Source organism: Crocuta crocuta, unplaced genomic scaffold, assembly GCF_008692635.1.
Source record: "Crocuta crocuta isolate KB4526 unplaced genomic scaffold, BGI_CrCroc_1.0 scaffold125, whole genome shotgun sequence".
NCBI classification, from domain to species: Eukaryota; Metazoa; Chordata; class Mammalia; order Carnivora; family Hyaenidae; genus Crocuta; species Crocuta crocuta.
In genome coordinates this window covers 777,245-849,333 of record NW_027531143.1, presented here as the reverse complement: position 1 = coordinate 849,333, position 72,089 = coordinate 777,245, and the positions used below count along the sequence as shown (strand labels likewise).

Sequence of the window (72,089 nt, the reverse complement as noted above, 5' to 3'; positions counted from 1 at the left end):
AGTATAATTTATCATGTCAAACAGATGAAAGGAGAAAACTAACGTGATTATCTCCATAGATACAGAAAAATTCTTTACCAAAACATCTACTTATGATTAAAACTCTAAGCAAACTATGGAAGTTTCTTAACCCATAGAGGTATATGCAACAATTTTCATTAAACCTCTTGTTGAAAGTGAAATGTTGAAATCTTTGCCTTTGGAATCTGTGAAAGACAACTGTTTCTCGTCTTTCCTTCTTTTAGTATTTGTTGGAGGTCCCAGCCACAACAATAAGGCAAGAAAAATAAATAAAAGGATTATAAAGAATTAGATGTCATTTTTTCAGCTAGGATAATGAGCATTACCAGCATTCATATTATTTTACATTAAGCGTATAGTTTTTTCTATCAGTTGTTGAACCTCATCATTATTTTCTAAGAAAGAAAAAAACACGATGCCAAATAAAATCTGACACTGCCTTAACAGTAGTCCTGCATAGTTCTGCATACTGTATGAATTCGTTTTTATTTGTTTAGAGGGACTTGTCGATTTCTCCAGTCTTTCCAGAGTTTGGGGAAATTTTTCCTTCAGTGTTATTGCTTGATGTATGATAGATAATTATTTTGTATTTGCTGTGGTAACAACCTATCACACATCTTTATCTACATATGGGAACTTTTCTTTCTTTTCTTTTATTTCTGAATAGTTCTCAGTTCTTGTTTTGCAAGTAAATATGATATTTTGATTATTCCTCCCATAATGATTATTTACTTTATTATTGTCTAGTTTATGCTCTGTTGCTCTGTTTCTGGGCCTTTCTGTGTATTCATTAGCTTTTCTTCCCAAAACTTAATAATAGTGTAATTGTTTTAAAGACATTTTATCTGACAGTTATTTTCAGCACATGTATTACTAACTCTATACACAATTCAACCGAAATGAGGACCATGGCTATGACCATGTTCACTCATGCATAGCCGATGATGACTACTACCTAGAAAATTGTGATTATAAATTAGATTATAAGATTCATTTCAGTTTCAGAGATGTATATTTAGTATATAAAATGATGCACTTTGGAGTTGCTTAAATATAAGACAGTTTAGCTGGTTTTCAGGATACGAGATCAATATAGGAGAAAGATTGCATTTCTTTAGCAGCAAGAGCTAGAACACCTAATTAGTTGGGTTGGAGTTGCTGAGTTGTTGCCCCATGTAAGACAATACAAGATGGAGGGAGGAGCACCATAAGAAAGCTTTTCCCCACCTCTCTGCTCCTCTTCCACCCTAGGTTCTTCCTTTCCTCCTTTCCACCCCAACACACACACTGGGACCCAACTACCTTCTGTTCCTCCAGAGGCTTCTTGCATTGCATTTGTAGTGCTTTGACACTGGAATCTTTCTATGGATTCTGGAGCACTCCAGGATCAGACTTGGATAATGGAATCACATCTGGATAAGTTGTCCATCTAATAACATCAGTTTAGACTTTTCCAAGCCTCTTTGAATCTCTCATATTTAACATGTGTGTATTTTTATTTCTTTTGAGAAACAAGAGTATAAGTGGGGTTAAGTCATTCAGTGTTTCTGTAGAACAAAGGAAACCCCATATGATCCCTTTCTGTGTCACCGTTTGAATTTTCACACGTATGTACCAAAATAAGTACTCCTTATCAAACCCTGCCATTTAGAATAATTAATTTTACTAAATGAGCAGAGTTTGTTATTAGGACTCTCAATGATCTGATAAAAGCTTTTGCATGTACTAAGTAGTTAGAGTGACAGACCTTGTAGCTATTTTCTTTAGTTGTGTAAATTCTTGTGACATCTCAAACCTAAAAAGAATTTGAGCAGAAAAGACACCCTTTTCTATAACTACTCTATACTCAATCCTTTCAGAAAACTTTCAAGAGTTGATGGGCCAGTTTTATCTTGCACTGAGAAGACTATAATGATAGTAACTTTATGACTGGCAAATTTTTCACAACTTCTATTTTTGGTAGTTGACTATTTTATAAAACATGGCACCACCAAAAGATCACCTGCCTAATGAGAGAGGTAAGGAAGCTGTTTGCAGACATGTGGATACTTCTCATTTCCCTCCTTCTCCAATTATTTCTGCAGTCATTGTAGTCATTCTCCCTGGGCGATGCCTTTGACTTCATCAGGTAATATGCTTCTGTTAATCACACAATATGGCTTTCTTATCGACCCTACCTCTGCTGTGCTCTTTTATTTTTTTTCCCATCTTGACCATTGTGTTGTGAGTAAACGAGCAAAATAAGATACATTTACTGAATTGCTTTGGAAGAAAGTGATTGTCAAAATAATACCACCCTACTCCATATATCTCTTCCCCAAGTGACACAGCTGACTGCTATATTGACAACAACAAATGTTCACTTTTGGGAATGTTGCAAAGCCAATATAGCCAGGGAAGAGGAAAAGAAATGTCATTCAGTTTTTGTTGTAGCAATCAAATTATATCTAAAGTCTTACTACAAAATTTATATTACAGATACGTGAAAGCCACCTGAACACTTTTGTAGAGTTTTTAGGATGGACACAACTGTGTTAAATATATTAAGTCTATTTTTGCCTTTATAGGAAAGTTGCTGGGACTAATAAACTATAAACAACTCTCAGGTCAATTTTACAGTTATTTCCTTTAGTCTATTTTGTGACCAGACTTATTATGGAGGAGAACTGACAGTGGAATAATTCCATCCTAGATGTCTGTTTTGCCCTGTAACCCTTGGCAAGTTGTTTTCCTGATCTGTCTGCCTAGAAAAGTGGCCGAATTCTCAAAGAGTTATTTAGCATTTACTGCTTCATAAAGATATCTAAGTTCTTCTCACTATTTATAGCAGGACTCCCTTCACTATAATGTCAAGAAGATGTTAAGAATGTGACATCTGAGCTCAGTTCTTATTTATTTATGGAAAGTACTTACCTCTCTGAGTCTCAGTTTTCTCATCTGTAAAGTGGGAATAATAAATGTACTTACCTCATAGGGATTAAATGAGAAAATGCATGCAATCATGTAGTACAGAGAGAATGAGAGTAAATACTCAACAAATGTTAGCTTACTATTGTTCCCAACATGAGGGCAAATGATCAGCGGGGTGAATGTGTGCATAGGAGTGGTTATGATATAAGGGGTATAACTTGATTAACACTACATGGTTCTGATAAGTATGGTTCACTAACACTATGGTTCTGATACCATGAACCATATTATTAAAAGTGCTTCTATTGGCATGCCTGGGTGGCTCAGTCAGTTAAGCATCTGTGAGTTCAAGCCCCGCATGGGGCTCTGTTCTATCAGCATGGAGCCTGCTTCAGATCCCCTTTCCCCCTCTCTCTTTGCCCCTCCCCTACTCCATGCATCACACACACACAGTCTCTCTCAAAAATAAATAAACATTTAAAAAGGGGCTTCTATTGTTCTTACCAAAAGATGAAATTTGCTCCACATCATAGAAGATTTCCAAAAGAACATAGAGCTGAAATGGCTTGGATAAAGTTACAGTGCTAACCCATTGACTGTAAAAATTATTTTCAGCTTCAGAAGGAAATAAAAGTTAATGCAATGAATGGAAGTGAAATAAAATAACCTTGAAAGTGATGATTAGCTGATGAATAGATGATTAGAAAACTCTTTAAAAATAAAATGTGACCTAGATCAAAGCTTTGGGCTAATATTTGAGTACTTAGGAAATACTAGCTATCTTACAAAAGAACTTTCAGCTTACCACTGAAACCCCAACACGAACAAGCAAGCAAGCAAACAAAAAGAAAAAAAGCCAAACAAACCAGTAGATGCTCAACGGTTGTACAAGAAGTTAAAATATTTTACCATTTCCCTATCCGTCTTTATTAATATAACTTCCCAAAGTAACACAATCCATTGCATCTGATAGAATAGGTAAGCCCAGACCCAAGGATGTGACATATTCCAAAATGTCAAGCAATAAACGGAGGGCATTTGTTTTATGACCATGAACATCACAGGCAAGGGGTGCTAACAATCCCATAACCTCTGACCGAGGTGTCTCTCATTTGATGAAAAAGCCTTACAAATTTAACATGATAAGAGATAAATCAAAGCTCTTGAAAAAACCATTAAGTCTTAAGTGTTAATTTCCTTAGTGAAATCTTCACTCGATCACCTTGTTATACATGAATCATGGCACTAAAGTGAAAAAGCAGTGCTCAGAGGCATTTGAGGGCTTAGCTTTATGTCGCCCAGCCTAGGTCAGGTCCTCAAACTTCTAGTAAAATCTACCAGTTTTGGAGTGCCTATTTAGAAGATCTAAAAATGGAATGGAAGGTTGGGGAGGGGGATATCTGAGCAAATAAAAAATGGAGACATATTTCACAGAGATCTCATTGACTTTTAGAAACACTTTGAACAATAGCCATGGCCACTGGGGTGCTGTAATGACATGCCCCATTATAAAATGTAACACTAAGTAAACGTAGGAGTGGAAATTTAACAATTGAACATTTAATGGCTGCAATTATGGCAAAGGAATAATGAACCTATTAGACAGGAGAACTGGCAATTACTCTACAGCTTATTGGAATACAGCTGTGAAAGAGTAATACAGCAGCATACTTAAGAATGGTTATTAAAAGAGGATAATGCATTCTGTTTACAGTGACAGAAGCAATTTTTCTTTTGAAATGAAATGGGGCTTTTTGGCTATCAGACATATGAACTCAGATATGATGAATCCTACTATTTAAAGGTAATGCATTTTCAGATATGCCTCTCTTGCTATAAATGATGCCTCTACTAGGATCGTAAGGGGGAGGCTTTTTTGGTGAAAGAAATGGAAGAAGATGTCAAAATGGACTTATAAACACTAAATAAATCACCTGGAGAAAAGTGGGCTAAATTTTAAATGATCCAAATAGCTGCAATAAATGAAACAACTACAAGTTCAGAGATGAGGGTTGTCAAGAGAAGGTGTTCAGAACAATTACATGATCTATGAAATCATCATTTTGGTGTCCAGGAGTGATGGATGGGTCCCATTAAATTTTCAAATGTATACACTTCTAAGTACAATTTATATGGCCCTCTCCATTTTCAGATATACCCTTCCAACTGTAGTTATCAGAACCCTGGGAGTCAGCCAAACACCAGGCTGGCTGAAAACAATAATCTAGACAGAGGGTCAGGCAATGAAGTGCAGGTGAAACATAGGAAAAACGTCCTAAGTGCATTTGACAAAACAGAGAAGGCTCGGTGCCTTCAAGATCTAGACACCTGCTGGAGACTGGTTTTGAAGATCCATTCTTGTAACAAGGTGTTATTTATGGCCATTTTCAAGTAGATTGGAGGAATACAAGATAGAAGTCTCAAGTTTACAGAATGCTGGATATTCAGAGACCTTTGGAAGAAGTCCTCTGATCTATCCCTCTGTAGTACTTAAGGCATCTGAAACAGAGAGAATCTTCCATTTTATTCTTCACTGAGGGAAGTCTCACTCAGTGTTTATGACAATGAGAACAACTGTGTACCTTCCCCTTTGTGGGGAAGGTTTGCTTGAAACTCAAGCTCAGATCCCCTTTCCTGTTATTCTCCATAATTTTATAGGACAGGATTAAAGCAAAGTGAATCAGGTCTTGAACTTCAATTTCCCTGGAAAAGAGTGGTGTGCACATGCCTACCCACTTCAGTCTGCATTTTGCAACAATCTGGTCTCACCCCCAGAGCTTCAAGCCTGCTGTGCTCAGTGTGCCTTAGATAACACGCTTATGTGGAAAGGACTGTTTGTAATGGTGTACTCTGTCTGGTCTAGGACCATTTTGATGTCTGACATATGTAAAAAGAACAAATAAATTATCTTTTGACCCAGAAGGAAGTTGCTTAGGGCAGGGAATGAATGTGAAGTTATAAAACAACAAGATTTTTTTAATTTACATTTCCAGGGCCCTTAACATATTTTTTAGGATCTAATGGAATCTGTAGATAATCACCCCAGAAAGATGTACATACATGCCAGTTTTGCATCAAATTTCAGTGCTAAAAACCTAGTAGGAAGTTTACAGTATACAAGAAGTGGCTGGCCAGTATCAACCTTCCCAGATAAAGCTCATGCAACTGCCATAGCTCAAACATCTGATTTAATGAGGCCAATGATAGTGATGAAATTAAATCCATATAATTAAAAAAAAACGGCTATAGCTAAATAGTTTTCTCAGCCTCCTTACCAAGTCAGATTCGAGCTGGTTTGGATTTCACCTTCCCTACCTTCCCACGTTTACTCTGGTAGAGGAGCGATGGAGAACAAATGACTAGTGTATGGACAAGAGGATTTTAGACGGCCAGCCCCTGAGCAGTGGACATTGACTATTAGCGTTGAGTTAGGGAAGAGATGAAAGATTCGAAAATGGTTTTGCTCATATTTCCCCACCAACTCTGGCCTCGCCTCTGAACCAAACTGTTCCCACTTTAAGTTCAAGATGATGGAAAGGAGTAAGAGCCCCTCCTTCCTAGGGGACAATAAAAAAGGACCAAAAAGGACAGACCCTTTGCAGAATTTCCACAGCGAACTCCAGGGTCTGACCTGCTCTACTTGGTTCAGCAGCTGCCCTCCTCTTGTCCACACCTCTTGGCTTTGCATTCTGGCTTCTCCTTGGACTTCGGGTCTGGTCTCAAAATCAAAATCATGCTTCCCTGTTTACTTCCTGACCTGGTTTGCTCTTAGATTTTGTTCACTTTAAACAGTCGTTAGTGTTTCCTTGCGCGAACACCCCTTTTTTGGTATGCAGCTGCCCAACTAATCTCCACCTCCCAGACTCTGAACCCCAGATTGAGGGCCGGAGAGTGGTCCTGATCTCCTGCTCCTTGAAACTACTCTGCTGTCTCTGGGTACAAGCAGTGGAAAAAAAGGAAGGACTGTGATTGTTAAGGTGGTGTACAAGGTAGTGGGGAAGGGGTGGGTACTTGGTTGGTGTGTGCACAAAAAGTCCTCAACTTAGACTTCTGATTTCGCTCATCTAATCACACAGACAGGTTAGAAAGGTTAGAAACGCACGTTAGAAAGACAGCATCCTTCTTGCAATTTTAGGCTTGTGCACCATTTCAAATCACAGGGCCTATTGTGCAGTGAAGTGATTCTTTTAAAGTATCATAATTATCTTATGAATTGTGCAATTATACTGCTTTGTGTGTCTGTTCAAATTGTCAGTTTATTAAATAAGAACATTTAATATGCAGTCCTGATTTGTTAGTTCTTTATTTTTATATACTTGGAGCCTCAAAAAAGAAATTAAAAACAGAGTGAATATCCCAGACCCCTATTTCTGAAGTAGCCTAGAATTCTATATATTTGTGAGTAGTTTTGGGGAAAGCAAAGACAGGATAGGAAGGGGGAAAGAAAAATGGGAAAAAAGAGAAAGTGAGGAATTACAGGGCCTCCAGTTTAGGTACAGAACAGATTTCCTCTGTCTTTCTGCCTAATCCCTTTGTTATCCCCTTCCCCTCTCCCCATGGAAATGGAAATGCTCTCTTCCCTTGTGCTCTCTATTGCCTCATTGTATGCTAATGAATATATGCAAACTAAAATATGCAGAGGACGGGGCGTGGCTTCCTTGAGAGTATTCAATCCAGTTTTATTAGATGTTAAAATACAAAGAGCCAAAATTCCCTGATTCTGTGATTTCCCATGGGAGGGCCACCATAAACGTTGGTTATAATGAATTGAAGTGAGTAGGTTTTCATGCACTTTCAAGTTCCTCTCCAAATATCCATAACACATCAATGAATAGCTTTCTCTACAGGTATCCCATTGATCTTTGAGTACTGAATTGGTCTCCATTCGCTCATGACTTATCTGATCAACTATATGCATTGTATGCACAAGAGAAATGTTTGACTATTTGAAAGACCTGCATTTCTAGCCCCAGCTCCACCTTTAACTAGCTGTGTGATCTTGAATCAGCCACTTTACCCTTCTGAGCTCTGGTTCTTTCTCTGAAAATAAAGACATTGAATTATGACAGTGTATTTTCCAAATCTAAATGCTTGTGATTCGGTGATTTTACTTATCATTCAATATGATGCTGTTTATGCTATACGACACAAAAACTCAATCCTATGTATTTTGTTGTCTGAGTACACTATACCAATATTTCTGAAGCAGATTAATTTTTCTATTCATGCATACAACTGGAGCCCTTGTTTTTCTGAATACATCAGCAGCTTATTTCCACTTGGCATGTCAATACAGAGGTAATAGGAACTTGGTCTGAGGGATGTTTGAAGAAGTAAGGCTTGTGATTATTAAGGAATTTATGCAAATTTCTCAGCCAAGCTCGGTCTGTCCCAGAATGCCATGATGAGATTTTAAAAAGTGACGCCAGCCCTAGCCTACCTCTGGAGATTATGATTACATGTTTAGACACATTTTATCATATCACAGTGGGAGCTGGTTGAAAGCACCAACCAACTGTGCTTTCTTGCGCTAGAAATTTCAGCCTGCAGAAACAGGGACAACCTGTTTTCTTTAGGAAGTGCATTTAGCTGATTAGAAAATACAGAAATAAAGCTAAAGGCTGGCAAACGAGGCACTCAGAAAGGTGATTAATAAGAAAGAGGAAATTATGCAGCGCAACATATCTTTATGAATGTGTACTCCCTGTAGCTAATATCAGAGGCAAATATTTTGGATTTTGAATGGCTCATAAATGCAGCTATCAACAGAGGGAGAGGAGCATAATTATTAAAGAATTCATATATTGCTTAAAGAATAAACATAACTCGGGGCGCCTGGGTGACTCAGTCAGTTAAGCATCCGACTTCGCCTCAGGTCATGATCTGATGATTTGTGGGTTCGAGCTCCAGGTCGGCCTCTGTGCTGACAGCTAGCTCAGGGCCTGGAGCCTGTTTCAGATTCTGCGTCTCCCTCTCTCTGACCCTCCTCTGTTCTCTCTCTCTCTCTCTCTCTCTCCCTCAGAAATAAATAAAACATTAAAAATTTTTAAAAAAGAATAAACATAACTCTTTCTTATTAAATCTTTATTGATTATTGACAGAAAAACTAAAAACACAGTAAGGGAAAGTCTTCAGAGGAAACCTGCCCAGTCCATGCCACTCCAGGTCAAGTGTCTTTCACAAAAAAAAGAAGTAGAGAATCCTGCTTTGTTGGTATTGCAGCATCATCTTTTCAGTGTTTTCTTTGCTAGCATTCAATGTTCATAATGAAGAAACCAGCTGTTTACAACCAAGGTACCTTTTCTTGGCTTTCTTCATCTTTAGCAGACTTTGAGAGAAGAACATATTTCTTTTACAAACACAATACGAAAAATCCTGCACTAGGAATAGCTTTACCCTCTCGAATCTAACAAATTGATGCACGGTCTTTATTTTGTTCTCATTTACTCTCCCTATAGCATATAACTGCATATATCACTGCTGGTGTATTAATAATATTTAATGATAATTATGTTAGCAACATTAATAGAGCATTTTAATTCTCTTTCCCAATTAAATCAATTCCCTTGTGCTAAAGAGAAATCATTAGTAATTCCACATTGACTCACAAAATTTTCCAATTATTTTAATGTTGAATTTTCAGACTTCCACAGAGATGTGGTAAATAAACAAGGCCCTTACATGTGATAATTAAAGCCTTCCGTTTCAGCTCCTACATGTGGAATTGGAAGAATAAGCTGGTGAGGTATTTGAAGGGGATGGGGATGTGTACCCTTATTTGCCAATATCAACAAGAAGCTTCCTCAGTAATATACGAGTGGGGTTGGGATTGTGTTTCTCCCCTTGGTTTCTTTTCTAACATTTCAATGAATCATGTTTATTCTTTACTGTTTTCCTTTGTCTCAACATAGAGCACAGTCTTTGGTGTTTATAAGGAGAGTGCTCATTAAATAAAACCCTAAATCTAGTTGGATTAATGCAATCAATGTTTTCTTACTCATGACACAGTCCAGTGTGAGTCATGTGGCAATCCTGCATAGTTCTTATCCATGCTACGTCTTGGGGGCCAAAATATTTCCAACTTGCAAGTGAGGAATCTTAGAATCTTTTGCTTTTAGCTTCCTGGTTGGAAGAGAGAAAGAGTGTGTGTGGAGAAGACATATTCTCTTATCTGCCTCAGATTAGAAAGTATGCAGACTTCCTTTAATTTTCTGCCAGCAGGAATCAGTCACATGCCCCCACCTACTTATATGGGGGCAGAGAAATACAGTGAATCACAATGATGTTTTGTGAGTATCAGCACTCTCAGCCGTATCTTTAAAAAACTTATAATTATTTCTATTGGGAAGGGGGAAAAGCAAAATTCAAGGTGTAACTAAGCAAAACAAAGAAATTGCCCATTCTCCTAAGAGTGTATTACTTTTTGGATTAACAAATTCTCGACACTCAGTAATATCAATAATTCTGACCTTAATAATGCTGGGTATTTCCACTTTGGCAAAGGCTTTTATAATACTATATACTCAGAAACATTTACAGCTTCTGACCTATGCCAGTTGCTCAAGAAATATTTGTTGGATTCATGAATGCATACCAATTCAATTCAAGTCTTTAATGACCTTGCATCCCATCACTGACTGGCTCATGAGGCCTCTGGCAAATATAACTTTGGTTACAAACTCTCTTTGCCACAATTTATAAAGAGCATCAGGCAGCAATGAGCAGTTATCCTCTTCCTTCTTTGGCTCTGCCCTGCCAACTGGTGAATATGGAACTGCTTTGGAGGTGTTCTTTAGGGAGAAAGAAAAGACATATAGTTGTTCCCTCAGTTCTCCTTTTTCTTTTTGTAACTAGCTCTTCTGATATTGATTAGGATAATCAGTCGATTAGGCTGTTACAGATAAACCCTAACATGTTTGAAGTATCAGGTTATTCCTTACTCAGGGCACTCAGTGCAGACGCTCCTGGACAGGCAGGCTCTTTTGCAAGTTAGTTTATGGTGACTGAGGACCTTTCCATCTCAAGGCTCCGTGGCTTTCTGCTTGTGTCCTTCAGGTTACCGTGTAGGGTCTTCTCCACTCAAGTCTGCCTGAAGGAGAATGCATCACAGATTCTACCTGGGAGGTTTTTTATGGCAGTTTTCTTAATAGGCCAGGAAGATTTTTTATTTAATTTTTGAAGTGTATTTATTTACTTTGAGAGGGAGAAAGAGGCGGGGAGTTGTAGAGAGAGAGGGGAAGAGAGAGAATCCTAAGTAGGCTCTGCACTGTCAGTCCAGAGCCTAACGCAGGCCTTGAATTCATAAACCGTGAGATCATGACCTGAGCCCAAACCAAGAGTCAGACACTTCACTGACTGAGCCACGCTGTGTGGCTGGCATGGAGATTCCCACCTATATTCCATGGACTGATCAGTCCTATGACCTATGACCAAGCAGGACTGGGAAGGGGTTTTGAGTTAACATTCTTGGAGAAAAGCAGGCAGTATCTGTCACAATAATCAACACAGATTGAACAGTGTTGGTGTTCATAACTTAGATATGAATTTCCAGGAAACATGAGATACTTATGTTAACAGGACTTAAAAATTTTACTCAGACTACACTCAGATATATATTTTATCTATTAGCTAGTCACTCTTTTTCACAAGCTGCTATCCACTGGGTAATGGAAAAAAGAAAAGAAACTAGATTTTAGCTTAATCTCATGCTACAATACAACAGAAGCCTTCTTATCTCATGTTCTTATTATCAATATTTGGTTGGTTACTAGAAAAAAGCTTAGTAAGGCAGGAAATCATAAAAAAATAGATTCATAAATGTATTAAGGATTTTAACTTAAAACATATAAATGAACATTGTTTTGCCTAGCTCATGATATAAGTGCAGGCTTTCATCTATGTGTGGATGTATTGATTAAAGTGAACTTTTTCTTACATAAACTACCTCCTCTATGCGTTTTCTGTAATTTTCAGTTTTAATTTCCTGAAAAAGGAATAAACTTCTAATTCCCTCTATTGTTTTTTTTAATGTTTTTTCATTTTTGAGAGATAGAGAGGCACAGAGTGCAAGCACGGGAAGGGTAGAGAGAGAGAGGGAGACAGGGAGACACAGAATCTGAAGCAGGTCTATCAGTACAGATGGTGACATGGGTCTCGAACTCATGAACTGTGAGATCATGACCTGTGCTGATGTTGGACACTTAACCAACTGAGCCACCTGGGCGCCCCTAACTCCCTCTGTTTTTTACAGTTGTCTCTCCTGTACTAATGTGATAATCATTTAAAAAAAAAAAATACCAAGATTTTCCAAGCCTTCAGATTCCCTTCTTTCTCTTATGGTGAAACACATCAAACAAACGAAAATGTGTATCTACAGTTAAAAAATATACCTACCGCTCAGCTTTCAAAATAGAACATTATTGCCCACCTATAGAAGCCCTGCTGTGTTCCCCTCCCTGACACACTTTCCTTCTGAGGTAAAGCTTACCTAAAATTTAAACCATTTCCTTTGCTTCTTACATGGTTTGATAGACATGTATATGCTCCTGGAAATATATGCTATTTTATTTGCCTATCTTTTATACTTTATATACATGTAATTATACAGAACGTCAATGACTTAGTTCTTTCATTCAAAATTATTCTTTTGAAAACCATCCACGTTAATGTATACTTCCACTATTCATTCATTTTTAAAATGGAGATGGATTTGACACACAACATCACATGCATTTAAGGTGGACAAGATACTGATTTCATACATTTACATTGCAGTATGACACTGTCAGAGAACACTAGCTATCTCCTCTGTGGTGTCACATAGTTAATGTTTCTTCTAGTGCTGAAAACAGTTAAGATCTAGTTTCTTAGTATATTTAATGTTTATAATGCAGTTGGATTGTCTATAATCACTATACGGTGTGTTAGGTCTCTAGGACTTATTTGTCCACTAGTTGCAAATAGGTTGCATATACGTACCTTAAACAAGATTTCTCCCATTTACCCTTCTCCTAGTGCCTGGTAACCATCATTTTACTCTCTGCTTTTAGGAGGTCTTTTGTTTGTTTGTTTGTTTGTTTGTTTGTTTGTTTTAGATTCTACATATAAGAGATATCAGACAATATTTATCCTTCCTTGTCAGACTTAACTCACGGAGCATAGTGCTCACTTACTTTAACTGCTGGGTATTACACCATATTTTGAATATGTCACAGTTTACCCATTCTATAGTGTTGTTAGAGAGTGGATAATTTGTGGGTTTTGCTACCGTGAAAATTCTTGTACATGTCTCCTTATACACATAGACAAAACTCCCTCCGGTGTACCTAGGAGTGGAGATAGTGGTGGTAGGTAACAGATATGTTCACATTCATTGAAAGTGCCAATCTGTTTTCCAAATAGGTTGTACCAATTTAGTCTCACTAGCTGTGTGTGACAGGTCTCATTGTTCCACAGAATAATCAGTGCCTGATACTTTCTTACTGTTTGTTTGGACACTAATCAATTGTGGGATAAGTGTAGTAAGCATCTTTTGCCAGGTTATGGATTCTTAGGCCTCTCTTCATTGTGCCTTTTAGTGTGAACAGGAGTTTAAAAAATTCCACACAATTAAATGTATTGTGTTTTAGTTTATAAACTGATCTATGTCTTATTTAAGAAATGTTTACTATTCCAAGGTCATAAAGGAATCCTCTTATATTCTGTTTTAAAAGTTTTAAAATTTTTCTTTCACAGGTAAATACTTAAACTATCTGCAATTGATTTTTGTGTCTGTGTAAGGATCCAATTTCATTTTTTGTTCAGTGAAGAATCAATTGTTCTAGTGCCTTTTATTAAACAATGTGTCATTGCCCCTGCCCTACACTAATCTGCAATGCCAATTTTCTCATACATCATGTTTCCACATCAAATAGGGTTATTTCTAGACTCCTGCTATTCTATTGGGCTATTTACCATTGAGACAATTCAAAGCTGATAATTATAGCTTTATAAAAAAACTGTTTTATTACCTTATGAGGAAATGTTCCCTAATTTCCCTTATGGAAAACAGGCAGCTTTATGGTATTGATTTCTCGTATCCATGATCATGGTACAGTTCTCCATTTATGTACATATTTTAATGTCTTTCAGTAGGAGTTAATAATTTTATTCTCAAAAGTCTTTTATATCTTTTCTTAAATGCATTATTGGATAGTTTATATATTTCTTAGGATATTATAAAAGTATATTTAATGTATTATTTTCTTTGTTTTAAAGTTTATTTATTTTTGAGAGAGAGAGCAAGTAGGAGAGGGGCAGAAAGACAGGGAGACTGAGAGAGAGAGTGAGAGAGAGAGAAAGAGAGAGAATCCCAAGCAGGCTCTACACTATCAGCACAGAGCCTGATGCAGGGCTCAAACTCATGAACCACAGATCATGACCTGAGCAAAAGTCAGGAGTCAGATGCTTAACCAGCTGAGCCACCCAGGTGCACTTAATGTTATGTTTTCTAATATAACATTTTTAGGTGCTGTGTAGAAATGCTAGACACATTAATAACTCAGTAGGATCTTTTGAGCATCTATGTACATGGTAAAATATAATTGTCAAAAAATGTCAATTTTGTCTCTTGCTTTGTTGAAATTCATTAAATGCTTTTACTATAGTGTTGAAGTGATCATATATATCCTCTTCTCTTCTGTCTGTTAATGTAATGAATTATATTTATTGGCTTTCCAACATTAAGCCGATCTTGAATTTCTGGGATAAACACAACTTGGTCATTAAAATATTCTAACTATGTCTGGATTTGGTTGGCCAAATAGCACGTTTGCCTTTATGTTCATAAGAGACATTGGACTGTCATTCTTCCCTTCCATGTGGTCATTGTCAGATCTCATATCTACATTGTGTCAGCCTCAACAAATACTGAAAAGAATGTATTTTCTTCTCTACTCTAGGAATAGTTTGTGTAAGATAGAATTATTTTGAATATTTGATAGAATGCCAGCAAACCCAGCAAAAATAAATTCTGGGTTGGTTTCACAGATAGTTATATGACTATTCAGTTTTCTTATTTATTTGTGAATTGGGGCATCTGGATGGGTCAGTCAGTTAAGTGTCCAACTTCGGCTCAGGTCATGATCTTGCAGTTCTTGAGTTTGAGTCCCGCGTTGGGTGCTATGCTGACAGCTTAGAGCCTGGAGCCTGCTTCCGATTCGGTCTCCCTCTCTCTGTGCCCCTCCCTCGCTTGCACTCTGACTCTCGCAAAAATAAATAAACATTAAAAGATTAGTTGTAAATCAACTTTGGTAAGTTAGGGTTGTTTAGAAATTTCCCTATCTTATCTCAGCTTTCAGCTTTTTTTGGTATGAAGTTGATATTAAAATTGTTTTTTACTCTTCATCTCCACTCTATGTGTAGTTATCCTGCCTGGTGCCTTCTTAGAATTATTAATTTGTGACCTTTTTTCTTCTGATTATTCTACCCATAGTTTTGCCTGTTGTTTTTTTTTTAATATTTTTATTTATTTCTAGGAGAGAGAGAGAGAGACTGCATGAGCGGGGGAGGGCCAGAGAGAGAGGGGGACACAGAATCTGAAACAGGCTCCAGGCTCTGAGCTGGCAGTCAGCACAGAGCCCGACGCGGGGCTCAAACCCACGAACTGCGAGATCATGACCTAAGCGAAAGTCGGACGCTTAACCGACTAAGCCACCCAGGCGCCCCTAGTTTTGCCTGTTTTGAAGTAAGTTATCTTTTTTAAAGAATCAATATTTGATTTGTTCATACTCTTTATAGTAGCTTTTTTCTCCTCCACTTCATTGATTTTCTCCATCTGCTATTTTAAGGTTTATCTGGTGTTGTGTTTCTGACTAAATAGGTTGAATACTTAACTCACTAATTTTTAGCTGTTCTTTCTTTCTTTTTTAGTTTTTTCTTACTTTTAGGCTATAAATTCTCCTCTAAGTAACACATTAGCTGCATACCACAAGTTCTGATAAATACTCCTTCAACTACTGTTCAGTTATAAGTATTTCTTAATTTCCATTGTGATTTTTTTCTTTTTTTTAGTATTTATTTATTTATTTAGGCAGGAGGAAGGGAAGAGAATCCCAGAGTATCTGTCAGTGCAGAGCCCAATCAGGCCTGGAACTCACCACCCAGGAGATCATGACCTGAGCTGAAATCAAGAGTCAAATGCTTAACCAAATGAGGCACCCAGGGACCCCACACTGTGACTTTTTCCACCAGGAGTTTTTTAAAATTGATTTTAAACTTCCAAAAATTTAGGGTTTAAGGGTTTTTTTTTGTTATTAATTTTTTAACACTATGCATTGTGATTAGAAAATAAGCTATGCTTGGTACTAATCCTTTGAAGTTTATTGAGGTTCTCTTTATGGCCCTGCACATCATTAAGTTTTATGAATATGCCATATGTACCAGAGAAGAATGTGTGTTTTGTAGTTTTGGGATACAATGTTCCTACCAGCCCTAAATTATTCATTGTGCTGGTTAAATTTCATCTATCCTTATTCAATTTTGGCTGCTTATTCTACCAATTATTGAGAGCCTATGTTATGCACCCCATTTTGATAGTGGATTTTCAATATCCAATTTTAAAGTAATGATAGACTTTCAAAAATTTTTGAGTAAGCAGGTGCATATATGAGTCTGGAGTTCAGGGAAGTCCAAATTCAGAATGCAAGTCTAGGAATTCTGGCATGGAGATGATATTTTGGGCAGAGATCACACAAAGACTGAAAGTAAGAAAGAAGATTAGAAATCTAAGGATTGAGCCATGGAGCACTCTAGTGTTTATGGGCTGTGGAGATGAGAAGGAACAGACAGAATGACTGAAGAAAAGAAGGAAGCTAGTGACTAGGAAATAAACCCAAAAAGAGTGATATGCTGAAAGCCAAGTGAAGAAAGTTTTTCAAGGAGTGTGGACAGATTAACTCTGTCCGGTCTTGCTGAATGGCCAACTAAGGTGAGGACTAAGAATTAAACAACAGACCCAAAGCATCTTGTAGCTGTGTATCTCGGTCAAGGGGGGAGCAGAAGTCCATGTTTGAGTGTTGCCAATCAGGGTGCTGGCTCCTGTCTTGGCCATCAAGGAACCAAAGGGAAGGGGAATCACTTAGGCTCTTCCTCTCTGCCAAGCATCCACCTTTACTCTGACTGGACTGCTTACATTCTGGTTTGCACAAACCTCTTTCAGCTTCCTGTAAAAAGAGTGAGATAAGAGTACTTGTGCCCTCAGAGTTCCCATCCATAGTCCAGAGCCCTTGTTCATCCTCTCAGGGTAGAGCTTACAACACAATGCTGTCACTGCCAACCCCTCTCCTTTTTCTGGTGCTTGTGCCCAGATTTCCTTGCATCTAGAAGACATAGGGTTTTTCTCATTACCTCCATCGTATTATTTTACTCCTTTTTCCAGTCTTAATGGTACAGAAGAGGTATTCTTCTCTATCCTGGTACAGAAACCTGTGGTGAACTAGGAGCTGAAGAAGTTTGCCAAATGTTTAATGTTTGATAATTAATAATCCATCATGTTTAGCATGTCAGAAAGTGGAAATTCCTATCTCCCTCTTCCCTCCTACATGTGCTCACACACATACACCCAAACTGGTTTGTGACTCTGTCTTGGAGGAAGGTGGTTATGAGGGAGGCCTCATGAGGAGGTTAAAAATAATGGTTAAATGAAGTAGTCATATTATTGGAAGCTTTGGGAATATCAGCATAAAAAGTTCTCAGTTCTAAACATCAGGACTGTGCCTAGAAGGGTAAAGGTCTTCAGATAACTCCATCAGTGCAAGGAAGGATGAGGGAAATATGGCTCTGAGACTTGGGTCAGAGGCCCCTTTCCTGCATCCTGCACTTTGAGGGACCCAACTCTGGCCCTTCTCTGTCTATATCCCCTCACTGGGGTAGAGAGCCAGAGGCAAAGGAACAGGCCCACCAAAAACCTGTACCTCGCCCAACCCCAACTTCTAGGCCACATTCTTGGGATCAATGATTCATGACTCAAGTCCATCACTAAGACATATGCAGATTTCTTCCAGAATCTGTTCTCCCAAGAGTGGACGACACCTCAACTAAACATCCTTCCAGGCCCTGGGTGGGCCAAAGGGTGGTTGTGTGTGTGTGTGTGTGTGTGTGTGTGTGTGTGCGCATGCGTGTTGGTGATGGGGGTTGATTATAATGGAGCTCGGCAAGGACAGTAGTGTCCAGATATGTTTGAACGTTCCACAAATGTGGGAGGTGAGATAGAATTGGGGTGGAAAGAGTGGGCAATGGATTTTTCTATACCACTAGATTCCAGTCTAGAACTTGGAAGATTCCAGGAACGCTTAAACTCAAAACTGATCTTCCAGGTTGCTATGAAGGTGTATTAATCAAGGGGGGAAGATAGAACAGTTTTCATTTTGTTAGATTGATTTAGAAATTGTAAATGTTTAAACATATTGTATGTCTTGCTCTGGGTCCTATAGATTTAGAGAGAATGTAGGTGGTGGTATGAGTGTAAAATAATGTCATAAAACAATGTATGTACATTTAAAATAAAGTCATAAAAATGGTTTATGTGTCTCTTTTAGTACAACACAGCATCTTGCAGTCCTTCCCAAAAGAGCATCCTGGCAATACCCTGACTGTGAAATCCCTGATCAGATTGGCTTCCTCATTCCCATGAAATTCCCCTCCAACTTCCCTCCGCAGGCTATGCACCTTTCCTACCCTCCTGTATTTCTCTTGTCCTCTAACTGATCTGAACTGTGGCATCTTACCAGCTCCCTTGTGCTCTGCATATGGTAGAAATCTACTTGTCTTTCCAGTCATAACACAAAGACTAACCATGATGATTTTTAATCATCTCTTTACATTTCTCTTGCGCCTAGTAGCATTTGAGCCCCTGAGGTCAGGAAGAATACCTGATGCATCCTTGTGTCTCAAGGCCTCCACCAGAATCCTGCACATGCAAGGCATTCACTGAATGTCTTTGGGATAAATGAATAAATTCCTCAAGTCTTATAGCATACGTATCTAGCATGATATGTTTATTTCTGGATGGTATGCTGAATATGTCAGCAGTTTCCCGTCTGTATTCTCTTTCTTACCAACTGATTTAAAATTCTAAAAAGAATCCTGGAGTTATCTTTCTATGAATCTTTCAGAGTAACTAGCATAGTTGTGAGATCACAGTTGGTTCCTGATAACATCTCGTTAAGTTGATTAGAGAAAAAAGGATGTGAAAAAAATGATTTAGAATAAAAAATTGAGACAGGTATTCTAACATGATAGTAAGAATGCGCTATGTCTGCACATGTGTTTTGGTAAGTGTGGGGTGGGGAAGGAGAGAAACATTGGAGAAGATTGAATATTATCTCAAGATCCTATAGTGAGAATTTCATTTCTATCTTTCCCCCGATCACTGTTCTTATTTTTAGGATTCAAAGTAATCTTTGAGGTGATCCCCACTGCCACTGCACTCTTCCCTCGTAGTGCAGGTTGTCACATTGCTTGACAGTTGCATATTTCTATCTAGTTTATACAACTTGCAAATACCTTCCTAAACATCATTCTGTCTTGGAAAAAAAAAAAAAAAAGATGCTAGTGGTTTTGACTTTGTATCATCCCCTAGACCAATAATAGAGCTTTAAAAACCCCTTCGACTAATTCACATTGGTCTCTGGAATGCTTTTTTCTGAACATTAGCACAGCAGTGAATTAATTTCATCATGACTTTAATTAAGTTTTTTTTTTTAAAAAAAACGTAATCACAGATAATACAGTTAAGATGGCTAAAAAGAGTCAGTGTCAAGCCAAGAGCTACTCTATGATTAGGCAATATATCAGGACAACACCTTTTGTCACAATTCAAGTCAAATAAAAATGAGGAATAGAGAGTGAGGTGGCCGCTAAGACAAGGGAATCTTCTACAGTCATGCCCCTTTTGCATTAGTGGGGAAGGCAGGGCTGGAGTGTGAGGCAAGCCAGAAACAGAGGTAGTGAAAAGTAGGTTTGTTAGCAGGGGCAAGCAATTGGATTTGCATGCATTTTTTTTTCTTTTTCAAATGGCTTATTTTTAATGGTTTAGAAAATAGTGCAAAATCATCATCTTTGCACACATTCCTCTTATTCTTGTCTTGTTTAGTGAAGTAAGTATATATACACACAATATATATACATATATACACACTACAGTTATGATACACCAAACTTTTAATTTGCTTTCTTTTCTTTTTTTCTTTTTTTGGCTTTTTAAACTTTTAATTCTAGTTAGTTAACATACAGTGTTATATTAGTTTCAGGTGTACAATATAGTGATTCAACAATTCCATACAGCACCCAGCACCCAGTTCTCACCATAACAGGTGCACTCAAAAATAGGGAATGCTTCATGAATTCGCGTGCCATCCTTGCACAGGGGTTATGCTAATCTTCGATGCTATGCTAATCAACGATAAGTTGTATTGTTCCAACTTTAGTATATGTGCTGCTCAAGTGAGTACTTGCCTGCATTTTTCAAGAGAGAACTGGGTGCAGATTCCACTTACTAAATAAAACCTTGGGCAGTTTAAGCATCCTAAGCCTTTAATTCTTCATTCTTCATGTTTTATTAAATGTTAACAGGAAACTAGGACTAACGAGCAATATTTAGTACACCATGAGATTTTAATAGGTTGCAGCAACTAGGCTCAATCTTTAAAGAAATTTAATAGGGAAATATAAAATTCTACTCTCATGATTTAAAAAAATTACCTTATCATCAAATACACAACTGTGGTAGTAATCACATACACACCCCTAAGTGGGACCATCAGAACTTGTCAAAGAAAAAAATACACCAGCTTTTAACTGTCACACACAAAAACTTTCCAAAGAAATGACATATGAATTAAGATCTTGGAGGACAAATTTAAATTACCAGGAAAAGGCTTTTGGCAACAGATAGATTAAACCTTATTACTCCGGAGGGCTATCTAGGTAGAAATATTAGAGAAGACTTTAGGTCATTGGAAGACATGTCTAACTACCAGAACAGACAAAATGAAATAGGCTATTCCTGAAGCTAGTGAACTCCTCATGCCTAGAAGTATTCAAGCAAAACCTGAATTGAAGGTTGTATAGTATAATGGGTGGTCGCACATCCTGGAGACATATTGCCTGGGTTGAAATCCCGGGTCTGCCTCTTTTACAAGCTGTGTCTTTTTGTCCCTCAGTGTAAGATGAATAAGAAAGCAATGCCTGCCTCATATGGTTGTTGGGAGGATTAAATAATTAATAAAAGTAAGGCACACTGGTGCTATGTAAGCTTTAGACCTTATTAATGGTAGTATTTCTTGGAGGGATTATTGTAGAGGAATTCATGCTTTGGATGGGTTTGGTGAGATAATCAATAAGGGATCTGCCTCCTCTGGGTTCCCAAAACCTATGTTTCTATAATCCCTGACTTTAAGGGATTGAAATTGCCAATCGATTGAGCGCGGGCTGAAGCATTTTTGAAAAACAAAACAACAACAAAAACCCATGTTGCTCTAAAAAAAGATCTTGATCACTTTCTAAAATAGTAATGAATGCCATATTTGAACAATTATTCATATAATTATTTTATGACTTCCAAAAGAAAGTATTTCCTCTCAAACCAGCACCTAGCTAGCAGCAGGGGTAGGAGGAAAGGGAAAAGGGATACAAATAAAAATTAAATTTATTTCAGAAGAAATCAATCTATAAATGATTTTATAGGGTGAGGTATACAAAATGAAAGATGGCTACTTTGGGCCATGGTGAATATGTTCCTTTGCTGTGAAGAGTGAGTCTCATTGGGGGTTAGAATGGCAGCCCTAATGGATGTCCATACCTTGAGGTAATGCAATTATTCCGCATTGCAAACAGCTTATCCACTGTTCTCACCTACCTCAGTCCTCCCTGTCTCCAGCTCAATTGTATGCTACTATCTTAGTGTTCCTTCTAAAATGCCAATTCACCCCCCTCACAGGAGCTTCCTGAACGACCTGTCAGTTCTCTTTCTAATGACTCATCATCAGCCATAGTGAAGTTCTATTTTGACTGTTTTCAAGTAAGGCTGCTGACCACCTGTGAGGTTTGTTAAAATGTGGCTACCTGGGCTCCACCCAGATGTACTGAAATTGGAGTCTCTGCAGCTCCGGAGGTTAAGAAACTCAGCCCAACCATCTATCCACATTTGGTCTAGCTGCCATGACCGAGGGGTCTTTTTTCATTCCATTTTAAATGGAATGATGTTTGGCAGCCTTCACATCTACCTCCCTATCCACAGCAGCAGCAGCAAGCACTTAACAAAGCTCTGATTGAGGCAAATAGCCAAAGACAGTTTAGCCCTTTTCTCTGGCACTGTGTCTTCCAGCTGAACCGGAGATATAATTCACGGCAGCAAACCTGAAACTGCAACTCTTGACAGATTAATTCCATAACAAAAATCAATCATGGCACTTGTTGCCGGCATACATAATATTTTGAGTTTCCTGTCTAGCACCGCTGAGAAGCAGACCTCCTTGACCTTGACTACATTAAACGAATGCACTGATACGGTAATGTAATCAGCTGATCACCGCATGCGCCAGCATCCCAGGTCTGTATAACAGTGATCAGCATTGAGCTCTTGTTTCCTGTGGCGCCTCCTAACCCCACCAAATTGCCATCCTCACTAGCAGAATGTCTCTTCTAGCCAAAAATAGTAGTTACAGCAACATCCTGAGAAGGTCTTGTATTTCGACTGGTCACCTCAGGCAATATGTCAGCTGATTTGCCTGCTAGGTTTTCCCTGAGCAAATATCAGCCAGCCACAGTATTTGACCACAGACAAAATACTCTCCTGTTCAGAAAAATCCTTGTTCACTCCTTGGACCAGAGTCTAAACAGGAAAGGAAACATGGACAGGTGGCTGGGTGAACACATCACTTATGTAATGAACAAACTACAAAGGCTAGAGCCATGGGGGTGCAAGGTGGATGGAATGGAGAGAAGAAAAATAACTTCTTCTTTTTAAGATTAGAGGAGTTGAGGGACTAGATTATACCTGGCAATGTGAATTGCATTCAGGCAGAAGAACCATCTGGAAAGGGGCTATTGACAATTCTGTTGGGTTGCTTAACATAGTATGAGTCAAGATGGTTGAAGGCTTCCGTGATTGAGACACAAAGCCTCTAAGTAATATAGAGTGAGCTTCACCAGAAGTGTTTTCCCAGAAACCAGGATCACTCTTGCTGATTTGCCCCTTTGGTTATTTCTCAGATAAAACAAGTGATGTTTGGGCTGTTGAGGAAGGAGAGCTGATGTGGCCACCATCTCCAGCAACCAATACCGATAGAGAAGTCTTGTGTATCATGTCTAACCGGAAGTACCCCTGCATGAGTATTTCAAGTAATCAAAGATGGTTAGGGGGCACACTACGTGCCAAATGGAGATGTTACATTTCCAAAGCTCTCAATTTACTTTTTTATCAAATGATCCTGTGGCAAAAGGGAAGAGCTAATTAAGCATTTCATTATCTGACTGATACAACAAAGCACAAAGTGACAGTGAAAAAAAAAATCAGCGTTGGGAAACATCTGTCTCACTCTTAACACTGAGAATGTCACAGCCTAGGACAGCATCTGCAGATGGAGGTTTTTAAAAATTGAAATAGAGGAATCTTCAAATAGCATGTTATAGAAATACCTCCAGGGAATAAACTCCAGGTAAAGTTTGCTCTTCAAACCTGTACATAGAATTTACTGTTCTTAGAAATGATAGTGTATCTATACAAAGGAAATCATGTTCAAGTTGGCAGTGATTTAATGAATACAAGGGAATTATACTAGAATTTACTGTGTATTGTCTCTTTCATGCTCAAGGCTTTCCAAAGTGTCTGACTAACAAGCAATTAAAATGCCGACAGACCAGGTATGGTGGGCAATGGTAAAATATCTGCTCTTATTCCAGTAGCTTACAGATTGCCTCGAATATCTCCTTGGTTGCTGCAGAATGTTGATTGTGGATGTCACAGGTGTCCCTACAATTGTTTGAACAGGCAGTGAGATCTGGGATTCTCAGATCTGGGAATCTCAGATTCCCGGTCAGTGGAATTTAAGAGAGAACTCCATTTGTAGCCTCTTCTGTTAATACTGGAGTAAACCAGTACACATTTATCCTGAAAACGTGCTGCCCAAGTCAAATCACTCAAAAGTACCTAAGCAAATAGAAGCCCTCAGCTAAATTATTTCTGATGTGTAGGAATGGTGGATCTCTAGTGTAGAAATATAGAAAATACAGATGAGCAAAAAGAAGAAATAAAAACAATTTATAATCTCACTCCAGGAAGAGTTAATTGGTACAATGCCTAGTGCAGAGTAGATGCTCCAGAAATTTGTTAAATAAATATTTCCTTCTATTTATTTTTAATGCAAATATATACAATCTTTAAATAAAAATTGTATCCTATTGTACCTACTTTTCTGAAACCTGATTGTACAAACTTTAGCACTAGATTGCAAATAGCTTTCCAAGTCATTAAATATTCTAATAGTTTACCCGACTGTTTAGTATTACAATTTGGGATGGATTTGGAGTAAAATTAAACAGCATTTAGTAACATCTTCTCATTCTTTCATCCATCCAATAAATGTTTTTTGAGCATTTACTATGTTCAAGCCTCTATTCTGGATGCTTGGATGCATCAGGGAATAGACAAAATTCTTGCCTTTCAAGGAACTTACAATTGTAGTTGAGGGAGACAGGTCACAAATTGAGCATAGTAACTCAATGTTTGAAGATGGATACTCACAGAAGAGAATAAAACATAATAAATAGTATCAGGAAAATAGTAGCAATTTTAAAAGATGAAATTTAAATAAAGAAGAAGGAGAGGGATTCGGTCACGGAATAATTTTTAAAGAAACTGTTCCTGGCAGAGCAAACAGTCAAAGCAAAGGCCCTACAGCTGGAATATAATTGGCATATGCTCAAGGGTCAGCAAGGTGGCTGGAGCAGGCACCATGGGAGGAGAGGAGACGACATGGTTGGACAAACACAGAGGGAAGAAGAGTTTTGGTTTCTCCTCTAAGGGAAACTGGGAGATCATGCAGTGTTTTCAGCAGAGAAATGACACAGTATGACTTCTATTTTTACGGATCTGCCTGAGCTCTGTGTCAAGAACAGAATGTACAGGAAAATGTGTGAGAGGCCACCGCTGTGAAGCTAGCAACAGTGGTGATGGCTCCAACCAGAAAAGGACTGTGAAGGGGGTAAAAAGTTTACTTTCAGATGGATTTTGAAGATATTGAAGATAGTGCTAGTAGTATTTACTGATGGGCAGGAAGTGGTGTGCGTAAGAGGAAGGGAGGTGTGAAAAGTAACCTGAGGCATTTGGGCTGAGCAACTGGAAGGGTAGAGTTGCTTTGTATTAAGATAGGAGAACTGTAGGTGGGGCAGATTTCAGGAGGCAGAGATCAGTATTCAATTGGGGACATGTGAAATTTGAGATGTTTATCAAACATTCAAGTAGAGATATTGAGGATAGTTGGATTTGAGATTTTAGAATTCAGAGGGAGTTCAGAAAATATGAGTCCAGGTTGGAGATAAATTTGGGGGGTCATGGACATAAAGATAGCATTAAAGTCAATGGACTGGTTGAGATCACATAGGTGTAAGTGTCGAAAAAAAAAAAGAAAGAAAGAAAGAAAGAAAGAAAGAAAGAAAGAAAGAAAGAAAGAAAGAAAAAGAAAGAACCCAAAAGGCTGATGCATTCCAACATTACCATGTCTGCCATGAGAAGATGAAGACCTAGCAGAAAAGGCTTAACGGGAACCCCCCGTGAACTAGAAGGAAAACCATGTGTGGGGAGTCCTGGAAGCCATAAAGAAAGTATAAATTAAAGAGGAAGGTAGGATTATGTTAACTGCTGCAAACAGGATCACTGCTGCTAGTCAAGATCTTTGTGTGAGCTAGGAAAAGGCTCCCTCTCTGGGTGGCGAGACTGGTGTGGACTAAACTCACATCCACCCATCCCCTTTTCCAGGAGCCAACTGCACAACTGTATGTGGTATCCCTCACCGCTGGTGGGAAAGATAAAGTCCAAGAACTAACCACTGAATTTAGCAATGAATTTAGCACTGAATTCGTGGAGGCCACGAATGCCCTTGACGGGGGGAATTTTGGAGGAGTGCCATTTACAAAACCATGAACGTTAAGGGTTTAAGAGAGAATGAGAGCAGAGTAATTAGAAACACTGAAAACAGATAGCTCTTTGGAGGAGATGTGCCACAGAGAGGAGCAGAGAAGTCAGGCAGTAGCTGGTAAAGGATAGAGGGTCAGAGCAACAGAAGAGACGGCAGTGTATTTGTGGGTTAATGCCACCAAGACACAGCATCACCCTCCTGCCTCGACCACTACCGTGGCTTTCTCTGTTTTCTTACATCCACTCTTGCATCCTGCACTCTTCTCCAAATATCCCCTTGGTGTGATCCTCCTAAGTTATAAATTCAATAATGTCATAATTGCTTCCCATCACACTTAAAATGAAATCCAGAGTCTCGACCAGGACCTATAAGATCCTGCCGGCCTAACTCTCTCCGCTCTTTTCCTACCTCTTCTTCCCTCAAATATGCAGCTCCAGTCATGCTGGCCCACACACACCAAGTCCTCCCAGCTCAGGCTCCACACTTGCTGTCCCTTCCACCTGGAACTCTCGGCCAGGCCAGTTCACACAGGCCTCACTTCCACACCTCACCCAGATCTCCGTCCAAACATTGCTCCCCACCCCCCATCCTCACCTGACACGTTATCATCTCCCTGTCACAAGCTGTAATGGTGCTGTTGGCCTTTCTGTGGCGCTAATCACTACCTGACTTTGTGTAATTCCTTATTACTGTTTGTCTTCCCCCGAACATGCAAGTTTCATGAAGACAGAGATGTTGTCTTATTCACATGTTTACCCTCAGCCGTTACAGTAATGTCTGGCACATAGCAGACATTTAGTAAGTATACTTTACATACATGAATAATGGAAAAATTACTATAATTGACACTATGGACTCTTTTTTTAAGGTTTATTTATTTATTTTAAACAATTTTTTTAATGTTTATTTTTTAGAGAATGAGAGAGAGAGAGAGAGACAGAGCATAAGTGCCGGCGAGTGGGGAGCAGGGTGGATCAGAGAGAGAGAGGGAGATGCAGAATCTGAAGCAGGCTCCAGGCCTCGAGCTCTAGTACAGAACCTGATGGGGGCCTCGAACTCCCAAACCACAAGATCATGACCTGTGTTGATGTTGGATGCTTAAGCGACTGAGCCACACAGGTGCACCTATTTATTTATTTAGAGAAAGACAGAGAGCGTGAGCTGGGTAGGGACAGAGAGAGAGGGAGAGAGAGAATCCCAAGCAGGTTCCGTGCTGTCAGTGCACAACCTGACATGGGGCTCAAACTCATGAACTGTGAGGTCAAGACCTGAGCCAAAACCAAGAGTTGGACCCTTAACTGACTGAGCCATCCAGGCACTCAGACATATTGGCAATTAAGGGTCAATTAAGGGTCATTGGCCTGGACAGATGAGCAGAGAGGTGCTCCAGAGTGTACCTTTCTTTGCAGCATAGGCATACATGTGCCCTGATGATGGACAAAGGTCTTGGTTCAATCTAATCGCACTATTTCGGATTTTAATGTAATGGGAAACGGCTGGTGGAAAACAAAAATCAGAGATGTCCTCTGTTGTTGTGGAGAGGACCCTGGATACTCACCAGAAGGCCTGAATTCAAGTCTCTACTTCGCTAGGTGCCCGTGCTGGGCACTTTCTATAAGTGGATCTCTCTGTGATTTGGTCTCTAATTTTAAATTTGTGAGAAATAATACCTCATGTAGTTCTCTCACCTCATTGCTTGAGGGCCAACTGAGATATCTGGGATAGTGCTAAACAAATGCGCATAAATATTTTCTCTGGATGAAAAGAAAGTGTTTGAAGTGAATCTAGGTGGGGTGGGGAGAGAGAACACAGAGTTCTGCTGCAGCGTATGCACCATCTGGCTCTTTAAAATGTGTCCCTCAGGAAGAAAAATGAGTCTGTTGTTGAGGCTGTGGTAAAGAATCATTCCAAAAGTGATATTTTCCAACTCTAATAAGTCTGTGATCAAACAATCAGTTTCTAAGGTAAAGGCCACTGCTTCCCACCAACTGACCTGGAAGCATGTACCATATATTTAATGTCAAGAGTGTGCAAGCATAAGCAGTTTCTGTCTGGAGAGAGTGGAAAATAAAATCTTCTGGTGGAAGAGACTAGACACCCCCATTTAGCTGGGAACTGGGAGAGAAACGTGCCTCTGAAGACCTCCTGCGGTGCTGCCTGGCAAATGCCAGCCCCTTCCCTGGAGTGACCAGAGGTAGTATTTGAAATGCATTATCTGTGTACAGCATAGTTGCAGGAAAGGAGGAGCTGCCTGAAGGGATGTGCAAGCCAGGAATGGTGGGGGAGTACGCATAACTCAGGGGTCTCCTTTACCTTCCCTCTCCCTTCCAGCAGCATTTTCTTCCTGCTCTCCTTACCTGCTCCAGTCCTCTCTTCCACCATCACCATCTTCTGCTTATGCATGTTTCTGCCCTTTGTTACCTCAGTGTATGCATGACCCATGGGGGTCACTCTGAACTTGTGTCATTCTATGTGCAGTGGCCCAGATAACTAAGATAGCCTCTTGGTTTCCCAGGTCCAAATATCTATGGAGAAACATTTAGAGTCTGGCCACATAAATCTTGGGCTTCGGTCTCTATTTTGGACTGCCCTTGAGGGAGATGCCCATGCTGGACTATAGCTGTATGTGGCTGGAGTGAGGTTGGGTGGGGCAGAACGTTGCTCGGTTCATTGGCAGAGACTGTGGGCATGGGCAGATTCCCTGAGCAAGGATTAGGAGGTACAGACATTTTAAGTGATACCTTGTTTAAGGGAGGCCTGTATGTGGGTTGCTCCCATGGTCTCTTCTAGCATTGGTATTTATTCAAAAGGTAAAAAAAAAAAAAAAAAAAAAAAAAAAAAAAAAAAAAGTAGAAGGCTGTTACTTGAAGAGACAGGTTCAATAGGTTACCAAATCTCTCACTGAAAATCTTTCTTCTTGTCTATCAATCTAAAATATTTTATGTCAACTTTATTCATTTTCAAGGCTAACAAACTGGTTTCTAATGTGCCAAAAAGGGGACTAGACACTAGTCCCATTAAATTGCAAGACCTGTGTGACTTTACACACTTTTATCAAAGTAGGGCTTGGGCTGCCCACTCTGTGTAGCACAACTGGGGATCCTTTCTCTGTTACCCACCCAACCAGCTCTGGGTCAGTTCTCCAAGAGGCTCTTCCTGGTTCCTAGCAGTGAGAAATGGACATCACACTATGACCTCATATTCCCAGGAGCATCCTTTTGGCTGTACAGACAACCAATGCTTGGCAAACGTTCAATTCAACTGAAGAAATCCTATAACTTTTCCACCTGCCAGATTGAAAATAGAGTCTTCATTGGACAGATCGAGATCAGGACTCCCTGCTCTGACCATCAATGCCCCTGACACCATCCTTCTATAAAAATGAATTTTTGTGCCATTGTCATAGAGATGGAAACTGGGAGTGCTCTCTTCTTGGTACTCAGCTACCAGCACTGCCTGAGTGTGCAACTGGTCCAGGACTTGGACAATTATGTGGCCTCTTAAGAGACCGTTTCAGAACAAAGGTGGAGCTTGGAAATCTATATCCCAGAGTCTGAAATTCAGTGAAGCTCTCACCCCCACACACCATTAACAGCCAGAGAATTGTCTTTTAGAATTGTCTTGAAGTGGGAGCTTCTAAAGCTTTCTTAGTTGTGCCCTGTAACCAGCACTTGCCATTTATTAAAAAACAAAACAAAACTGAGGATCTCTGGTTTTGTTCAGTTAGTGACCTTGATTGTGAAAGGTTGCTATGACTCCCATTCAATCCTAGATTTCTGGACTTGTTCAGGGAGGCATCCACACAGATAGATTTCTAGCTCTTTATAGTTGAGCGAGCCGCCAATGAAAGATGGAATTTCATACCTCACCTTGGCAGTCTGACTGTCCCTAATGGGAGTCCTAGAAAGCCTGAAAATAGAGTCTTTAAATAATGTTCTTTCTAAGCATAAAGTCCAGATAAGAATGAGGATGATGAGGATGATGAGAATGACGATGACGATGATGATAACATCAGTAAGCCCCATAAGATACTTGGGAGTGTTAAGTGATTTGGCTAGGGTCACATACACAGTAAATGGACCCAGTTTTAGAAAGGTTTCCATGATCATTAAGGATAAACATTCAGGTGTTTAGAGTTTTACATGTGCATAGATGATTCACTTACTGTTTCCAACCCCGTTTTGTTTCTAACTTTCAAAAGGGGGAATATTGACTTGGACTCTAGATATTTAGGAGCTAAAAAGATTCCACCTCTTTCCATCTTGAACCACTATTTGTCTATAGAAGTCTATAGAATGCATTGGGTAGGGGGGGGGTTGGAAGACAGATTTAATAGCAGAAATTGCCCTAAAAGGGCTGGCCTGTGCCTGTGTTTACTTTTCAGACAAGGGACACTGGCAAAAAATGCACCTATCTTTGCAGAAAGGATGGCTTTGGAGGTTCTGAGACTGGGTTGCCATGTACAGTTGGGCAGTTTGGCACTGCAAAAGGCACCTGGCTTAAATAAAGTACGGAAATATTAAATTACATGCCCAGGGCACAGGGCTGGTAAGTAACAAAACTCCAAGGACAGTGCCTGAAACACGATAGGCTATCAGTATATGGTTATTGAATGAATGAAAGGCAGAGTCCAAATCAAACTTTCCATTCCAAAGGCAATGTCGTTTCCATTTGGACAGTCTGCTTCCATCCTAAATGTCTTTTATTAATTAATGCTGAGAATAAAAGACATTCTTAATTTTACATATTATCACTGAAACAGAAACATCATATTTCAATAGTAAATAATCACATCAGAGCAATGCTATTATGAAGATGGTAGAAACATAGTCATTCTGACCATCCTCTTTATCGACCTGGAATTTCCTTTATGTCTGGCAGTGGAATAGCAGATGAGTCTAAAATTAGTTTCAATGAATATTGGAAGAAAGGAATCCCACTTGAGATGATTGTGTTGCCGTGAATATGATAGACTGACTGAGGTGTCAGTCACCCCTACTAAGAAGAGCAGCATATCATATGGAAATATACAGTGACTCAGACCTGAGTGGGACCATTCCTGAGATCTATCAGGTAAGCTAATTCAGGATTGCTTCATGTTTTAAAGGCCAGTTGAAAATGATCACTGTGATATCATCATAACGCAACCTATCACAGTTTAGAATGCAACATGGTTAAACAAGGATGTTATCTTAATCCAGTAGCAGCATGAAAGAGCTTGTTCACTAGTAAGGCATGTGCATAGCATGGGTGGGGAAGGTGCTTGATGAGCACTACTTAGTATTTAACAGGGGAGAAATCCAGAGGCCCCTTTTGGATTTAAAATCTGAGAAGGGGCGCCTGGAGGGCTCAGCCCGGTAAGGGTCTGACTTTGGTTCAGGTCATGATCTCACAGTTTGAGTATGAGGCCCGCATTGGGCTCTGGACTGAGTCTCCTTTGGATCCTCTGTGGGATCCTCTGTCTCCCTCTCCCTCTGCCCCTCTCCTGGGTACATGTAAGTGTGCTCTCTCTCAAACATAAATATATTTTTTTTAATCTGAGAAATGTTTCTCTCTCTCCCCCTGTCTACCCCATCCCTTCTTCCTTTTCTCCCTCCTCTTTTCTTTCTTGAGCCCACAGGATCAGTGAAATTTGTAAACTCCACTATGTTAGTGAAGAGCTCTGTAATGCAATTCTTAGTGCAAGAAATGGAGCCATTGAGTCCTGTTTAAACCCCATAAAATAACTTACCTCCCTGGATTGCTCCAGCAGTAATCTTTCTTCTCATCAGTTGATATCACTCAATAACAGAGTGCATTTTAATTATTTTTCCTGTGAATGCAAGCAAATGTTTTGCTGCCTACTGGTCTTCTGGCCTGTCTGTGGATGTTGGGAACTGAGGCAGGGAAAATAGGCAGAAGGAATATGGAGGGGTAAGGGCTGGTAAGGGAGGGGTAAGGTTCCATGGCTAGAATCTATGTTTCTGCATCCCTAGCCAGAATGGACTTATTAAACCACATAGGTATGTGAAAGGTCATTGCACCTCCAAGGTGACCTGTTTATCTTTGAGGGTGAGGGAAAGTCTCGCTCCCGTTCCACTTCTGTCTCACTGCATCTTCCTTTCATTATGGCATGACAAAGCCATAGGAGGGGGGCCGAAAACAAGTGACACACCATCCAGAATAGGCTTGTATCCGTGAAAGGACTCATCACAGAGACCCAGGGGTCTAACCTGGACTGGAAAGAGGAGATTTTTCAAGTTCTTGGGCTCCGGCATTTCTTTTCTTCAAAATGGAGACACTGATCATTTAAAATGCTAGATGATCTTCAAGATCTTTCTAGCTCTGCACAAACTTATTGAACCCAAAGTGTAATTTTAATTATTATGTTCACCCAGTGCCCATCCCTAGCACATCACCTCTGATTTTCCCTTGGATATATTTATTGACTTCAAGGTTTCCCTACCTCTCAAGTGTTAGGAACTGAAAATGAAATAAGGGTTGTCACATATCACATTTGAATGGTGTCTCTGTCATACAAAAGCACTCTGTTCTCTCAGAGGAATGGGATGCAAAATAATTCCTTAATTAGTTTAGGGGTTGTGAGCAGGGTGAACAGAGATTGAGGATGAGAAGTGTTATAAAACTTTTTTTAGTTCAAGCAGAAAAAATATTTCTGGGAAGAGATTTATTTCATCAGATTGTCACTTAGCAGTTTAGTAAGATTTATAAAATGTCGACTCCAAAATGATAATTCAATAGCCACGTTTGGGTGGTCTCTGGTAAGTGAACTTGGGGGCCGGGTGGAAACTAGATTCCCCTTGGGACCAGGGAAAAATTGCCCCAGTAACCCCACAGCGTGTGGGCGACGCATTTCCAACCATGTCCCACATTAACAGGGCATGTGGGAAAAGTGTCGTCTTGCTGCAAGCCAGTTGCATAGTTTAAACAACAAATCCTGCAGCCCAGAGATCACCTGTGGGGCTTAGTTCAGTGACTAGAATACTGATCTGGAAAACCTTACAAATCTGGAGAAAATTACCTGCAGCTGCCTGAAAAGCACGATGAATTTCAAGAAACATCATTTTTATTTTTAGAGTTCGGTGACTAACACCCTACTTAACCTTAAGATACTGATATTACAGGAGCCATGCTGTGGTCCAGCATTGGCATATATAAAGATAAAGCTGCTTTGTCGAAGATAGGTTTATGTGAGGGCTATTATGGTATTATGATGATGATTATATGATTATGTTATTCTGATATTGAGATTGAAAAAATATGTATATGTAGGCGGGTAAGCAAATCAAGCTTTGTATTTTGATCTGAGAGAAACTTAAAGACTTCTTCTAAGGCAAAGAATTTTCTAAGCTCCTTTTGTTTGAATGAATTCTCCTCCTCCGTCACTTGTGTAGGCTATTTTGGGTGCCAATTATAAGTTTAGGAAAACTTTTTAGTGGCGTGGTTTGTACCTGATAAGACTGACTTTGGCAGTGATCTTTTTTTCTCCTTTAGTTTTTGCTTGTGAGACATATGTGCAGCCTTTCAGCTTAGGTTTTACAAACTGGTAAAATAAAGCTTCGTCTGAAACACAGGAAGGCGTGGCACCTCCAGCTGGGAGCCGGGGTTGGCTCTCTGGCCCTGGCTCAGCATGGCCAGTTTAGAGCTCACATTTGGAGCCAGTGTCAGGAGAGCTCTTGGGAAGCATGGAGACCATTAAGTAAGGTATTAAAGCAGGAAATGACTTAGCTGAGGCTACACTTGCAGCCTACAACCACAGGTTGGAGTTTTAGGCTATTAATATCTTTAGCTGCTTATTGTCCTCTTCTTCTCTCTCCTGTAAACGAGCAACACAAGCCCAGGCAATACATCTACTACCTGCATGGAAGTCTTTCTTAATTTCCCCAGGTCCTTTGAAGACACCTCTTCTCTCCCATGTTAGCTTTTCTTGGGCCCTCAATGTCAGACTAAGGAAACCAGAAAGAAGATTTGAGTGTTTAGGGTCATTTCTAAGGACAGAAGGTGTGCATATCCAGCAGAGTAAAGGAGACCAAAACAGAAAGAGTATAGACACCCAGGGAGACAGTTGAGGGCTGGGGGGCAACACCAACAACAACAACAAAAAACAAAGTTAAGCAGAGACTGGCTTGAGGCACAAGGAAGTGGAACATTAGTCATGAAAATGGAAAGAAATCTAACAGAATTCTTATATGAGAGATGGCCTCCAGATGTACAGCCCATGTGTTTGGTGAAAAATGCATTGTATCATCATTACTACCCAGAATTGGTATCAGAAACCTTTAGAGAATTAAACCCTGCTTTTACGTAATTGCCATTTTCTTAATCTTTTGTTGTTTTGGTGTTGGTAAAATATAAATAATGTAAAATTTGACATTTTAATTATTCTTAAGGTATAATTAAATTCAATGGCATTAATTACAATCACAATGTTTTATAACCATCACCACTATTTCCAAAACATTTTATCACCCTGGACAGAATCTCTGTAACCATTAAGGCAATAAATCACCATACTCCCTCCTACCCCAGTCAGTCCTTGGTAACCTCTAATCTACTTTCTGTCTGTATGAATTTGTCTATTCTAGATATTTTATGTAAGCAAAATTATACATCTGTCCTTTTGTGTCTGGCTTATGTCACATACCATAATGTTTTCAAGGTCGTTGGTATAGTAACATGTATCAGAATTTCTTTCTTCTTATGGCCAAATAATATTCCACTGAATGGATAGACCACATTTTGTTCATCCATTCATCTGTAATGAACACTTGAGTTGTTTCCATCTCTTGGCTTTTGTGAATAGCGCTACGATTACCTAGTCTTTTAAAACTCACAATAGCCAATTGTTGAAGAATCATTATTTTCTGCAAGGTTAATTCTCCACGGGACAGTTTTCAAATATCTTTGTCGGGACAAAGAATTTCCAGATCCATCCTGGCTGCTTAGTATGGTGGGAACCACATTCTTACTCTGATATCAACTCAGCAGAATCACTTCTGAACGTGTTCTTCCACAAGGTGAATTGAGGGTTATCAGAGAACATTACTGCCTTAGAGCCCTGAATGAACCTGGATGGTAAACAATGCTCAGCATCATGTCAAAAAATAGAAGAGAGGTGAGATTTAAGAGAAGAATGAGTGACTGAATTAGCAGCTGAGAGAGTTAATAGGAGGAACTACGTGATTTTAGAGCTAAAGAGAATGAGTCAGTCAGGGATTGATACAGTAGACAGACACTCTAAATACTTAAAGCAAGAAGGGATTGAAGATGGGGAATTTGTTGCTTCCAAAATTGTCAGGAGGATTGGTGGGGTGGGTATGAAGAGGGCATTAGAAGGCTCTCGGGACCATTCTTCACTGACTCCTTGGAGAGTTACCATCTGAAACCATCACAAGAACTAAGAATTCAAGAACTTGCCTTTGTACCAGTGATCAAGGGTTCTAGAACCAGAAGTCATTGCAGTTGGTGCTGCTCTGCCTCAGCTACTTCCATGGCAATTTCCTTGGAAAATGGACTCTGGATAATACCTGCAGAAATGCCTCACATTCTACAGCTTTGCTTGGCAGCAGAAGCGAAAAAGGTATCTGTCTCACTTTCACCTGAGTTCAGTCTGCTCTTATCTTGGAAGACTTTGCTTTCCAGCCTAGTAAAACAAACTTAGATAACATTGCAATTCCCCCTGCCCTGAATTAGTCTCATGGGCATTAAAGACAATTTAGGCTGAACCAAAGGTCATGCATTCCCTGATGTGATTTTCTTTTTTAGGAAGGATCAAAATAGAGATAGATTGTCTAGGGCTATTGACTGAAATCTGAAGTTTGTTATGAAAAAGAAATGGAAAATTAGAAGAAGATCTCATCACTTTGTTGATATTTTTTTTAATTACAAACTTACAGATAGTGATGAAAAATAGCATTTCCATAGTAGTGAATTTAGATGAGTGCCTGGGTCTGTGCAAACAGAGAAGAACTTTGACTTTAGAGAGAAGTTTCTCCTGGGGAAAAGGCTGGAGGTACCACTATGGGAGGCGAGGGCACCCCAGTCAGAGCTCAGCAAGCTCTGGAATGAGCCTCCTAGTTTCCAAGGACAAGGTTCTAAGTTAGAGGCTCACAATACAGCTCATAACAGGATGAAATTGGTCACATTTTCCTCAAGTGTCAAATGGGCTTGAAAGCACCCATTCTACCTAATTTCCTTAAAGGATGTTGAAAAGACCAGGTGCAGTAACAGCTTTGAGAGTATTTGTAAAAACAATTGAGAGCTATCCATATGTAAGGTATTGTTTTTATCATTCTCTTGAGATTAATAAAGTGCCTTATACTGCAGAATGCTCTGTTTAGGGAGATTTTTAAAAAATTGCCATGGAGTTAACTAATTAACTCAATACTTATTCATCGTGTTATGTGTCAAGACACCATGCTGGGGCTGGGAAGACAGAGGTAGTTCTTGCCCTTAACGAACTCCTAATCCAAAAAGCATGCCTACTAGATACATAAACAGATCATTTCAATGCCAAGCAGAAAGAGCAAATTGAGGAATACACAGGGTACTGTGGGACACAGCAACAGGTACCTCAGGTGGCTGAGGGGAGCTAGGGAAGTCTTATTAGAGGAGGTGAGACAGAGAGAGGGATGGCATAAGCATAAAAGTGCCCTTTGACATTGGTGTCCAATTCTTGTTTATTTTTTCTTTCAGTAGGGAAGTCTGTTCAGAGAGAAACAAAAATGTTTGTGGATCACATTATAAACGGTTTTGGGGTGCCTGAGTGGCTCCGTCAGTTAAGTGTCTGACCCTTGATTTCTGCTCAGGTCATGATCTCACAATTTGTGGGATCAAGCCTTGCGTTGGGCTCTGGGTTGATGTTGCAGAGGATACTTAGGACTCGCTCCCTCTCACTCTCTGCTCCTCCCCCATGCATGCATTCATGCTTTCTCTCTCAAAACAAATAAGTAAACATTAATAAAAAGATTGTTATATTAAAACAATAGTTTTAAAGTAGGAAATGTAGTACAGTTGACCCTTGAACGACACAAGTTTAAACTACATGGGTCCATTTATATGTGGATTTTTAAAAATAAATACAGTACAGTATTGTAAATGTATTTTCTCGTCCTTATGATTTTAATAACAATTTCTGTTCTCTAGCTTGCTTATTATAAGAATATAGTGTATGGGGCGCCTGGGTGGCTTAGTCGGTTAAGCGTCCGACTTTCGCTTAGGTCATGATCTCGCGGTTGGTGGGTTCGAGCCCCGCGTCGGGCTTTGTGCTGACTGCCAGCTCAGAGCCTGGAGCCTGTTTCAGTCTGTGACTCCCTCTCTCTCTGACCCTCCCTTGCTCACGCTGTCTCTCTCTCTCTGCTAGAAATAAATAAAACATTTAAAAAAAAAAAAAGAATATAGTGTATAATACATGTAGCATGCAAAATATGTGTTATTTGATTGTTTATGTTCTAGGTAAGGCTTCTTGTCAACAGTCACCTATTAAGAGTTAAGTTTTGGGGGACTCAAAACTTACATATGGACTTTAAGCTGCACGGAGGGTGAGTGCCCCCAACCCTCACATTGTTCAAGGGTCAACTGTACTTGTGTCAAAGCAAATTTTGGAGTTTCTTCCTGTCACTAAAAGATTTTTGGTTTTGGATAAAATTTTAGAAATTTAGACATTTACCATACTTCACAGTATTCAATTGTAAGTAGCATCTTTGCAGAAGTTTCATAGAAGTTGAGGTCTGGTAGTGAGGTAGTGAGACTGAGCAATGAGGAGAGGCTGATATTTGGCATCCAGATCCAGTCACAACACAAGGATGTGGAGGCGGCCCTGGTAGAGAATTCCTAGGTACAAGGAAGTCAGGAAGAGGGGAGCTGGCATTGGGTAGGGGTGGGTCTAAGTGGGTTGTAAAGTTTCTGAATCCCAGCAAGAAATGGAGGAGGAGATATGCAAGATTCCATGTGAGCCATGAACTTGTCTTCTCTATTTTATTTGTAAAATAGCAGTCTTGCTGCAACACTTCTGGGAAGTGTGTATATGAGGAGGGCGGATACTTTTCTGAGCTTCCTTCCTTGGGGACCTCTGCTAGCATGTCACTGGTGGGAGAAGGAATAAGGCAGGCATGATTCGCTACTTTATCTCTCTCTCTTTGGGAGCTGGCTGCCCTCAGAAAGTACACAATGTGCTCTGTTCCTGGATGTTCATTGTTTTGCAACGGCCTAATGGAAAGGTAAGAGCCGTTAGTGTTCCGCATGGCCTACACTTCTTTGGACTTTAATCTCTGAACTCCAGTTTCTCCCTGGGAATTCCATAAGGGAAGATGGCTCAAGTTCAAATATATTGCAATCTTTTTGTTACTGGAGAGTCTTTAGGTTATCATGTAATCTCATTGCAGAACCGCTAATGAACTAAATCAGACATTAGGACTGGACATGATTTAGGTGGGGAACCAAATGGCCGAATGAATTTTCAGCTGTGAGGCTAGAATGAGCTTGTCCTGTCCTGTCCTGTCCTGCCCTGTCCTGACTGACCTCAGAGTCTTCTGGGGTCAAGATCTGGACTGCCTGCTAGTGCTTAGTAAAGAGCAACTTTTTACCTCAAGAAAATAACCAGATCAAATCTTCAGGTTAGGGAATATCTGGGGAGAAGTTCAGTTTTCCAGCTTCATGTTGCCATATGAAAAACCTCAGTTAATTGATGCATTTGGGGACACTGAGTTCACAATGGTCAGGGTCTTCCTCTCCCTGGGGTCTTTGGAGACAATAGTTGACAGAAAGTATAAATTATGTTCTGCTTTACTCTTCACCTTCAGGGGAAGCCTGTGGTTGTTCAGCACTTCCAGCGATTGTGGCTGGTTAAGTCTGTTTAAATCAGGACAAAGTATTACCAGGACCACTACCGGTAGATCGGAATCAATCGCCAGTCTCCAAAATCCGCTTTCATCATAATCTCTCTGACTTTTGTGTCTCTCTCTTTATTGATTCTAAACTTGAGTCTTTTTTTTTTTTTGGTTCTGAACTTGGGTGGGGAGGGGAAAGGAAGGTTAGGGAATAACCCTCTCAACAGCCTGTTGAGAGGCTGTTCTTTATTCCTCGAGCCCATGCTGTCTCATGGGGTGTACAATGAGGGTACAAAGTCACATCCTGAATGGCTGATTCTGCCAGTGATGCATCTCCCTAGTTCAGGCTGTGAGGTCATCGATTCGGGAAAGGCTTTTGCAGTGCATTTGCTTTTCAAATGAATTATTAGTGAAAATTTTTTAAGTGCTATCCAGAGAAATTACAGGGTTTCACATAACTCAGTTTCACCAATCTTATTGCAATCTTATTGGTATGTTCTCATACCCCTAATGTAGATACGTAGATTGGGTACCCACCTTGCAAACAAAAGATCCGTTCCTTATGAGAAAAAGTCCCTCACCATGAGCCAAAGATTAAAAACAAACAAACAAACAAACAGGATAGCTTATCTCTGACAGCATCCTCACCAGGTGGCCAGTTTTTTCTGATTCCTTGGGGTTCTACTTTTCTTAGGTAAGTTAGAGATTTCTGCTCATTGCCATTGGCTATGGTGCAGGTAGTGGTAACTTTGCTGAGCCTTGCCACCCAGGACACAATTACGGCCGAATGCACGGGATATTTTGTTTGAGAGAATGCCCTGTTACAAAACACACAGAGGGAAGCAAAACACTGTTTATTTAATTTGCATTGTTTTCCCATGAATCTAAAGAAACTGCCTTCTGCAAGGAGCATGGAGGCAAAATGATTAAGACAAAACAGCCAGAATAGAATAAAATAAACCTAGTTGCCTAAAAGAAAGAGTGGGGGGAACTCGTGGAAGCAGAAGCAGTCATAAAACACAATGTTATTTAAATAATACTATATCTCTCCTGCCTTATCATTCTGATTACATTCAACTAATCTACAAAATTGAAAGGTAATGAGCAGTATTTCTTAAAGCACATTAAATAATAGTGTCAAAATGCAAATTTATTCATTAAGTATAGATGAGTGTGTTAAATATTCATGAATTGTTGCTCACAGTATATAATTAATCCCATGGTCTTTGTGTCCAAAGCATTGAGAAGATAAAGGGCTGCACCACCACTGTTATAAAATTATATCATTTCCCCAAATACCCCTCAGGGTAAAAATCAGGCACCTGGCAGATCCCAATCTGAGACTTCATTTTATCAATACATTACATTGTTATTTTAGTAGGAGCATGGTCATCTGATAGCACAGATTTATTTCTCCAACTCCTGCTGTCTGGTAATCTAGGTGGGAAATAAATTTTTCAGGCTTGAAGATCTTGTTTGGTTTGAATACACCAGATCTGGTATTCTCTTTGTGTTTGACCTCAGGCAAATGGAGACATTTTATAAAAGTCCTCTTCTTAAACAGAGAATGTCATGTTTCTACTTCCTTTTCTTCCATTTTCTTTTTCTCTTTCTTTCCTTCTCTCTCCCTTCCTTCCTTCCTTCCTTCCTTCCTTCCTTCCTTCCTTCCTTTCTTTCTTTCTTTCTTTCTTTCTTTCTTTCTTTCTTTCTTTCTTTCTTTCTTTCTTTCTTTCTTCTTTCTTTCTTTCTTTCTTTCTTTCTTTCTTTCTTTCTTTCTTCTTTCTTTCTTTCTTCTTTTTCTTTCCTTCTTTTGTTCCTCTCTCTCTCTCTCTAAGATTAGCTCTTTCCTTTGGGGCAGAGCACCTTAATTTTATAATCTCTTGAAAATACAGCCCTTTTTCTCTGTGTGGCCCATCTCATCTAGAGCCATATGGAGTTTAAAAATCATTCCTCTCCTGAGACAGCTAAAGTATCTTTGTAGGTTCTGGAAAGTTAAAGTCATCCATTCATAGTGTTTCTTATTTACTTTCTAGGTTGTTTGTATTACTCTTTATTTTGATTCATGAGTATTGTTGGTCTCTGGAGAAACTCATAAGTGCAAAGCAACAAATGAAAAAATCAGATTCGTATGAAAAGTCAAAGAAGCTATATGTTTTATTCCTCTTTTCATACCTAAATTTATTAGTAAACTGTAGTGTTTGGAAATTTTAAAGCTAGAAACCAGGTTCTTTCAATTCAGTGATACATCAGTTATGAACTAAGTGTCTTTTATATAAAACTAAATAAACATATATTGATGTCTATGGATGGGTTGGATTCTTGTCCTCAACTCTTTAGCCTCCATATGTTATACTTTACAATGCGACCTTTTGTCATGTGATTTTTGCAATATATTCCCCAAGAGTAGCCAAAGTATATTTCTCTGCCCCACTGCTGGGGGATTTAAGCCATATAACTTGTTTTATCCAGTAAGATGTTGGCAGAAGTGAGAGTGGGCCAGCTCAAAGCCAAGGTTTCAAGAGGGATCATGTGCTTATACTCGCATTTCTCTATGCTTCTATCATTCACCACAAGAAAAGACATGTCATAGGGAGCTGCTGGTCCAAAAAGTATGAAAGGAAAAATGGATCTCTCTTAGGCTGGAGCCAATGCAAGTTTCATTCCATACAAACTCTAGCACACCTGCAGATCTGCGAGGGTGAACACAAATGTTATAATAGGCTACTGGATTTGGGAAGGCGTTTGTGTTCTTTGTGGTAAGTAATACACAACATAAAATGTACCATTTTTACCATTTTTTAATGTACAATACTGTGTCATTAAGTGGATTCACATTGTTGGGCAACTATCACCACATCCATCTCCAGAACTTGTTCATATTCCCCACCTAAAACTCTTTATCTGTGAAACACTATTGCCCTTAAGTTGCTTCCACCGGCTCCTAGGAACCACCGTTTTACTTCTTCTTTCTATGAATTTGATTACTCTAAGAACCTATATAGGAGGAATCATACATTTTTTGTTATTTTGTGGCTGGCTTATTTCACTTAGCATGTCTTCAAGGTTCATGCATTTTGCGGCTTGTGTCAAAATTCAGTCCCTTTTTTATTTTTTTTTTTAATTTTTGAGAGCGAGAGAGACAGAGAGCATGAGCAGGGTAGGGCAGAGAGAGAAGGAGACAGAGAATCCATAGTAGGCTCCAAGCTCTGAGCTTGTCTGCACAGAGCCCAATGCGGGGCTCAAACTCATGAACTGCGAGATCATGACCTGAGCTGAAGTCGGACGCTCAACTGACTGAGCCACCCAGGTGCCCCAAAATTCAGTTCTTTTTTGAGACTGAATAATATTCCATTGCATGTATATACCATATTTTGTTTATCCATTCATCCACGAAAGGACAGTTGAGTTGCTTTTACCTTTTAGCTATTGTGAATAATGCTGTAATGAACATGGCTGTACAAACCTCTATTTGAGTCTCTTCTTTCTCTTCTTTTGCGTATATATCCAGAAGTGCAACTTCTGGATCAGACTGTAATTCTATGATCAAGTTTTTGAGGAATTTCTGTAGTAATTTCCGTAGGTCTGGACCATTTTATATCCCCACCATTTCTCAGATCACTTATCAAGATAGATTCATTTGAATTTGTGACTCCTTGGAAACACAGAGGTGTATAAGAACTTAGGACATTTAATTTTCCCAAGTCTCCAAATTCCATGTGTGACAATGGGCCACATGGAGAAGTGGAAAGTATCTAAGATTTGTAGTCAGCGAATCCTGAGGTCAAATCATGTTTCTGTCTTGGTCTCTTGGAGACCTTGCATAAATATCTTAACTCTTGAAAGGCTCTGCTCTATTATTATACCCATATGACAGTGTTATTGTGAGGATTACATGTGATTTTATAGTCACTATCTGAAGACTCATGATTTCCAGTACTGTTTGGGGTCGTCTTCCTATGGATATCCATGTGGCAATCAATGTCTTTGCCTTCTTCAAATTTTTGCTTAAGAAGTCATCTTCCCAGTAAGACCTGTCCTGACCACCATGTTATTTATGTTTTCTCTCTGTGTTTCACTTTGGATAGATTCTATTGCTTCAGATTCCATTTGTACAGATTCTATGGCTTTAAGTTTACTAGCTTTTCCTTTCTCATTTATCTGCTGTTAATTCACCCTGTATCTTTTTAATCTCATACATTGCAATTTTCATGTCTAAAAATGTAATGTGTCTTTTACATATATTACATGTCTTTATTAACTTTTTTGAGCATATCAAACTAGTTATAATAAGTGTTTTAATATCTTTGCCTGCTAATTCTAGTATCTGTGTCAATTCGTGACTGATTTTAATTGATTGATTTTTTTTTTCATTTTCCTGCTTCTTTGCATTCTTAGTCATTTTTGTTGAATGCCAAATGTTGTAAATTTTACTTTTTTGGGAACTGGATATCTTTGCGTCTTTATAAATAGACTTGAGCTTTGTTTTCAAACATACTTAAGTTACTTAGAAGCAGTTTAATCTTTTCAACTTGTTCTTAAAACTTGTTAGGTGGGACCAAAGCAATATTAAGGCTAGGACTAATTATTCTTCCTACTCAGTCAAGAACTTTCTGAGAACTATACTCAGCAGTCTGTAAATGATGAGGTTTTCCAGTCTTGCTGATAAGAATGGGTAATATTCCAGGCTCTGTGTCAACCCTGGCATTGTTCCCCTCTAATCCTTTTAGGTAGTGAATTACCTAGCTTCAAATGTGTGTGCTGATAAGCATCTGAAAACTCCAGGGGAACCCTCCAGAAATCGACAAAATTCTCTGTCTGATGTTCTGTCTTGCCAACTCTTATCACCTAGGTCTCTCTAGAATCTCAGCCTTCTCCTTTTTACTCAGGGTAACCAGCAGAATTTGTTTGGGTTCCCTCTTCCTAAGAAATAGCCTGGAAACTCAAGGAGTGATTTGGGACAATCATAAAGCATACCTCATTTGTTTCCCATTTCTCAGAAATTACTGTCCTTTGGTGCCTGGTGTTCAGTACCCTGAAAACCTACGTTTTACATATTTTATTTTCTTGGAAGGTTTAAGCAGAAAGGTGAGTTCAACCTTTCTTTTTCTTGGTCATAAGAAGAGGTTTTTAATTATTAAATTTTATTATTAAAATATATTTTATGTATGTATCACAGGAAAAGTCAGAGGGCTTTAATTTACTTTTGTCATCTATTGATTGGGAAAGCTACTCCTGGCATGTGTAGTGGTCAATACTATTCCATTTTCTATGATAAATTTAGGAATTTGCAACCAGACACCACATGAAAACCTGGAATTAATCATCTTTTTTGTAAATAGCTCACCACCACCAACAAAAGATAATATAAGAACGCTTTTGTTTTCCCTTGTGAGGGTTTGGAGGTGGAAAGGGCAGAAAAACATCTGGGTATAATTGGAATTACCAGAAAGCAGAGCTGCAGACACACAAGCTGAATTTCAGGACATCTTTGATCATCATCAAATTATTAATAAGACAAAAGAATACACTGTGTAAAGCACTAGAATAAGATGGTGTCATTGTGAAGGACATCTCTTTGAGGTGTGATGATAGATGGAAATGAATAATGACTACATTGATTCTTCTCTCTGGAGTTGTGTGACTATAGATGCCCAGCATGATAAACAAAAGGAGTCACTAAGCAGGGTTGCATCTGTGTGGTCTTCAGTGGGGAAGCTGAGTTTAAGATGCTTGATATAACATGGTACGGGCTATAAAGTAGGCTGAGGGCTATGGCACCTGGAATTTCGTCACATAGTTGGGTAAGGAGGTTAGGGTGAGGAAGCACGAGTGAAGGCACGCCTGTCTGCATACATATCACTAGTGATCCAGGGACATTTCTAATATTTGAAAAGTAATCCTGGGTTATTTGCTTATCTTTAACCTGTTGCCTCATCTCACATGTTTATACCTTCAATTCTGCTTTTATAGAGCAAATTGAATGGATTTTGTTGACTATTACCGAAATGAGTAACTTTACTCTGAGCAATTCAATTTGGTTGTCTCTCTTGGATATAATTGACTAGGTAGGTGGTGTGTTTGTTGGTTTGTTTGTTTTGGTTTCTTCATATCACATATAGATGATTCACCTATGGGAGTGTGGAAGGTAACAATAATAGTATTGGCAGAATACTTACGGACTCACTATAGGCCAAGTTCTTTATATGTATCAACTTATTTAATCATGTCAATAGCTACAGAAATTGCATATTTTAGCTTTGTACATTAGACTTTGGAGAGTAAGTAACTTTATGATGTCACTACACATAAAGTCATATGCTTTATGTATGTGATATGTGAAAAGCCTCAGATACCTCATCCGACAATGTGGGTGTTCACAGGATTCCCCTGAGTCATTGATGGTGTTAAATGAGATATGGTGTGAAAAATTCTTAGCTACAAATGCCCACCACAAAGTAAGTATACCCAATACATAACAGATAAGAACCACCTTCATTATCAGTAGTGTTTTGCTCAAGGTCACACACTTAGGAAGTTGGAGCCAGGATTTGGAAACCACTTCTTCTGATTCCAGGGCCTAAGTTTTTAACCACTGCTTTCCTGACTGTAATTTATTCATCTTGCCATAAATTTTAAAAATATATATTAGACACAGTTATTTTTGTTTTACATATGATAAATGTTTTATTTCCCATAAGTTGCTTTCCACTGTCTGCTATTTTCCCTATTGATCCCTTCTATTACTTTGTCTAATAGATTTTTTTTTTTTTTTACTTTTTACAATATTTGGCTTTTGCATATGAAAAAATATAGAAATAATCTGACTCCACATGACATTGTTTTCTTTGAAAGAGTTTTTTGTTTGTTTCTTTTTGTTCTGTTTGTTTTCTGAGAGGCAGTTAGGCTGGGGCCAAGTCACTTTAATTCATTTTAAGATCAAGATGATTAGAATCCAGTGTCAGGTGGGCTGGTCTATTTCTTTTTAGGCTTTCTTCTACTGAGAGGACCTTTAAGGGTCTCAACTGAAAGTCTTAGGTATTTGCCATAACTCCTTTAATTTTTTTTTTTTTAATGTTTATTTATTTTTGAAGGAGTGAGAGACAGAACACAAGCAGGGGAGGAGCAGAGAGAGAGAGGGAGACACAGAATCCAAAGCGGGCACCACGCTCTGAGCCGTCAGCACAGAGCCTGACATGGGGTTTGGACTCATAAACCATGAGATCATGGCCTGAGCCAAAGTTGGATGCCTAACTACTAAGCTACCCGGGCACTCCATCTCCTTCTCTTTAGGAGGACTTGAACTTGAATTTTTTACTCCCAAGCTCCATAGTCTACTGAAAAGTTTGCTTAGCTTCTCAGCATCTCAGAGGCTGCCTACAAATCAGCAAATGCTTTGAAGGGAAAAGCAGAGATAAATATTTGGCTTATCTCTTTATTTCCCTTCTTTAAGGTCTTGGTTCCTTGCATCCTTGATGGCTCCCCAGTGTTTTCCAACAGATTTTTTGGGGGGGGGGGTTCATATTTTATCCAGTTTTCCCAGTTGTTCTTGGCAGTAAATGTTAGTCTTGTCCAAGTTAGTATGCTAGAATCAGAACCTCTTATGCTTTTTAAAATGTAATATTTGATGTACATATTTTATCTTTACTACTAGGTGGTAAACTCCTAGAAGACAGGTCCATTTTTTATTTGTAACACCTTGCCCTACATATAGTATGTACTCATTGTCTGACTGAATTAATGCATATTTTATTGGGAATCTCCCAATTTAAAAAATAATATTAAACTCATTTTCTTCAGGAGTTAAAATTTCCCATAAAGATGCTATTAAGGAGTCATTGTGATAAATGAATATAGACTCATAAAAGTGAGCCAAGTAAAGTACATCGAAGTTTTAAAATAATGTCAGAAAAGTCAGACACAGAAATTCTGAAAACCTTTAACTCCCCAGGATTTATTCATTTTACACGAAATAGGTGTTCAGCTAGTGACACTTTGATCTAACATCCTCCTATTGTCAGGGTTCAGAAGCCTTAAGGCTTCAAAGTGTCCCTCTGATTTTGATCCAAAACCATAATCAGGTTTTGATCCATTTCAGACAAGAGGTTTAATCTCTAGAGTCCAGTGGCAGCCACGGCCCCAGAGGAACCATTTGGTGCATACACCAAAGGCCCAGCGAGGAGCAAACAACTGATAGATGTGTTGCTAAAAATGTCCACTTCCTTCTTCCTTTTCTTCAATTACTTGCCATGACCATATTTCTTTCTTTTTTGTAGTATTTTTGAATTATAGTTTGTGTTATTGTTATTTATTTAAGACATGTATTCGTGTTTACCATGAGCTAAATTCCATGTAAATATTAGAGCTGGGTAGATGCAGACAGGGATATAAGAAACATTAAATAGAATGCGTGACCTCAAAATGAGGAAACAGATGTGTGTGTGTGCGCAGGTGCGTGCGTGATAATGAAGAGAGTAGATAGCCCAGACAGGATGAATCCAGAGCCAGCTTTCAAATTCCAGATTGAAAACTTGCTGTGGAAAATATGTGTACTGAATGATCAAATGGATTTCAAGGGAATTGTTCAAAGGTAGTTTCGGATTGCTACAGAGCATGCTCAGATCTGAGGTGCTTGTGACTTAAGTGACAGGAAGATGCTAAGTTAGGTTCGCAGGACTTGGCAAAGGGTATTTCAGAAGAAAAGCACCTCTGAATTTTTGCCTATTTTTGTAAATGTAAAGAGGGATTCTATGATTCCAACAGAAAAGAAGGTTTGGGAACTCACAGATCCTAAAACTGGAGTTTTTATTTAAGTCTTACAGTCCAAGACAATTTGTGCAGGGGAAGTGTCCTCAGGGAATGTGAGACTGGAATCAGCTTCAGAAGAGAGCTCCCTCCACTCACAGCTGACCAGTCAGAGTCCTGGAACCTGAACGAGGAAAGCGTCAGACTGCTTTTGATTGAATGGGTTTAAACAAATTGAGCAGATTATATAGTGTGGTGGATCCATACATGCAATGACTAATTTATCCAGAATGGGCTCAGTCAAATTCTTTGTTTTGCCAAAGAGGGATGATCCTGGTCAACACTTCTCTTTCAACTCATTAGTTAAATCCTTCTAACAATATTTTATAACCGGCCAAACTGAGGACTACGATATTTTGATAATTAAGAGGTAACATTGTGTTAATCTTTCTTTGTCTAGTATTTATTTATCAAATAGGTACATGTTACTAGATTCCTGGAGAGTCATAAATAAAAGATACTGATTATTATTTAGAACAATTTTGACTGCTACTAATAGAAAACCTTCAAACAATAATAGACCTCGCAGTACCGGGCTAGTATATTGCTGATTTCCAGGTAATTTTCACCATCCTTGTTGTCATAGTTCAAGTTCATATTCATGTTCCCAGGACAAAGCAGAGGGAACAAAGGATAGGTGTCAGCTGTCTAGTTTTGAAAGAATTCATTGTTATTATTTTTGTTTACACACAAAAAATTAACTTTTTGTTTACACACAAAAAATTAACTTTTTGTGTACTGTTTTGAGTTTTAATACATATATAGGTTTGTGTGGCCACCCCCACAAATAGGAAACAAAACAGCTCTGTCAGGCTCCCAACTTCCTTCATGATACTCCTTTGTAGTTAACACCTGCCCCCTGACAAATTCAACCCGTGGAAACCCCTGATTTATTCTCTATCCCTATACTTTTGCCTTTAAAAGAGTGTCATATAAATAGAATCATATAATAAGTAACTTTTTGGTTGGTTTCTTTCACATAGCATAACGTACTTGAGATTCATTCATATTGTGTTCATATATATATTTTTTTAAATTTCAGAGTAATATTTCATACTGTGGATGTACCACAGTTAATCTATTTACCTGTTGAAGGACATTTTGGCCATTTCAAATTTGGGTGATTATGAATAATATTGATATAAATATTCATGTACATGATTTTTTCTGAACATAGGAGTAGGATTCCTGGGTCATTAGGCAACTGTATGTATGCTTAATATTATAAGAAACTCCTTGTTTCCAGTGTGACTGTTCAGCTTGCTACACATCCTCACCAGCAAGTAATGTTGTGGTATTTTGTTGTTTTGTTGCTTTGCTTTTTGTTTGTTTGTTTGCTTTAAATCCATTTTAATAGGTATGCACATGGTGGTATTTCAATATGGTTTTAATTTGTATTCCCCTAATGACTAACAGTACTGACCATTATTTCAAGTACTTATTTCAATCCATATCTTTTCATTGGTTAATGAAATGTGGTTAGTTATGTCGTTAATTTTATATGTCAACTTGGTTAGGCCACAGTGTCTACTTATTTGGTCAAGTTGGCTAACTTACAGTATATACAGTGTGTTCCTGGTTTTGGGGGTAGATTCCCGTGATTCATCGCCTATGAGGGTGGGGTTCTTCAGACGGGATTAATACCCTTATTAAGAAGAAACCATTGAGGCACCTGGGTCACTCAGTTGGTTAAATTTCTGACTCTTAAATTTGGCTCAGGTCATGATCTCATGGTTTGTGGGGTTAAGCCCCATGCTGATAGCATGGAGCCTGCTTGGGTTTCTCTCTCTCCCTCTCTCTCTGCCCCTCCCCAGATCATGTTCTCTTTCTTTCTCTCTCTCTCAAAATAAATAAATAAACATTAAAAAACAAGAAGGAAGCGGAGGAGGAGGAGGAGGAGGAGAAGCCATTATGAGGGCATGTTCTTGCTCTCTCTCCCTTCCTCTACCATGTGAGCACACAGCAGGAAGATAGTTATCTGCAATAGGAGGAGGGCTCTCACCAAACACCAAATGGGCCAGCACCTTGTTTCTGGACTTCTCAGGCTTAAAAAATGTGAAAAATAAATGTGTTATTTAAGCCAATCTTTGTTATAGCAACCCAAGATGACTTAGATAGTTCTGTGTAAAAATCCTTTGTTAGATATGTGATCTGCAAATATTTTCCCCAAGCTATAGCTTTTTTAAAAATTTTCTCGAGTGCCTTTCAAACATTTTCAAACTGTCAGTTGACACTTTGAAAGTGTCAATCAAACATTTTCAATTTTTATGAAGTCCAAGTTTTCAATTTTTCATTTGTAGATTGTGCTTCTGGTGTCATACGTGTGAGAAGTCTTTGCTCGATACAAGATCATAAGGGGTTTCTTCTAAAAGCTTTATTGGTTAAAGTCTATAACCCATTTTGAGTTAACTTGTGTTTTGCTTGAGGAATAGATCTAGGTTCTTTGTTTTGATTTGCCTAGTGATGTCCAATTGTTCCAGCACCATTGATTGAAATGACTATCCTCTTTATTAGATTGCCTTTGCACCTTTGACAAAATTCAGTTGAACATATTTATATGGGTTTACTTTTAGACTGTTAGTTCTATGTCATTGATCTACGTATCTATTCTTTTACCACACTGTTCTCATTGCTGTAGCTTTATAGTAAGCCCTAAAATGGGGTGGTTTGAGTCTTTCAACTCTGTTCTCATGTTTTCAAATTATTTAAGTTTTTTTTTTTTTTAATTTCCTTTGCCTTTCCATAACATGTTAGAGTCAGCTTGTCTAGATCCACACAAAAAATCCTTTTGGGATTTTTATTTATGTTTCTTTAACTGTATACGTGTTGAAAGGGTAGTTTGGAGCAAAGAGCAGCCAATGCCTGCTTACAAGACATCAGGAATGTGAGAGACCCATACAGAATTGTCTCTACAAAATTTATGCCTAAATATCTCTTACTCGTATAGCTATTGAAAATTTATAAATGGACTTTTTTTTTAAGTTTCCAATTGTTCATTGTCAATGTATCCCAATACAGTTGGCTTTTGTATATTGATCTCTTTTCCTACAATTTTTCTAAAATTTCTATGGGGTGCCTGGGTGGCTCAGTCGGTTAAAGCATCTAACTTCAGCTCAGGTCATGATCTCGCGGTTCATGGGTTTGAGCCCCGCGTCGGGCTCTGTGTTGTCAGCCAGCTCAGAGCCTGGAGCCTGTTTCAGATTCTGTGTCTCCCTCTCTCTCTGACCCTCCCATGCTCATTCTCTCTCTCTCTCTGTCTCTCTCAGAAATAAATAAAACATTAAAAATTTTTTTAAATAAATGAAATCTCTAAGACTAGAATTTTTTTGTAGATTTGTTGGGATTTCCTATGTAAACAGTTCTGTCATCTAGGAATAGGGAGACTGTTCCCATCATATGCTTTTTATTTGTTTCTTGCCTTATTATGCTGAACAGGACTTCCAGTAGAGTGACAAATAAGAATGGTGAAATAGACATCCTTGCCTTGTTGCCAAGCGTGGAAGAAAAATACTTAGTCTTTCACTATTCAGTACGATGTTCGGTTGTAGGCTTTAGTAGATGCCACTTTTCATACACAGATTGAAAGGAATCCTTTCCCTACCTCCTTACTCTCTGTGATTTCTCCCATAATTCTGGCTCCCAGAAGCACCCTTTTCTGATGATGTGTCCATAAATCCAGACCTTAACCTCCCTATGTGCTCAACCCTTCCCCCTACTAGGTCTACCTTGAAGTGGAGAATTCAGAGAAAAGAGCTTTAGGTGCTTTTTCTAATTCCCTCCATCACTACTGTAGGGATGTGGCTTCATTACTGAGGCTCCATCCCATAGGAGCCTATCTTTACAGCCTTCTTATGAGAGAGAGAGAGAGAATTTTGGGGGGTGATTTTTCTGTATATATATATATATAGAGAGAGAGAGAGAGAGAACACATCTAAGAGTTTCTGCACCCTAATTCTTTTTTTTTCTTACAAATAGGTTATTGTCAAGTTGGTTTCCATATAACACCCAGTGCTCACCCCCACAAGTGCCCTCCTCCATGCCCATCACCTGCTTCCCCCCACACCCATCAGTCCTCAGTTTGTTCTCAGTATTCAAGAGTCTCTCATGGTTTGCCTCTCTCCCTTTCCCGCACCATTTCCCCCCTTCTTCTCCCCCATGGTCTTCGGTTAAGTTCCTCCTAATCCTCCTATACGTGCAAACATATGATATTTGTCCTTCTCTGCCTGACTTATTTCACTCAGCATAACACCCTCAAGGTCCATCCATGTTGCTACACATGGCCAGATTTCATTGTTTCTCATTGCCATGTAGTATTCCATGGTATAGATAAACCACATCTTCTTGATCCATTCGTCCATTGATGGACACTTAGGCTCTTTCCATGTTTTAGCTATTGTGGAGAGTGCTGCAATGAACATTGGGGTACATGTTCCTATGGGTAAATTCCTAGCAGTCTGCACCCCAATTCTTACTTACAACATTTTCAGTGTCTAATAGGGGAGAAAGGCATGCAAGCCATGAGTTACATTATTATTTTGTAAGAGCTATAAGAAAGATTTGTCTTTGTGAGCATAGTTTCCACTCTGGAGTCTCTGGAATCTAGGGCACTCTGAAGATAATCATATAGGTCCCAAACCAATGTCATATTTTACAAAACTTCACAGAAATCTTATGTTTATTTTTGATAGTTTCCAAAAGTTAGTAAGGCATTAAATATCTTTCCCTTTTGGTTGGAATTCTGTCAGCTCATTTAGTAATTGTAGTTTTCTCATCATGATTAGAAATTTAGAATAGGTGTAAAATTTCTCAGTTATTAAAAATATAAAACAAATTACTTTTTACTTAATAAGTGCAATATAGTAGACAATATCTTTCAAAACATGTTGTGGGTAGATTTTATTAGCCTAGATTCTTTTGACAGCAAATAAAATAGTAAAAATACAATTCAGGTTTTAGATAGTTTTTATGAAGCAAAAAAGAAAAGGAGTATTTATTGGTCATATAATTGAGAGAAACACACTAGAATAAGCATTATTCATGATTTTTTTGAGGGTTCAAAATATCACCAGCTAGCTTTTTGTCTCTTCACTTCTATGCAACATGGGCATTTTTCCAATTGAAGGGAAGATTGCTATTGGCCAAATAGGCTACCAGTCTACCTTCATAGTGAAATCACTGGGAAGAGTCAATTCCTTTCTTCCAGAATCTATATTTCAGTCACAGGAATGAGATCTGATTGACCTTTCTTGGATAGATACCTATCCCAAACCAATTACCATGGGCAAGATGATATGGTCCAAAGTTTGACCTATTATGGATTATAGGCTCACCCTTATGATCATGGTTTTGTTTCTAGATGAAAAAATTGGAAAAAGAAAAGAATGTGTGTTGAGAAAAGAAAAATAACAGGTACCAAGCTTTAATATTGAGTAGAATAAGTGAACCAACATTACACCTGAGATTATTTACTTGTCTTTTAGTTGGGAACCTTATTTTTTATTCAACTTCATAGTTATATCATCCACCAACGTTTTCCATTGAGAAAGATCACAATCAAAAGTTTCTGAAATTATTACTTCAAGTATATTCTAAATTTAACTTTCTTCTTCCTGTCAAGGGTTCTGAATTGTTACTTTGTATCTCCAAGTCAGGAATATTTTCTGTCATTAAAGACAGAGAGGAAATATCAACTTCATTTTAGCTATAGGTGGTATAGATCTGAAAGCTCTTTATTTTATTTCTTTTTCTCCATTCCTTTGCCACATTCCAGTTGTGATATAGATAACCTAGAACCAGGTCTGAGTGTTAATTTGAAATATTATAGTTTCCCACTTAAAAAAAAAGTTCCAAACTGTTTTTACTTAAACTTCCAGCTGTCCCTTAGTAAATATTTACTAAATAAATTATAAATGAATATCCAATAAGTATTGTTCATTCAGAATATCATATGCAAAAGATATGTTTGTCTTTTTGTGAGATCTTGCAATTTCTCCTCTATATACTTAATGTTTCTGATGCATGCTTCAACCTAATTTAAACTGTGATTTCAGGTTTTGTTTTCTTTTTCTTTTTTCTAGCCTGTGGCTTATGCATTTCTGGAAACAGTATTCCTAACATCACATCAATTTAAAAAAATTTGACTGCATTTTACACGTATCTGTCCTCCTTCCAGCATCTCAGAACCTATCCAGTGCCAGCGTGTCTGGGATTCTCAATTCAGTGTGTTTGTTCCAGTTTGGGAAGCCAAATAACAAGCAATGTATACTTAGAAACAGATTTTACTCCCTTAACTAACTCTTGATAATGACTGAATTAATATTCCTTCATTTAGACCTATGCACCCTGCTATGCTTCTTTTTACACCAGAACTCCATTCCAAATATGTAATATTCTTTTCTCCATTCATTTGTACACGTTAGCAGGGTCACTTCTTAAAAGCTTTCCCCTTCTTTTTTTTTTTGTTTTTATTTATTTTTTTTTTGTGAAGGCAACTCCATGGGATTATTTTTTGCTATATTCATTCTTTCAAGTTGCATACTAGATTTAGTACAACTTTGTGTGTTTTGGTCAAAAATCCTGACATAGGAAAATATGGAAATTTTTTGCTAATCAACATCAAGATGAGAAGCTGAGGCATCACCAATTTGCCCTTTCCATTTTACTATGTAGAATTCACATATCTTCCCTCATATTCATGTATCACTTTCATGTAGAAGCTTTTTTTTTTTTACCTCTTCTAGGTAGAGATGGAAAGGTAGATAGTTTGTGGGTACTTTGTAACAATTCTGACTATTGGTATTCATGACTTTGTGTAATTCCCTTCCCTTTAGGAACTTGCTTCTACCCAATAGAATACCTCAGCATTGAGGTGATGTTATGTTCATGATTAAATTAGAAGAGATTATAACTTTTATCTTGCTAGCTGACTCTCTGTTTTGGTGGCTTTGATAAAGCAAACTGCCATGTTGGTGAGCTGCCCTGTGGAGAGACCCAGATGGCAAGGGACCTTATAAGAACAGCCTCCAGCTTACAGCCATCAAGGAACTGACTCTACCCAACAACCACATGAGCTTGGAAGTGGATCCTTCCCCAGCTGAATGTTCAGAAGAGGTATCAGTGCTAGTCAACACCTTGATTGCAGCTCTGTGAGAAACTAAAGAAGAGGTATCAGATAAGCCAAGCCTGTATTCCTGACTCACAGAAACTGTGATGTAATAAATGTGTGTTGTTTGAAGTAACCAAGTTTGTGATAGTTTGTAACACAGCAATAGATAATTAATAGAGATGTTCTTTAGGCCTTTATGATAGTCTGTACATTTTCTTATCATAGCACTTATCACATACTAGTCTCTATTATACAGGTAACTCCAAAATTTATGATCTCTAAACTAGACCTTTCTCCGGAGCTTCATACATAAAAATTCATTTCAATGTCTTATACATACCTCAAACTGATTATGTCTAGGACTCAATCTCTAATTGCTTCTTCTATTATATTTCCTGTCATAAATAGTGGTATTGATACCTGACCAACTGTTGAAGTTAACTTGTGAATTATTCTTGATTTCCCTCTTTTCTCTGTGATCTTTTTAAAAAGCAGGTCAGATATGTGTCTTTATTTAAAACCTTTCTATGTTTTCCATGCATTGCTCTTATAATAAAGTTAAAAGTCCTTATCATAGCCTGTAAAACTTATTAAGTTTCTTATTTATCTCTAACCACGACTTTCCACTTCTCACCCCTATGGTTTTTCTCAAGCCAGCCATAGTAAGTAAACATCTAGATTTTTAAACTTGTTATGCTTTCTCTTTTCATGATTTTCTACATTATACTGTTTTTTTGTCCATGGTTATCTACGTCATACCTCCTTTGCTCAATTTGCTTCTACTCATTTTTATGATCTCAGCTTAAGTTCACTTTCAGCGTGAAGCTGGCCTTGATAATCCCCTTGTCCTACCTCTTGCCTGTGTTAAGATCTCCTCTGTCATCACCTCAAATGAACTGCATTTTTTCCTTTCCCAGCACTATCCCAGTTACACTGTAAATTTCATAAAGGCAGGGACTATGTTGAATATTTTCACCGAGTAAATCCCTTGTATCTATTTTAATTTGTATTTGCTATTCACTGTGATGATCAGCATCTTTTCATGTGCTTATTGGACATTTATATATCTTCCTTTGTGAAGCATATATTCAAATTTCTCATTTTAAATTGAGATACTTATCTTTTTATTATTGAGTTTTAAAAGTTCTTTATATATACAGGATACAAATCCTTTGCCAGCTGTGTATATTACAAATCTTTTCTTATGTCTGTGGCTTTTATTTTAATTTTCTTAACAGTATCTTCCAAAACATTTTTAATTTGATTAAATCCCATTTGTTAATATTTTTCTTTTAATATGATTTTGCTTTTTGTATCCTAAAGAATTTTTGTCCAGTTCAAAGTCATGAAGATTTTATACTTTGCTTTCTTCTAGATTTTTTTTTAATGTTTTATTTTTTATTTATTTTATTTATTTCTAGGAGAGAGAGAGAGAGACAGCGTGAGCAGGGGAGGGTCAGAGAGAGAGGGAGTCACAGACTGAAACAGGCTCCAGGCTCTGAGCTGGCAGTCAGCACAGAGCCTGACGCGGGGCTCAAACCCACGAACCGTGAGATCATGACCTAAGCAAAAGTCCGATGCTTAACCGACTAAGCCACCCAGGCGCCCCTCTTCTAGAATTTTTATTGTTCAATCTTAGATCAATCATACATCTCAGGTTAATTTTTCTAACTGGTGTGAGGTAAGAGTTATGACTAATTTTTTTTTTCCATATAGATACCCAGTTGTTTCAGCACCATATGTTGAAAAGACTATTCTTTTTCCATTGGATAACTTTGGCATTGTTATGAAAATCAATTGACCAAGCATATGTGAAACCCTTTCTGGACTCAATAACCATAGCTCATGAGATCACTGGGTAGCCCTTTCAACTTAATATATAATGGGGAAGAAGAATCTTTGGGAATGAACATAGGATTTCAGCAGAGATTAAAAAGAGACATGGAAGACAATAATCTTACAACTAGCTATCTCCTCTCCCTTTACTTATTCTCCACCCAGAATAACTCACCTGCCACACAGACAGTACTTTTTCATGGACTAGGTCACTTCCAAGAAGATGTTAAGTAGGTTATTCAGTCAGAAGAGCCACTTAATCACATAAGTGTGACTCCTCTATTAGATTTTCGTTGGAAGTTGTAGATAGCAAGTAAAAGTTAGGACAGGTGCATATTATGATTTTTACTTTCTCAATCTTTTTGTTAGCCCCACTTAGGTCTCCAGTTAGATGCATATAGCTATTACATTAGAAAATTTTCATTTAAGCTCAGTAGATAAGTATAGATGAAACCATCATAAGAAAATAAGCCTAATCAGGGTAATTCACATTCATGGTAACTACTAAAGCTGAGAGTGAATGCATATCAAGAATAATAATACAAGACTAATTGATCTATATGGATAAATGGGATAAAACGAATCCATATTTACACCTGCATTAGTTCCATATCCTATGATATTTGAATTCACAGCTTATTTTGAAATGTCTTTGAAAGGTATTGTTTGTTCGAGGAATACATTTAAAAATAGTACCTTGAATGAATCTTGGGGTCCCCTAGCCCCTAGCAGCTATCAGAGCAGACAGGAGAGGAGATTTTTTTTTTTAATAGTTTATTGTCAAATTAGTTTCCACATAACACTCAGTGCTCATCCCCACAAGTGTCCTCCTCCATGCCCATCCCCCCCTCCCCCCACATCCATCAGTCCTCAGTTTTTGTCAGCATTCAAGAGTCTCTCATGGTTTGCCAGGAGAGAAGATTTTTATCAATTTTTCATAGGATGTTTTCATTTCATTTTTCCTAAATAACTCCTAAATTTTCAAATAAACATTGCTCTTCTACAAGATACTACTATCAGGAAGTCTCATGTTGTGTTAGATGAAAGCACATCTGTCTTGGTGGCTGTCTCCTGTATTAACCGTTTCTATCAGGCATTGCTAATAGAAGTTCAAGATGCACTTCCTGAGCCTCACCATGCATTGGGTCATCCTGAGTACGAATCACCCTATAGGTATATTTGAACATTACTTACACATATAACGTAATGACACTTTTTATATTTGAATCATTTCCTTATACTTCTTTTACTTCTGTATCATATGCAGCATTCTCATTTGCATCATTTTTGTGGCCATGAACTTGTTTTGGGTTATCTTGGTTATTTGGAAGTTTGATTTATTCTATTTTTTTTTTTTTTGGTAAACTTCATAAAGATTAGTACTACAGCCTACTCATCTCTGTATTCTCCAAAGCACTAATGAAGCACCATGAAATTGGTTATTTTCAATGTATATTTGTGCAGTATTAATAAACACCAGTACTAATTCTATAGTTATATACTAATCATATTATCAAGCTTCCAGTCTACTTACATTGCCAGGAACACAATTAAGCTCATGGCCTATCCAATTCTCAGTAATGAGAAGACAGTTTTGACAGTGTGGGATGATTAAAATGCTTAATGTTCAATTAGTCTTCTTGGATTAAGTCTAGTAAAGAAAAAGACAGGTAATTTAAAGTTATATCATAGAGAATATTATTTTACAAAAATATTAAGAGGGCAATTTGAAAAGGGCATTGATTGCTCAAAACATAAAATATCCAAGGCACCATTTTTGAAACTACAAAGACCAGATAAAAGGATTATAAATATACTGAAAGTGAGTGATACAGACTAGAAACCTGAAAAATGCAGCAAAATTCGATATGAAGAATTTATTTAATCTAGCAGAAATAGGAAAAGGTGGACAATATAAATGACTCTTAAATCTACAGTGACATCTATTATCATAAATTACCAACATGAGGAATGCCATGATATCAAAAGTAATTTTCTTGAGTCATTACATTTCAAAGATATAGCACAATAGCAAATATATAAAAATATGGATGTGTGAAATGTGAGCAAATTTTCCCCATGGGGAAGCAAAGGCAGTTACAGGTCCTTGTGAAGCATTTCAAGAAAGAAGTCAGCAATAAATAGTGGTAGAGTTGGGGTTGTGGGCTGTTGTGTGTATATGTGTGCACCGACCAGCAATGGAATGTACTCCCAAAGTTTAGAAACATGAATCTGGTGACATTTGCCGTTATTTGAAATAACTTGTTTTAAGAGATGGTATCTGACTATGCTGCTGCTAAGGCAAGGAGCCCCCAAAACACAACCATTTTAGACTAATTTTTTTAAGAGTGTTCATGTCAAATCTTGCTTTCCACGTGGAGTTGCATTCCATTTGCAGAACATGTGCTTTGGAGGAGACCTTGGGGGCAAAGGAGTCCAACTTTCTATGTCATTACATGAAATATTGAACAAATAGGTAGTCTGGTCTGTCTGAATACTTTCTACAAGTTTACTCGTTCCAAAAATCTACACTCTAATTTTGGATTTTTCTGAATGTCATTCTGAGATAAAATCTGAAATTTGACTCATTTTAAAATGAATTTTATACTTGCATTAATGCCTTTCAAATGTTTGAATTTAGCTCTTCCTAAAGCCTCTGTCAAGGTCGCTAAATGTTTCCAGCCTCTGGTGCAACAGGGCAACCAGATTTTGGTTGCTCTTAACTTGTTCCCTTTTTTTTTTTTTTTAATAAATTCTCATTTGTCTGTATCTTTAAAATATTACGTATGACCCCCACTGCCATAAAAAATGGGCAATATATCGTAAGACCTAATTCATGTAAGAAGAAATATAAAATTTCCAAAAGATATGCAAAACTGTTTAATTTCCATAGTTATCAACTAGATGCCAAATAAAGCAAGATACCATTTTTGGCATATGTAAAATTGGCAATGATGGAAAAAATAACACAAAATTCTGACAAGGGTGCGGGAAGCAGGCACCTCAGTACATTGGTTCCATAAAAGAAAAAATGTCATAGAAGTGTTCAAAAACTCATGAACAAACCTGTTCCCATAGGAAGGAAAAATGACAACGGGGTATGGCTAACTAAATTATGGCACAATATAGCTATTTTTTTTTTAATAGTTTATTGTCAAATTAGTTTACACATAACACTCAGTGCTCATCCCCACAAGTGTCCTCCATGCCCATCCCCGCCTCCCCCCACATCCATCAGTCCTCAGTTTTTGTCAGCATTCAAAAGTCTCTCATGGTTTGCTTCTCTCCCTTTCCCCCACCATTTCCGCCCTTCTTCTCCCCCTTGTTCCTCCGTCAAGTTCCTCCTAATCCTCCTATACGTGCAAACATATGATATTTGTCCTTCTCTGCCTGACTTATTTCGCTCAGCATAACACCCTCAAGGTCCATCCATGTTGCTACACATGGCCAGATTTCATTGTTTCTCATTGCCATGTAGTATTCCATATAGAATAGATAAACCACATCTTCTTGATCCATTCATCTGTTGATGGACACTTAGGCTCTTTCCATGTTTTAGCTACAATATAGCTATTAAAAGTGTTTTAAGGGGGCGCCTGGGTGGCTCAGTGGGTTAAGCATCCAACTTCGGCTCAGGTCATGATCTCACAGTCTGTGGGTTCAAGCCCCGTGCCGGGCTCTGTGCTGACAGCTCAGAGCCTGGAGCCTGCCTCAGATTCTGTGTCTCCCTCTCTCTCTGACCCTCCCCTGCTCACGCTGTCTCTCTCTCTCTCTCTCTCAGAAATAAAAACATTAAATTTTTTTTTTAAAAAGTGTTTTAAGATAATTTAGTGACATTGGGAAAATGCTTGCAATTTCCTATTAAGGAGAAAAACAAGTTTTAAAAATACTTCCAGAAGTGGTCTGATCAGCTCTGAGCCTTGCTATCTCTTTTTAGACTTTTCTATGCATCTTAGGTCACAGTGACCTTTTAAATTGTTATGTATCATATTAGAGTGCTCTAAAACCTCCAAATATTTTTCATGAGTACTGCTGTAAAGTCATGCTCTTGTCTTTTCTGAACCTAAGTGCCCTGCTTTACATTTGTTCCTGTCAGATTTCATTTGGTTTTATTGAACCCATATGTTTTGTGTTGTTATGTTTTTTTTTCTTTTTATATTGCTCCATATTGAACAGCCACTCACAGCTCTGCATGAGCCACAGATCCATTTGCATGACATTAATGTCCTCATCCAACATTAATGCCCTTTTATCTATCGAAGATTCTAGAGTATGTCTTCTNACTATAATCAGCATCACCAAAAGATGTGTTAGACAAGCCATTTTAAGTTGAGGTAAGACTGCCACTCAAGATGGAAAACCATTCTAAGTGAATTGCATTGTATCTGTTACACTTCTGGGGAAATTTAGGCATGTGGAGGAAAATTATTTTGGAAGATTACAAAGATTTTTAAGTGACTTTATAAGCATAGAAATAGTATGTTTGAACAATTTTACCAATGATAGATGGAAGAACTCTTAACAATGCGTGCTGTAAGATGCTGCTGCTGCACATACACTGGGTATTCGTGTTACTAGACAATTTTAGCCATGGGTTCAGGGGTAGTAAGAACCTCAATTTCATCCTGTAAAGTACCTGCAGACATTATCACCAGTTACAACCCTTAAACGGAAGTTTAAACCTATGTCGTTTATCAACCAGGTGCTATTGTTTTTTGTCCTTAAAAGGAATTTCACATTGATCTCAAAGAAGGTAAACACTGGCAGCTTCTCTTCTCTAATTATTTTGTTTTTAGAGTCTCAACCAATCTCTCTCAGTGGACAAACTAAGAAAATTTATATGCTAACATGCAAAGCATTTTTCCCAAGACAGCAAATAGTTTTCTATTAGGTGAGAAAGAACTTTAGGATGTGAGATTCTGTTTGCATTAAGGGAACAGAATTTCTAGATGGCTTAAAGAAAATAATGTGCAAAAATAGAAAAGTGTTGAAAAGGGAAGAAAAATGTTCAGAGCCAAAGAGAAAAAAGTATGAAGGGCCTCTGTCCAAGGGAATATACCTTATGCCATCTTGGTGAGGGACAGTCAAAAATATGGCATATTGGGTCTCCTTTCCCTGAACAAGCTCATATGCCAATGTGCATAGAGAAAGGGAGGGATGTGCAAGAGAAAAATTTGTTATTTTCAGATATGAGAACTGCCAGTTTCACTTTTTAATTTCAAAAAAACATCACAACATTGCATAGACCTGAAGACCAAAAGGAGGTTGAAAAGCGAAGTTAATTTCTGTGACATCTTACAAGAGATACAAAGAGGCAGACATACAATACTCGTTGATCTATCTTATGTTAACCAAAGATCATTAAGACATTAAAATTCATGTTACTTCTACTGTTGGTAGAGTTAAGTCACTTAAAAGTGTTTCTGTCTTTATTTCTTTGGGTAAAGGAAATCATTTCCTCTCCTTTTGGCATTATAGGACCTAGAACAATATTTTTTCCCCTAGTTTATTTTGTGTGAGGCATGGGTACTGAGATCCATGTAAAGAGAAAATTATTTTGGAAGGTGTTCTTAATAAGGATTATCAACATAATTTATCCATATAGTTGCACAAAACTGAGTAATTTTTTTTAGGCTATATGTCATCATGACTAAGAATCTTATGACAGAGACTGCTACATGTTCATCAAACTCTGTTCCTTTTCCTCCCAGGCACATGGGACAGCACTGCCTGCCTCTACCAGGCCATGTGACTGCAACTATCCAGTGGAATATGGATGGAGTGTTACATGCCACTTGTGGACTTGTCCATAAAACCCTCCAACACTCCTCCGTACCCTTTCCCCATTCGCAGGCCGAACAGAGAGGTTTCCAAGGATGCAGAGGAGGGCAAAGCTACATAATGGGAGGAGCCTATGACATTGAGTCATCCTTGGAGAGAAGCTGTTTGGAGAGGAGCATTTAACAAACCTTATTCTGTTAGCCACTGAAATTTTGGGGTTGTTGGTTATATCTGTTAGCCTGCCCAAATGAGGTATGGACTTTGGGTCAAACTGTCTGAGCTCAAAACCTCATTTCATCACTAGCTGTGCAACCTTGGACAAGCTACTTAGCCTCTCTGTGCCCCCGTGTTCTTATGTGTGATATGGTGATGGTAACATACGTACCTCACAGAGTATTTGAGGATATTGAGTGAGGCATACAGTCCTATAATACACATGGCATATAAGTTATTATTACCTTATTCCCAAAGAAGACTTTCATTTTAAGATCATATCCAAATAGGGGTGAACTACAAAACTTGGTAAAGTACTATAAGTTGATTTGTAAAATGAAAAATTATCCACATATAATGTTCAACTTCAAGACTGTTGAATTTTCTATAAAGAAAATCAGGGAGCAGTGGAGGAAGCAAGAAGGGATGTAATGAAGGAGGGAGAGAGGTAAGAATGAAGACTTGTATTTTAAGCAGCTTATGTACTAACCCAACTTAATAACAGGTCTGATACAGCAAGGAAGGAAATCTACCTCAGCATTAGATAGTTAATGTGGACAAAACTAATTCTGGAAGCTGACCAACATTTTCTCTTGTCTTTGTCTGCAGTAGTAGCCTAGACCTAGCCTTTCTGCCTCGAGTATTGAGGATATTGAATATGTTCTCTCTCCAACCCCTGCCTTGCTTTTTTTTTTTTCTTTCAATGACAAATACTCTCTGGCTTTGTTTACATGTCCTTACTTATCTTGCAAAAGCAAACCAAACTGAAATATTCCAGTAGCCCTTTGCCATTTAGTAAGTTTTACTTTAAGGCATGGTGCCTATAAATAAAGCGATATGATGCTAGGAAGGAAAAACAAAACGAAACAAAAAACCCTCACCAAGTGCACAACTGTGCATTTACAATCTCTTTTATAAATAGATGGAGATTACAGGTTTTAAAGGTGAATGAGAGACTACAGCAAAGATTGTGTGAACTCAGAAAAATGAGTGAAGCATAAAATATACTGTATGCAATAGAAATGGGTATTTACCCAGTAGCAATGACAACAAAGTTAAACACAAGGAAATTAGTGCTTTGAAGATTTGGTAACAGCGAACCATGAAATGCCCTGGTTTGTGTCCCTTTGGAGTTTCTCAGAAGATACTGTTCACTATATGGGCAAATATGTGAACATATGAAGTTGGCTATTTATTCGTTAAGATGTTCTTCACTTTTATGAAAGTGAGTTCCTATTTTTCTGAGGTCTCCAAGGTACGAACAAAAAGAAACCTATCTGTGGAAAAAGAAGAGCTTTTCTACTCTATAAACAAACAAATTGTGCCTATTCTGAAAAGGGGGAAAAAAAGTAGAGGACTTAAAAAACACAACTAAATGAGATTTTCTGCAAAGTTGCAATGCCCAAGGACAGCTCTGATTTGATGCTTTAGCAATTTACATGGAATTTTACTCTGGTGGTTTCTCTAAGTTTCCACAGAAACAAGCAACAAAACAATATGTTATCTCTAAATCAAAGAAACCATTTTCAGAGCCTAGTGACTATAGTTTCAAAAGTTTCCTCTTCTAACAATATCATATGAGTGGACTATAAAGAAAAAACTCTTTCAGTCTTGTATGCTGATTAAGTTGTGCAGGTCATTGTGGGGTTTGATTTATCATCCCAGAGGGTATCTGGCTTGAAGATCTTGTCTGGTACAGAGTTGGGTGAGAAAACAGAGTAGCGTTTCATCAGCCTGTGCAGTTCGATTATTTCACTAATACAGGCAGGCCAACTGGTTTGAGGATTAGGACATGGGCTCTGGGGATAATTCAACAATAGGATGTGTCAGTTACACCAATCAACTTCCATAATCAACAGCGCTTAGAAGAGTATCGGTGGCTTGATCATCCTCAATAACAATGAAGTAAGAAACTCACTTTTACATTCTCTAATTTAGTCCTAGAATTCACGATAACAGAATGTGGTGTAGTCTTAGTAATAAACATAGAGACCAGAGGATATGGACAATTACTGGGATATGTTCCTTTAATTGTGTGATTATTACTGCACTTCAGCATAGGGATTCCTCTGATCAGTGTCCTCTGAACACTAATTGGAGCCCTTGGATTCCAGGCATTGACTTTTTCAGTAAGTCTCTTATGCATTTTTCCAGCTACCGTTTTGGTCTTAAAAAAAAAAAAAAGTTGTGGAAAAAGTACTAGAGGAGACATGAGGTAAGAATTTGACTCTCAGTACTGCCATTAGTCTATTTTAAAGTGGAGAAGTCATTTCACTTCTATAGGTCTATTTTTTCAAGATGGAGGGGTTGGATTGGCTAGTCTCTAAAGCCCCTTGCAACTCTGAAAGTCCAGAATACTTACAAAGGCTAGCACTCACTTCTTTGGTCACTGGCTCTATGAATACTATTAAAGTGATGAGGTCTTAACTTTTAAAAATGCAGTTCAGAGAAAGCATCTTTTCCCTCCCTCATGTCTCTGGGACTATAAATCACTTGTGCTAAGGCATGCAAACACCTGACATTGGACGACATGGTTTGTTCTTTGCATTTGACATGCCACATTAAACCCTAGATGGGTATGTTGTTAAAAAAAATAATAAACCATCCGATTATATTATCCTGCTTATTAAAATTAAAGCTGAGCTTACTATTAGCACCGATTAACACTACCAGGTAAAGTACTTAGTGTTGTCTTTTTTCTAAGGAAGTAGCCAGTGATTCTTTTCTGATGGCTTTATACTTCTGGAAAGGTCAGCAAAGTCCCCAATTCAGACTCTTGCTCCCACAACAGCTGATTCATTCCAAATCTTCAAAGAGCAGTCTCCTTATATATTTTTCACTTCACACAATGGTCACAGTTCTCTAACCATATAATAAAAATCATGCAAATCTGAGTTCTGCTTACGCTAAAGACAGGCTGATTTGAATAAGGGGGCCAATGTTCATTCACTTCAATGTGAATGCAGCTTGATGTGTTTTTCCATGTGACTTTGGCAGAGCTGTGATTGTCAGAGCCTGCAATACAGATGGTTATACTTACAGGTCTGATCTTTGTCAATCATGGCATCTAACTGTGTTCTCAGTTCTAGATTTAGCATCTTCAATGGGCCAGCCATTGAATATTATTTTATGTACTCTTTAAAACTGGAATGTTTAATTTGGATTTTTGCTTTATATTTTCATCAGGATTCAAAGTGTAAACCAACAAATTTTACTGAGATCTAAAATAGGTTTTCTGTGATTCATACACATCACTGAAAAGTATAGGGTTACATGTATGCATTTAAACACACACACACACACACACACACACACACACACACACACAAATTGACTCTCTGCATATATACAAACATCCTCCCAAACTGGTTTTTCTTTGATAGGTTTGATAGCAAGGTGAAATAGTCTAGAAGGTTTCTAATTCACATTACCATCAGAACAATATAAATCATTACTACTTATCACTAGGCTAACTTAGAAACGATTCAAACATTCATTTTAAAACCCTTTTTAAAATTTCCTTGCTTTCTTCTAAATTCTGCAGAAATAAAAATCGTGTTTACTCTATTATTTCTAGCTTGCATGCTTTTACGTTGATTTCAGCAAATTGTGGCCAGTTTCAATAGTCCATTTGTCTAGAGCCTCGGATGGAATTGAAACCTGCTTGTTTTTTACAGATGTTAATTAACTCCTGGAACACATATACGTCAGTGATGCATGAGTTCAGTTGAATTTTTCAATATTCAGCTCCTGGATGAAACCTTTGAGTTGACTGGAACTAGTGGAATTGGCCAGAAATTTGTGTGACAAATTTGAATTGCTCCTTTGTCGTCCTCTTCTCTATCAGTAAGTCGTGGATGAAAAATTTCTCAATATGGAAGAAATTAGACTTTGTGTTTCCACTAGAATTAGGAAGCTGAGGATAAAAAGAACAGGACATGGAAGCAGAGAACATTAAGACTGCAAAGAAAAATAAGCTATGTGATTCTATCAAAATGCTTATTACACTGGAAATCATCCAATTAGGTCTCCAAATTGAGAATAATGATTTTTGTTCCCAACTTTTAGAAAAAAAAAGAGATGAGAGACAACAACAATACAAAGTGGGGTTAAGGTTTAGTTAAGAAAAACAAGGGGAAAGGGAGGGGGTGGAGGCGAGGAGAAGAGAGGAGAGGAGAGGTCAGGTCACCCTTATCCCTCCAGACGAAACACTGCCTGCTACATACACCTCGTGCTGCGGAGTGGCTGTGACTACTGCAAAGTCTTCTTCATAGAGAGGCAGGAGGGCAAGGAAGTGTTCAAAGTTTCTTACTGGTGAGGACTGAAACAAATAGATTTAACCCTCCACTTACCAGGAAACTAAATAAATTGTGTCATTCCCTGAAGCATTCTGAGAAACACGCGTTCCTTTTTATTTAAAAGTGGAACTTCTGTATCACAATGGGGGGAGGGGGGGAACAGTCTGTATTACAATTTTAACGTTTGTATCTGTTTATTTTTCTTTGTGTGGGCAATTCTATCCATCATTAGCTCAAAAAATCCTGACATACATAGAACTGAAAACCACATCAGTAAACAACAGAAGAATAACGACAGTAACAGTTCCACCGATTGAAGTGGCATTTGGTCATTTTCATGGATGTGAGTATTGAGGTTATAAAAATGGCAGCAGAGAGTAGCAAAGAGGTTATTGCCCAAGATGGCCCATTTAATGAGAACTAATCATGGGACGTAGCACTGGTAAAAACCTCTCGAGGTCTAAAAAGACCTCTCAAGGTGAAACGTATCATCACTCATCCTCCGAATCATTCTGTAAGTTAAGTTTGGCTTCATCTTTTGAATCATTTGCAAGGATATTTTTGGTCTCTCGGCTACTCTCTCAGCAAATCAATCCTCTAATATTTAATGAGCAGTGAGTAGAAGGAGAACAATGTCATCTCAAGATAGGGACAGTGGACTATATTTCTCTGCGTTCATTTCTTCCTGTTGTCCCGCTTCCTCATTTTTCTCTACCTAAAAAGAATCATTACAAAAAAAAAAAAATGAAAAGTACTTACGTTCACAGGAGTCCTAGTGTATGGCCAAGACCATCCTTGTGATACTTTCTGCATAATCCTGATATATTATATTTGGCACTGAAATCAATTGGTTACTAGTCTACATAAATGCTATTCTATACAAATATTAGCAAAGGGAAGATCTGGAATATATCAAAGCAATTAACAAATTACAGTTTATCTGCTAAGGAGGTGTCAGAATGTGTAGGTAATAGCCCAGTGGGTGGTCACGGGCATCACATGCGATAGCATATGTATAAGGACTCTAAATGACAAAGCACTTTGGACATTAAGGTCATTATTGTTGTTGTTATTAGGGTATAACAACTAATACACTGTGGGGAAAATAAACCCCAAGAAGGCAAAAGCTCTGGTCAGATTTAATACAAGGAATCATTTCCTCTCCATGTCTAACAGTTGGCACTTGGCAACGAAAATGCAATGTATGGAGAGATGTATCTTGAGCCTATAAAATAGAAATTTGAATATACAAATATATATTATGAAGTATGGTAGGATACAAATTGATGTAAAAATATGCTTTGCTTTCCTTGTTTTATGATTTTAAAAAGCATATATTTTTGTGTTGTTGTATGTTGAAATAGAGTTAGTAAACCCTTTTGCTTATGTTTTAAGAACGTTTTCACAGTATATGTTACTACAGTGTTGGTATCTTACATGTTAAATAGCTTTCTGAAATATTTAGGACTCAATCAAAAAAACAGTAATAGAGATCACTCTAGTACCGTATTCAGTTATATTGTTCGGGGTAGTGAGAATGGAGTGGTAGGAGCAGAAATCCATCAAGATCTGCTAGTTGGCCCATTTTGAATTAAGTGTCTGAATTGTTGAATAATCCCGATGGGTAGGATGGCCATGATATCTCTATTGTTAATTAAGAAATGGCCTGAGGCTTCTGCTGTAAGGAGGTACTGTAGGACCATGGTATGTCAGGAAGATTCCTTCACTGCCTCCAGACTAACTAGTAACTGTGGTACAACACTTGTACCCAGATAGAATTTCTTAGGTCAGTGTCTGACAATCAACCATTCAAGATGGTGGAGCTGCTCCAGTTGAAGAGACCGTAGAGTTAACAACCTAGGCTCACGAGGCCAAATCCCACCACTTTTGAAAGTTACTCACTATTCAAGAATACTGGGCAGCTATCTTGAAGGATAATCTTCCCATTTCTTAGGTCACTGCTATCATGTTACTGGCCTTCATTTCAATTCCAGTTAAATTATAAAGTGCAGTATGTAATGTTGAACCTTCAGAATAAATGTAAAGAGCACAACCACCCTCCATGAAATCCCAAGTTCAAATTACTGGCAGGGTCACCATCCATATCTGAGAATGTACAGACTTGATCATCATTGTTGTCCTTGTCATCACCATCATCGTCATTAGCATCATTATCATCACAGTTGTGGTATTATCATGTCAAGTGTTGAGGCAAGACCAGAAAATCTAACATCACGACACTGTCCAGTTTGGGTGTGTGAATATTATCCTGTGTTTCTTGGCCCATTTAGCAAACACTTTCTTTTCAGTGATAAACCTATGCCCCCCATACGGAGCATGTTCATGAAGAAAATATTCATCACACTCATCTCTTCCTTGTTCATAGTAATGATAGGGGACTTTTCTATATCCTTCTGTCCTAGAAAAGAACAAAGAAAAAAAAAAGAAAGAAAGAAAAGGAGAGAAGAATTAAGATGAAGAATGAAGCAGTGATTTGCAAGAATCCATTACATGCCCAGTAAATGAATTTACTTGCAAACCCATGCATGATTCTTGTCTGTGAACTCAGTTAAAAGCTATCATGTATAAAAGCTTTTAGGAAGATGTACCAGACTCTTAGTGCTTTAATAAATCAAATAAAATTTATATATCACACCAATTGCATTCAAAAATATACCTATCCTTTGAAGAAGGAGACGGTGTATAATGGAGGCAAACTTTGGATAGCCTGATGCTCTTGCAGAGCTTGAAGGAGCTTTGTGATTTTTCAGGGTAAGATATTCAGTTCATCTGTGCTCCATTATACTTTGAGTTAGGGTAGAAATATTTGATCATGAAGATTGTGGTTTAGTTACCATTTTGACAATATGATTAAAATACTCTCTGAATTTCATTATGCCAATTCTTAGTAGGAAAATACATTTCATTACCTTGATGAAGCATGGAGGGTTTGTTTTATTAAATAATTAGCAACGACCCCTCCAGCAGGGCTATACTGTGGATAAACATATCCATTTTAAATAAGTATCTGGCAGATTACTCACTTATTAGTGAAATATAATTTCCAGGAATTCTTGTTAAGCTGTCAGCTTCTCTGAGGCTTCAGGACATTTTGTCCTTCATGATCAAATATAACCACTGAGTAGCTAGCTATCCATCAAGTTATTAGAGCAGCAGAAATGACAAACTTGCTTTGCAAATTAAATAACCACTAAACTTGTTCTGTATTTCCAAGCCACATATCCCTGATATGCCACTGATTAAGGGAAAAATGTTTCTTCTGACATTTGACATTAGATTGTAGTAAATATTTTTCTTTTTATCACCACTAAAAGTCACAACTTGATGCACTGACAATAAAATGTCATGTCAGCAAAGAGCACCGGGAAATAATTGTTGCTTTATCTGCTTCTCTGATTTATGGTATTAAAATGAATTGTGATATTTTGACAAGATATCAGAATTGGAGATGCATAAAAATAATTTCCTGTGATCTTACTTGCAGTAGGTGTCATTTATCATCCCGTAGACGTGAATGCCATAACAGGCATCCATGGCCAGAATGAAGGTAAACCACCCCGTGCTGAGATAAGAGCCAGACTGGACTCTGTGAGGGGAACAAAAACAAACAACAATAACAAAAACAAAACAAAACAAAAAACAAAAAACAAAACACATGCACAGAACAACAATAAAGTGTGGTGAGAAATGAGCAACCTTTATCAAAAACATAGCACTTGTTATCAGGAAGAAGCATTAAGAAACTTGACAATCTGTCAAAGATACACATTTATTTTGAATTATCTCTGAATAATTTATAGGCATCCTCTCACTCTTACTACCTTAAGCCTAGGAGCTATGCTGTATGGAGGAGAAGCCATATGGCAAATATCTGAAGTCAAATAATCCTGCTCCCTTCGGGTAAAAAATAATTTATTTGATTTTCCGTAAGACACAAATTAGTGCTGTATATCAGAGGACAGGTTTTCTAAAGTTGCTTGGAGCCCTGATGGGAACTGAATGATAATGGTGTTATCTTGCTTACCTGGACATATCACTTTCTTTAAGACTTGTTGGGTTTCTAAGTAGAAATTAGATGCAGTGTAGGTGAATTATTTGGTCTAGGAAAGCATCTGCAAAGTTATCCTTCACTTATTTCCAGGCATCATGAGACAGACTTTTCCTCTGTAAGACCCACGTTACCAATCTTTTCAACACATTTTTATTGAACACCTACTATGTGCATTCACTGTTATAGATGCTAGTGATACACAATTATCAAAACAACCAACACTTCTGTCATCATAGATTTTGAGGTGGCTGTGTTTATAAAGCTTGGACAGAGAAGGTCTCTTTGATAATGGGAACAAAGATCTGGGGGTGGGGAGAGGGGAGTGTTGTTGGTGGCTGGGTAGGAATAGGAAGAAACTAGGGTGGAACACATCAGAAAAGACAGTCTCATGTGTACAGTCTTCTGACTCTCATCTTGGTGGCATTAAGAATGGACCTTCAGCCTGGAACACCTCCTTAATAAGAGATAAGGAGCTCTCACAGTCTGTGCCAGGCTATTGCCTTGTGTGGGAATATATTTCTTTGTTTCAGACTCAATATGTAGCCTTTTGTTATACTTAAGTATGCACATGACACCTGACCAAACCCACTACTATATCTGTCCCCTGCCAAGAATGGACAGGGTCCTTTGTTCTGCATCACAAGACAGGTTGCATGTAGGCCAAGGGCTCTGAATTAGCTGCTAGGAAGGACCCATTGGCCTTGGGGACCAAGGCTCACTGTTAGAGCTGATCTTGTTCTGTCTCTTCTCAATGTGAGTAAAGTAATGCTCCATCCAGTGTTTGACTGTTATACTTTTCTTGACAATTCAAATAAGGTACAGTGGGAAGAAGTGCTTGGACTTCTACCTTTGGTGATAGGAGACAGATGCCACTTGCTCAACAGACCATATGAGAGGAAAGTGTTCCAGGAAGAGGAAATGTAAAGGACCAAACCACAAATATGGAAGTGTCCTTGGTATGTTTAAGGAAAAGATGAGAATCATAGTCACTGAGAGTGTCTGACGGAATGAAGGTGTAGTGCCGACTGGAAGAGTCTGCCAAACTGCAGT

At 38.3% G+C, this 72,089-nt stretch overlaps 1 protein-coding gene, 1 long non-coding RNA gene and 1 pseudogene across 3 annotated transcripts in view; 1 reads left to right on the top strand and 2 right to left on the bottom strand.

The window, feature by feature from the left end:
* Positions 1-20,290: 20,290 nt before the first annotated feature.
* LOC144237457 (U6 spliceosomal RNA) lies at positions 20,291-20,420 on the bottom strand (annotated as a pseudogene).
* Positions 20,421-35,582: 15,162 nt separating this feature from the next.
* Positions 35,583-54,972, top strand: LOC144237406 (uncharacterized). The gene is made up of 2 exons (XR_013336845.1): positions 35,583-35,685; positions 54,688-54,972. It is a non-coding gene; the product is annotated as an uncharacterized LOC144237406 (long non-coding RNA).
* Positions 54,973-67,050: 12,078 nt separating this feature from the next.
* ST6GALNAC3 (ST6 N-acetylgalactosaminide alpha-2,6-sialyltransferase 3) overlaps positions 67,051-72,089 on the bottom strand; it is a 543,469-nt gene continuing 538,430 nt past the window's right edge. Inside the window, exons 4-5 of one of the 2 annotated variants that reach the window (XM_077771085.1) lie at positions 70,467-70,574; positions 67,051-69,386 (exon numbers count right to left, since the gene is read on the bottom strand). In XM_077771085.1, the coding sequence (XP_077627211.1) occupies positions 69,200-69,386; positions 70,467-70,574 (295 nt within the window). In that variant the 3' untranslated portion in view covers positions 67,051-69,199. The remainder of the gene's footprint in view (positions 69,387-70,466; positions 70,575-72,089) is intronic. The other variant, XM_077771086.1, reaches the window with a different exon arrangement.